At 43.7% G+C, this 71,504-nt stretch overlaps 5 protein-coding genes, 2 long non-coding RNA genes and 1 pseudogene across 7 annotated transcripts; 2 read left to right on the plus strand and 6 right to left on the minus strand.

Annotated features, from left to right (window-relative positions):
- Nucleotides 1-394: 394 nt before the first annotated feature.
- LOC125534357 (uncharacterized) lies at nt 395-1,067 on the minus strand. The gene has a single exon (XM_048697612.2). It carries the CDS (start codon nt 975-977, stop codon nt 639-641), a length of 339 nt encoding a protein of 112 aa, XP_048553569.1. The 5' UTR covers nt 978-1,067; the 3' UTR covers nt 395-638.
- A 15,678-nt stretch (nt 1,068-16,745) lies between these two features.
- On the plus strand, nt 16,746-17,519 carry LOC147987237 (uncharacterized). Its single transcript, XM_087542318.1, has 3 exons — nt 16,746-16,876; nt 16,968-17,138; nt 17,247-17,519. Exons 1-3 carry the CDS (start codon nt 16,805-16,807, stop codon nt 17,517-17,519), a joined length of 516 nt encoding a protein of 171 aa, XP_087398444.1. The 5' UTR covers nt 16,746-16,804.
- Nucleotides 17,520-19,726: 2,207 nt separating this feature from the next.
- Nucleotides 19,727-22,403, minus strand: LOC147987238 (uncharacterized). The gene is made up of 5 exons (XM_087542319.1): nt 21,618-22,403; nt 21,231-21,532; nt 20,439-21,123; nt 20,239-20,319; nt 19,727-20,146 (listed from the first exon to the last, which is right to left on the minus strand). The coding sequence occupies exons 1-5, from the start codon at nt 22,401-22,403 to the stop codon at nt 19,727-19,729; spliced, it is 2,274 nt and encodes a 757-aa protein (XP_087398445.1).
- Nucleotides 22,404-22,406: 3 nt separating this feature from the next.
- On the minus strand, nt 22,407-23,077 carry LOC147987239 (uncharacterized). The gene is made up of 2 exons (XM_087542320.1): nt 22,494-23,077; nt 22,407-22,452 (listed from the first exon to the last, which is right to left on the minus strand). The coding sequence occupies exons 1-2, from the start codon at nt 23,075-23,077 to the stop codon at nt 22,407-22,409; spliced, it is 630 nt and encodes a 209-aa protein (XP_087398446.1).
- A 1,246-nt stretch (nt 23,078-24,323) lies between these two features.
- LOC125534359 (uncharacterized) lies at nt 24,324-26,000 on the plus strand. Its single transcript, XR_007294460.2, has 6 exons — nt 24,324-24,602; nt 24,674-24,853; nt 24,962-25,060; nt 25,136-25,376; nt 25,458-25,533; nt 25,629-26,000. It is a non-coding gene; the product is annotated as an uncharacterized LOC125534359 (long non-coding RNA).
- Nucleotides 26,001-26,244: 244 nt separating this feature from the next.
- On the minus strand, nt 26,245-27,649 carry LOC147987240 (replication protein A 32 kDa subunit B-like). Its single transcript, XM_087542321.1, has 6 exons — nt 27,624-27,649; nt 26,960-27,037; nt 26,782-26,863; nt 26,569-26,702; nt 26,413-26,481; nt 26,245-26,329 (listed from the first exon to the last, which is right to left on the minus strand). The coding sequence occupies exons 1-6, from the start codon at nt 27,647-27,649 to the stop codon at nt 26,245-26,247; spliced, it is 474 nt and encodes a 157-aa protein (XP_087398447.1).
- Nucleotides 27,650-58,423: 30,774 nt separating this feature from the next.
- LOC125534360 (uncharacterized) lies at nt 58,424-59,776 on the minus strand. The gene is made up of 2 exons (XR_007294461.2): nt 59,341-59,776; nt 58,424-58,838 (listed from the first exon to the last, which is right to left on the minus strand). It is a non-coding gene; the product is annotated as an uncharacterized LOC125534360 (long non-coding RNA).
- A 7,922-nt stretch (nt 59,777-67,698) lies between these two features.
- LOC147987241 (uncharacterized) overlaps nt 67,699-71,504 on the minus strand; it is a 9,531-nt pseudogene continuing 5,725 nt past the window's right edge.

The raw sequence follows: 71,504 nt of genomic DNA on the forward strand, positions 1-71,504 counted from the left end.
TGTAGGGCAGGCAGGCCGGCCAACATTGCATCCCCAAGATAAGGTGGCGCACACGAGGGCCATGGTCGCCGCCCACGCGTGCAACGGAGGTTTGCTGCACGAACGGCTCGCAGCGCGGCCTGAGCCGGCCGGCCGCACTCGCCAGCGGGCCAGTCTGACGTCGCAACCAGCACTGCTTGGATTATGAGCTAGCGCTGCGTTAAATTCCTGTCAAGTTGGAACTAGGCGGAAGTTGCAGACAGCATGAAGATCGAAGTTTTCTTTGGCCACTCGACCCATGTCGACAGAGGCAGGGCACGTATAAGCTATCCTGAATCTTGCGGTGCATGTACTAATCTTGTGACGTACTATAATATGTATTGGGGTGCATGGAATAATATACAACAAAACAGGATGACACAAGAACTTCCGCCCACATTTATTTCTGATTGGTACAAACTAAAAAGACTCAACTGACCGACCAATGCTCTCACACGTAGAAAAACAGAACACACTCACACGACACACACACACACAAGCAAATAAAAGCAAGCAAGGAACAGGTGGACATCGACCGCTTGAAATTAACATGCAAGAAGCACACACATCAAACGAACTAGAGGTCTTGCATGCACGAAGAGACCTCCCGCGCGTGCTCACTAGCAGGCCTTTTCCCTGACGCACTGCACATTATTCTGGGCAGTTTTGCCCTGAGCCTTCCACTTCTTCTTCATCTCGCACATGCACGAGTGGCCTCCAAAGGCTACGCAGCAGTCCACTTGAACCTTGATCGTACCAGTCGAAATAATCCTGTCGGCAGTGGCAATTTTCATACCTCTTCCACAGCTCTCGTAGCACGCATTCACGACGTTCTGATCGACAACGCCGCACGTCGGCGCACCGCCGACGGCAGGTACCTTCTGGGCGGCAGCGACGGCGCACATCAGCGCGACGAGCGCCGTCACGGCAACGAGCCTCGGGAGCATTGCTGCTGCCATGACCAGATCGATGCAAAGTTATAGCTGACGGAAGGTCGATGCACTCACTCACTCACTGCTTATGCCTGCTGTGGGTTGTTTTGGTGTGGAGGTCTGCCGGGGCTTTTATAGAGCTAGCTAGATAAGGCGTGGGCATTTGGAGTCCTAGCTGGACTCGACTAGACATCACGTGGCTACCATGCTTGATCACGTGGGCTATCAATCGCCACCTGACATATTCCTCATGCTTCGATCTGGATCTAATTATATTCCTCATTTCTAATTATATAGTACTGTATATTCTTGGAGTTAGTGATATTCTACTGTGCATGATTACAAAATCTCTGCACATTGCTTTGGATCGTCCCATTTATTTATTTTATCCCGTCAGAGGATAACTGTACGACCCACGCTCTCGTGTTCGGGGATGCGCTGCGTCGACTCGCGTCTTGCAGTGCTGGAGCCGAGGCTGTCCCGGAGCGCGCTTCGCGGCGGAGCTCAAACGCGCATAAAGAGGAAGCAGCACGCTGGACGCCGGAGCTGTCGAGGATGGCAGTGGTGCTCGACGTGCTGGCCGAGGCGGCAAACTCCAGCAACGGAGGCGAGAACACTGGTCGTCCGGTTCAAGGTGGCAGGAGAACAGAGCCGTGGCGGGGATGGTTTCCCGAATGTCGGCGGCGGCACCGGATGTCAAGGACGCAGCCATGGACCGATGGCCTACGATGGACACCGGCGGAGCTGCAGCAAGGCCAGATGAGAGAAAACAAAATACGTGTTCTTCTTCAGCTCGGCCCATCTTGGCCCGTTCATTTAATTCGGAGCAAATTTCTTATCTGACACTGTTTTAAAATGTGGTTTTTTATTTGGCTCTGGAGAAAATTTTCTTCCATGTTTGACAGCTACTAGTCTTAATTTTTTTTTTAATATGACACTCTAGTGCATTGTGTTCACCAACGGTGTTAAAGACAGACATGAAAAGACCTTTTTACCCTTGATGCATAAGGTGACTAAAAATTTGTACATGACAATATCTACAGTTATGTTACATATTTGGTCATGTTAAATGACCAATTAAGACCCCATAATTTGGTCAATGAACTGATTTCAATCCAAAAAGTTGTCCTTTGATTTTAATTCAAAAATGAAAATTGGGCAAAACCTCCCCCGTAATTTCATCCTAGATCTCTCTCTCTCTCTCTCTCTCTCACACACACACACACACACACACAATATGCATCACAACATGAACAACTACCAGAAACATCCATGTTCACACATACATCACATTTAGGTTCACATTCACCACATAAATCAGTACTAGTTCACCGCATACTATTTCACATATAAGGTCAAGTCCACAAGTACATCACATTAGTAGCACAAAAAAGCCTCCAAAAGTAACCATGACATTAACGAAAAACATGTGAGAATCACACACTAAGCCTTCTTTTGCTTCTTGTGCTCATTGAAGGGCTTGCAGGGTTAAATATTTTGCTTCTTGTGCACATGGCCGGCCGGAGAACAGAGTACCGCGTCACGCAGCGCTATCAAGTCGACCAATCAGGCCGAATCACACGGATTGTGTGCTTCTTTAGAACGGTGTGAGCCGTTGGATTTTGTATAGATAACAAATCTAGGGAAGTTGTGTGTGTGTATAACTGAGATATTTACCTGCAAAAAAAACTGAGATATTAACGCTGCTTTTCGCTGAGAGGAAGCACGTGTGGTTGCATGCGTGCATTGGTTACCAACACAGCTTAGGTTAAATTAACAAGCTAGAATACATATATAGGATACCGCTATTCTAAGCGTGAGTGTAGAATAGCTTATTCTACACCCTAGTAATGCTATATACAAAATCTAGTAAAACAATGTACAAAATGTAGTAATTTTGAAAATAGTTTTTTTACTATCCAAATTTGTAATTTACTATATTTTCAGATAAATTACTATATTTTATATATTGCATTACTACAATTTGTATGTATCGTTATTGGGGTGTAGAATAAGAGTAATTTTGAAAATATTTTTTACTATCCAAATTTGTAATTTACTACATTTTCAGAAAAGTTACTATATTTTATATATTGCGTTACTACAATTTGTATGTATTGTTACTGGGGTGATACATACAAATTGTAGTAACGCAATATATAAAATATAGTAATTTTTTGAAAATGTAGTAAATTACAAATTTGGATAGTAAAAAAAACATTTTCAAAATTACTACATTTTGTACATTGTTTTACTAGATTTTGTATATAGCATTACTAAGGGTGTAGAATAATCTTATATATTACTAAGGAAAAGCATGGCTATTGTGTTTCTCTCTAGAGGTTGTAATCAAGGCCACATGTTTGCTTTGGGATACGGTCCAGCAACTTTCCCTTTTTATAATTCTTGCATTTTAGGTGCTTCACTCTTATTTCCTCATATAGGGCAAAGTGGTACATGGTCCCCTCTTGTTAGCCCACTAGGCGCAGTGCTAGGCTGCCATCTTACTGATGCACAGTCCTCGGCCCACGTGCAAAAGTTCTTAGCCCATGAACAGTTCCATATGCTTGAAGGTGCCTACGTGATGAGCAAACAATACAAGTGCTTGAAGGTTCCTGTGTTTGAACCTTAGAAAACTAGTCCAAATGATGTTCAGTGTTGTAAACTAGTTCTGATTTTGAACCTCAGAAAACAAGCAAAAGTTTGTAGAACACGTTAATGGTATATATAGCAAATATTCCCACCTCTAGAGAATATTGTTTGCACTAAAAAGCCCAATGATACTTGTTATGGCATGATGTTCATGCAATATTTCTTAAAAAAAAACAGTGAATCGTGAATCTTCTTAAGAGTAAAAAAACGTATCTCAAGTATAGGATGCACAGCGTAATTTTGTTTTCGTAAAAAGGAAGGAGTCATTCTCTGAAGAAAAGCTGAGCAGCATAATTCAATATGAAAAATAAAACAGTGTGTTTTAGCCGCTAAACAAAATGGCTCAACGATAATTGTAATGTCTATTTTCGCATGGTTGATGGATAGTTTTGACCAATATGGCACTTTAGGAAACCTGACATTGCATGTGTGAACGTGCCGACAAGCAATACAAGTTACGGTGCTACCTTTCCACAAGTCTATGCAGAGATTAGGAATTTGATGCCCAAGTTGAGTATTTTTTGGATACGGTATAGCGCTGCACGCGGTGCAAAAGTAAAAATGCTTTAATTTACTTTCCCGTCTGACAAAACACTGGATCAGACAGCGATCAGAGCAGCGCGTCATTGACCATTGATTGTAGGGGTTGTTTCTTTCCACTACCGTGTGTGTGTGTGTGTTGCTCTAGGGAGAGACGGATTAGAATGTAATGTTGCACCAACACTTGACATGTGGTTAAACCAACTCGAAATACAAATTTGCAGAGTTGGGATAAGAGGACACAACAATTATAAACAAACATCCTTGTATCATTATAATGAAACGGGAACTTTCATTTTCCATTGCCAAACCTTGAACATCGTATGTGTGCACTCTCTTTATTGGATCGGGCACCTTTTATATATCGAACAATATATCCCCTCGGCGCACCACCCTGGTCGAGTAGCTCCCTTTGACGGTCCACCGGCAACTCCGACCATCCTTATACTCCCGACCTCTCTCTCTCTCTCTCTCTCTCTCTCTCTCTCTTCTTGTGTGTGTGTGTGTATGCATGAGTGTGTGTGTGTGTGTGTGTTGTTCCAGGGAGAGACGGATTACAATGTAATGTTACACCAACACTTGACATGTTGTTAAACCAACTCGAAATATAAATTTGTAGAGTTGGCATAAGAGGACACAACAATTATAAACAAATATTCTGAATGAAACATGAAGCTTATACACCTCATGGTGGGCTAGTATCCTTGTATCATCATAATTGCACGGGAACTTTCATTTTCCATTGCCCTAACCTTGCGTATCATATGTGTGCACTCTCTTTATTGGACCAGGCACCTTTTATACCTCGAACATTATACCCCCTCGGCGCACCACTCTGGTCGAGCAGCTCCCTTTGACAGTCCACCGACGCTCTGACCATCCTTTTACTCCCGACCACTCTCTGTTTTCATGTGTGTGTGTGTGTGTTGGTCCAGGGATAGAAGGATGGGAATATAATGTTGGAACCAACACTTGAAGGAAATATGCCCTAGAGGTAATAATAAAGTTATTATTTATTTCCTTATATCATGATAAATGTTTATTTTTCATGCTAGAATTGTATTAACCGGAAACATAATACATGTGTGAATACATAGACAAACAGAGTGTTACTAGTATGCCTCTACTTGAGTAGCTCGTTAATCAAAGATGGTTATGTTTCCTAACCATGGACAAAAGAGTTGTTATTTGATTAACGAGATCACATCATTAGTTGAATGATCTGATTGACATGACCCATTCCATTAGCTTAGCACCCGATCGTTTAGTATGTTGCTATTGCTTTCTTCATGACTTATACATGTTCCTATGACTATGAGATTATGCAACTCCCGTTTGCCGGAGGAACACTTTGGGTGCTACCAAACGTCACAACGTAACTGGGGGATTATAAAGGAGCATTACAGGTGTCTCCAAAGGTATATGTTGGGTTGGCGTATTTCGAGATTAGGATTTGTCACTCCGATTATCGGAGAGGTATCTCTGGGCCCTCTCGGTAATACACATCACATAAGCCTTGCAAGCATTACAACTAATATGTTAGCTGTGAGATGATGTATTACGGAACGAGTAAAGAGACTTGCCGGTAACGAGATTGAACTAGGTATTGGATACCGACGATCGAATCTCGGGCAAGTAACATACCGATGAAAAAGAGAACAACGTATGTTGTTATGCGGTCTGACCGATAAAGATCTTCGTAGAATATGTAGGAGCCAATATGGGCATCCAGGTCCCGCTATTGGTTATTGACATGAGATGTGTCTCGGTCATGTCTACATAGTTCTCGAACCCGTAGGGTCCGCACGCTTAAACGTTCGTTGACGATATAGTACTATGAGTTATGTATGTTGGTGACCGGATGTTGTTCGGAGTCCGAGATGAGATCACGGACATGACGAGGAACTCCGGAATGGTCTGGAGATAAAGTTTGATATATATGATAATAGTGTTTGGTCACCGGAAGGGTTCCGGAAATCACCGGAAGGGGTTCCGGATGTTTCCCGAAATGTTTGGGTACGAGAACACTTTATTTGGGCCAAAGGGGAAAGCCCACAAGGTTTTTGGAAAGCGCAAAAGGAAGTTTTGCAGAGTCCAGGGGCCAGACGCCAGGGTCCCTGGCGTCTGGACCTAGAGTCCGAGAAGGACTCTTGCCTTTCGGGTGAAACCGACTTTGTGGAGGCTTTTACTCCAAGTTTCGACACCAGGGCTCAACATATAAATAGAGGGGCAGGGCTAGCACCAAAGACACATCAAGAAACACCAAGCCGTGTGCCGGCAACCCTGTCTCCTCTAGTTTATCCTTTGTCATAGTTTTCGTAGTGCTTAGGCGAAGCCCTGCGGAGATTGTTCTTCACCAACACCGTCACCACGCCGTCGTGCTGCCGGAACTCATCTACTACTTTGCCCCTCTTGCTGGATCGAGAAGGCGAGGACGTCACCGAGCCGAACGTGTGCAGAACTCGGAGGTGCCGTGCTTTCGGTACTTGGATCGGTCGGACGTGAAGACGTACGACTACATCAACCGCGTTGATATAACGCTTCCACGAACGGTCTACGAGGGTACGTAGACAACACTCTTCCCTCTCGTTGCTATGCATCACCATGATCTTGTGTGTGCGTAGAAATTTTTTGAAATTACTACGTTTCCCAACAGTGGCATCCGAGCCTAGGTTTTATGGTTTGATGTTATTTGCACGAGTAGAACACAAGTGAGTTGTGGACGATATAAGTCATACTGGCTACCAGCATGTTATACTTTAGTTCGACGGTATTGTTGGATGAAGCGGCCCGGACCAACATTACGCGTACGCTTACGCGAGACCGGTTTCCCCGACGTGCTTTGCACATAGGTGGCTTGCGGGTGACAGTTTCTCCAACTTTAGTTGAACCGAGTGTGGCTACGCCCGGTCCTTGCGAAGGTTAAAACGGAGTCAAATTGACAAACTATCATTGTGGTTTTGAAGCATAGGTGAGATCGGTTCTTACTTAAGCCCGTAGCAGCCACGTAAAACTTGCAACAACAAAGTAGAGGACGTCTAACTTGTTTTTGCAGGGCATGTTGTGATGTGATATGGTCAAGACATGATGCTAATTTTATTGTATGAGATGATCATGTTTTGTAACCGAGTTATCGGCAACTGGCAGGAGCCATATGGTTGTCGCTTTATTGTATGCAATGCAATCGCGATGTAATGCTTTACTTTATCACTAAGCGGTAGCGATAGTCGTGGAAGCATAAGATTGGCGAGACGACAACGATGCTACGATGGAGATCAAGGTGTCGCGCCGGTGACGATGGTGATCACGACAGTGCTTCGGAGATGGAGATCACAAGCACAAGATGATGATGGCCATATCATATCACTTATATTGATTGCATGTGATGTTTATCCTTTATGCATCTTATCTTGCTTTGATTGACGGTAGCATTATAAGATGATCTCTCACTAATTATCAAGAAGTGTTCTCCCTGAGTATGCACCGTTGCAAAAGTTCTTCGTGCTGAGACACCACGTGATGATCGGGTGTGATAGGCTCTACGTTCAAATACAACGGGTGCAAAACAGTTGCACACGCGGAATACTCAGGTTATACTTGACGAGCCAAGCATATGCAGATATGGCCTCGGAACACGGAGACTGAAAGGTCGAGCGTGAATCATATAGTAGATATGATCAACATAATGATGTTCACCAATGAAACTACTCCATCTCACGTGATGATCGGACATGGTTTAGTTGATTTGGATCACGTGATCACTTAGAGGATTAGAGGGATGTCTATCTAAGTGGGAGTTCTTAAGTAATATGATTAATTGAACTTTAATTTATCATGAACTTAGTCCTGGTAGTATTAGCATATCTATGTTGTAGATCAATAGCTCGCGTTGTTGTTTTCATATGTTTATTTTGATATGTTCCTAGAGAAAAATTGTGTTGAAAGATGTTAGTAGCAATGATGCGGATTGGATCCGTGATCTGAGGTTTATCCTCATTGCTGCACAGAAGAATTATGTCCTTGATGCACTGCTAGGTGACAGACCTATTGCAGGAGCAGATGCAGACGTTATAAACATTTGGCTAGCTCAATATGATGACTACTTGATAGTTTAGTGCACCATGCTTAACAGCTTAGAATCGGAACTTCAAATACGTTTTGGACGTCATGGACCATATGAGATGATCCAGGAGTTGAAGTTAATATTTCAAGCAAATACCCGAGTTGAGAGATATGAAGTCTCCAACAAGTTCTATAGCTAAAAGATGGAGGAGAAGCGCTCAACTAGTGAGCATGTGCTCAGATTGTCTGGGTACTACAATCGCTTGAATCAAGTGGGAGTTAATCTTCCAGATAAGATAGTGATTGACAGAATTCTCTAGTCACCATCACCAAGTTAGTAGAACTTCGTGATGAACTATAATATGCAAGGGATGACAAGAGTAATTCCCAAGCTCTTCGTGATGCTGAAATCGACGAAGGTAGAAATCAAGAAAAACATCAAGTGTTGATGGTTAACAAGACCACTAGTTTCAAGAAAAGGGCAAAGGGAAGAAGGGGAACTTCAAGAAGAACGGCAAGCAAGTTGCTGCTCAAGTGAAGAAGCGCAAGTCTGGTCCTAAGCCTGAGACTAAGTGCTTCTACTGCAAAGGGACTGGTCACTGGAAGCGGAACTACCCCAAGTGATTGGCGGATAAGAAGGATGGCAAAGTGAACATAAGTATATTTGATATACATGTTATTGATGTGTAATTTACTAGTGTTTATAGCAAACCCTCAGTATTTGATACTAGTTCAGTTCCTAAGATTAGTAACTCGAAACGGGAGTTGCAGAATAAGCAGAGACTAGTTAAGGGTGAAGTGACGATGTGTGTTGGAAGTGGTTCCAAGATTGATATGATCATCATCGCACACTCCCTATAATTTCGGGATTAGTGTTGAACCTAAATAAGTGTTATTTGGTGTTTGCGTTGAGCATGAATATGATTTGATCATGTTTATTGTAATATGGTTATTCATTTAAGTAAGAGAATAAATTATTGTTCTGTTTACATGAATAAAACCTTATATGGTTACACACCCAATGAAAATAGTTCGTTGGATCTCGATCGTAGTGATACACATAATCATAATATTGAAACCAAAAGATGCAAAGTTAATAATGATAGTGCAACTTATTTGTAGCACTGCCGTTTAGGTCATATTGGTGTAAAGCGCATGAACAAACTCCATGCTGATGGGCTTTTGGAATCACTTGATTATGAATCAGTTGATGCTTGCGAACCATGCCTCATGGGCAAGATGACTAAGACTCTGTTCTTCGGAACAATGGAGCGAGCAACAGATTTATTGGAAATCATACATACTGATGTATGTGGTCCGATGAATATTGAGGCTCGCGACAGGTATCATTATTTTTTGATCTTCACAGATGATTTGAGCAGATATGAGTATATCTACTTGATGAAACACAAGTCTGAAACATTTAAAAAGTTCAAAGAATTTCAGAGTGAAGTGGAGAATCATCGTAACAAGAAAATAAAAGTTTCTATGATATGATCGCAGAAGTAAAATATTTGAGTTACGAGTTTGGCCTTCAATTAAAACAATGTGAAATAGTTTCACTACTCACGCCACCTGGAACACCACAGCATAATGGTGCGTCCGAACATCATAACCGTACTTTATTGGATATAGTACAATCTATGATGTTTCTTACCGATTGACCACTATCGTTTTGGGGTTATGCATTAGAGACAGCTGCATTCACGTTAAATAGGGCACCATCTAAATCCGTTGAGACGACGCCTTATGAACTGTGGTTTGGCAAGAAACCAAAGTTGTCATTTCTGAAAGTTTGGGGCTGCGATGCTTATGTGAAAAAGCTTCAACCTGATAAGCTCGAACCCAAATCGGAGAAATGTGTCTTCATAGGATATCCAAAGGAAACTATTGGATACACCTTCTATCACAGATCCGAAGGCAAGACTTTTGTTGCTAAATTCGGAAACTTTCTAGAGAAGGAGTTTCTCTCGAAAGAAGTGAGTGGGAGGAAAGTAGAACTTGATGAGGTGACTGTACCTCCTCCCTTACTGGAAAGTAGTACATCACAGAAACCGGTTTCTGAGACACCTACACCAATTAGTGAGGAAGCAAATGATGATGATCATGAAACTTCAGATCAAGTTACTACCGAATCTCGTAGGTAAACCAGAGTGAGATCCGCACCAGAGTGGTACAGTAATCCTGTTCTGGAAGTCATGTTACTAGACCATGACGAACTTGCGAACTATGAGGAGCGATGATGAGCCCAGATTCCGCAAAATGGTTTGAGGCCATGAAATCTGAGATATGATCCATGTATGAGAACAAAGAATGGACTTTGATGGATTTGCCCGATGATCGGCAAGCCATAGAAAATAAATGGATCTTCAAGAGGAAGACGGACGCTGATAGTAGTGTTAATATCTACAAAGCTAGAATTGTCGCAAAAGGTTTTTCGACAAGTTCAAGGTGTTGACTGATGAGAGTTTCTCACTCGTATCTATGCTTAAGTCTGTTCGAATCATGTTAGCAATTGCCACATTTTATGAAATCTGGCAAATGGATAAACAAAACTGCATTCCTTAATGGATTTATTAAAGAAGAGTTGTATACGATGCAACTAGAAGGTTTTGTCGATCCTAAAGGTGTTAACAAAATATGCAACCTCCAGCAATCCATCTATGGACTGGTACAAGCATCTCGGAGTTGGAATATACGCTTTGATGAGTTGATCAAAGCATATAGTTTTATACAGACTTGCGGTGAAGCCTGTATTTACAAGAAAGTGAGTGGGAGCACTACATCATTTCTGATAAGTATATGTGTATGACATATTGTTGATCAGAAATAATGTAGAATTATTCTGTAAAGCATAAAGGAGTGTTTGAAAGGGTTTTTTCAAAGAAAGACCTCGGTAAAGCTGCTTACATATTGAGTATCAAGATCTATAGAGATAGATCAAGACGCTTCATAAGTTTTTCAATGAGTACATACCTTGACAAGATTTTGAAGTAGTTCAAAAATGGAGCAGTCAAAGAAAGAGTTCTTGCCTGTATTACAAGGTGTGAAGTTGAGTAAGACTCAAAGCCCGACCACGGCAGAAGATAGAAAGAGAATGAAAGTCATTCCCTATGCCTCAGTCATAGGTTTTATAAAGTATGCCATGCTGTGTACCAGATCTATTGTATACCCTGCACTAATTTGGCAAGGGAGTACAATAGTGATCTAGGAGTAGATCACTGGACAGCGGTCAAAATTATCCTTAGTAGAATAAGGAAATATTTCTCGATTATGGAGGTGACAAAAGGTTCGTCGTAAAAAGTTACGTCGATACAAGTTTTGACACGGATCTGGATGACTCTAAGTCTCGATCTAGATACATATTGAAAGTCGGAGCAATTAGCTAGAGTAGCTCCGTGCAGAGCATTGTAGACATAGAAAATTGGAAAATACATAACGGATCTGAATGTGAAAGACCGTTGACTAAAATTCTCTCACAAGCAAAACATGATCACACCTTAGTACTCTTTGGGTGTTAATCACATAGCGATGTGAACTAGATTACCGAATCTAGTAAACCCTTTGGGTGTTGGTCACATGATGATGTGAACTATGGGTGTTAATCACATGATGATGTGAACTATCGATGTTAATCACATGGTGATGTGATCTAGATTATTGACTCTAGTGCAAATGGGAGACTAAAGGAAATATGCCCTAGAGGCAAAAATAAAGTTATTATTTATTTCCTTATATCATGATAAATGTTTATTATTCATGCTAGAATTGTATTAACCGGAAACATAATACATGTGTGAATACATAGACAAACAGAGTGTCACTAGTATGCCTCTACTTGAGTAGCTCGTTAATCAAAGATGGTTATGTTTCCTAACCATGGACAAAAGAGTTGTTATTTGATTAACGAGATCACATCATTAGTTGAATGATCTGATTGACATGACCCATTCCATTAGCTTAGCACCCGATCGTTTAGTATGTTGCTATTGCTTTCTTCATGACTTATACATGTTCCTATGACTATGAGATTATGCAACTCCCGTTTGCCAGAGGAACACTTTGGGTGCTACCAAACGTCACAACGTAACTGGGTGATTATAAAGGAGCATTACAGGTGTCTCCAAAGGTATATGTTGGGTTGGCGTATTTCGAGATTAGGATTTGTCACTCCGATTGTCGGAGAGGTATCTCTGGGCCCTCTCGGTAATACACATCACATAAGCCTTGCAAGCATTACAACTAATATGTTAGTTGTGAGATGATGTATTACGGAACGAGTAAAGAGACTTGCCGGTAATGAGATTGAACTAGGTATTGGATACCGACGATCGAATCTCGGGCAAGTAACATACCGATGACAAAGGGAACAACGTATGTTGTTATGCGGTCTGACCGATAAAGATCTTCGTAGAATATGTAGGAGCCAATATGGGCATCCAGGTCCCGCTATTGGTTATTGACAAGAGATGTGTCTCGGTCATGTCTACATAGTTCTCGAACCTGTAGGGTCCGCACGCTTAAACGTTCGTTGACGATATAGTACTATGAGTTATGTATGTTGGTGACCGAATGTTGTTCGGAGTCTGAGATGAGATCACGGACATGACGAGGAACTCCGGAATGGTCCGGAGATAAAGTTTGATATATATGATAATAGTGTTTGGTCACCGGAAGGGTTTTGGAAATCACCGGAAGGGGTTCCGGATGTTTCCCGAAATGTTTGGGTACGAGAACACTTTATTTGGGCCAAAGGGGAAAGCCCACAAGGTTTTTGGAAAGCGCAAAAGGAAGTTTTGCGGAGTCCAGGGGCCAGACGCCAGGGTCCCTGGCGTCTGGCCCTGGAGTCCGAGAAGGACTCTTGCCTTTCGGGTGAAACCGACTTTGTGGAGGCTTTTACTCCAAGTTTCGACCCCAGGGCTCAACATATAAATAGAGGGGCAGGGCTAGCACCAAAGACACATCAAGAAGCACCAAGCCGTGTGCCGGCAACCCTGTCTCCTCTAGTTTATCCTCTGTCATAGTTTTCGTAGTGCTTAGGCGAAGCCCTGCGGAGATTGTTCTTCACCAACACCGTCACCACGCCGTCGTGCTGCCGGAACTCATCTACTACTTCGCCCCTCTTGCTGGATCGAGAAGGCGAGGACGTCACCGAGCCGAACGTGTGCAGAACTCGAAGGTGCCGTGCTTTCGGTACTTGGATCGGTCGGACGTGAAGACGTACGACTACATCAACCGCGTTGATATAACGCTTCCGCGAACGGTCTACGAGGGTACGTAGACAACACTCTCCCCTCTCGTTGCTATGCATCACCATGATCTTGTGTGTGCGTAGGAAAATTTTGAAATTACTACGTTTCCCAACAACACTTACATGTGGTTACACCCACTCGTATATATTTGTAGAGTTAGCATAAGAGGACACAACAATTATGAACAAACATTCTGAATGAAACATGAAACGTATACCCCTCGTGGTGGTCTAATATCCTTATATCATCATAACGACACAAGAACTTTGATTTTCCATTGCTCAAACCTTGCACATTGTATGTGTGCACTCTCTTTATTGGACCGGGCACCTTTTATACCTTTAACATTATACCCCATCTGCACACCACCCTGGTCGAGTAGCTCCCTTTGATGGTCCACCGCCCCCCCGACCATCCTTAACTCTCTCTCTCTCTCTCCCTTTCTCTCTCTCTCTCTTCTTGTGTGTGTTTGTGTGTGCGTCTCTCTCTCTCTCTGTGTTGCTCCAGGGATAGAAGGATCAGAATGCAATGTTAGAACCAACACTTACATGTGGCTACACCCACTCCTATATATTTGTAGAGTTGTCATAAGAGGACACAGCAATTATGAATGAAAGATGAAACTTATACACCCCCATGGTGGTCAGTATCCTTGTATCGTCATAATGACACAAGAACTTCCATTTTTCATTACCCAAACCTTGCACATTGTATATGTGCACTCTCTTTACTGGACCGGGCACCTTTTATACCTCTAATATTATACACCCTCAACGTACCACCCTGATCGAGCAGTTCCCTTCGACGGTCCACCGTCGTCCCGACCATCCTTATACTCCCGACCTCTCTCTCACTCACTCACTCTCTCTCTCCCTCTCCCTCTCTCTCACTCACTCCCCCCTCTCTCTCTCCTCTCTCTCTCTCTCTTCTTTTGTGTCTGTCTAGGCGATAACAGTTGACGTTCTTAAGCTCACTTAAGAGTAAACAACAATAATGAACAGACAATTGTAATTTAAAACATGCAAGTCACACCCTCATTTGTTTTCTTGTATCGTGGTATCGTCATAATGACATGGGGACCTTCAGTTCCCATTGCCCAAACCTTACATAATTGTATGTGTGCACTCTTTTAATTTGACCGGGCACCTTTTTATACCTTGAGGGTTGTACCAATCGGAGCACCACCCTATTTTCGCCGCCACTCCTGACCTCTCTCTCTCTCTCTCTCTCTCTCTCTCTCTCTTCTTTTGTGTGTGTCTAGGCGCCAACACTTGGTGTGGTTAAACTCAATTAAGAGGAAACAACAATAATGAACGAGCATTTGTAATCTATATCATAAAAGTCACACCCCCATAGTGTTCTTGTATCGTTGTATCGTCATAATGACACGGAAACCTTCATTTTCCATTGCCGAAACCTTACACAATCATACGTGCGCACTCATTTAATTGGACCGGGCACTTTTTAATACCATGATAGTTATACTCATCAGAGCACCCTCTTGTTTTTGTCGGCGTGCGACGTGCCGATGGTACTGGGATGTGGGTGACCCGCTGCCTTGGGGTGACTTGCACCTGCCGGATGGGTGGCACCTCAACCCCGAGTGAGTGCCAGTCCAACCATCCCAGCCAGCGTACACGTTCGTCTTCTCGGGATCTACCGCCGACAAGCCCTTCTCCCTCTAGACATACTCTAGGACCTGAGGTACACCATTGAGTCACCAATATGGGACAATTGCTTCCGGGATGATCACGTCATGCGGTGGAGTCATTCTTTGCTTCCCATGCCGCGTGTTCTCCTAGCCCACCACATGTCGCGCGTGCTCATAGGCCACCTCATGCGCGCGTGCACCCTCGACATCACCGTGCCCACCAACATGTCCACCTATAGCCATGGAGGAAGAGGAGCACGAGGTCTTGAAGAAGGTGCTCAAGGACTCTAAACTCGACGAATTGAAGGAGTTGAAAGGCATGGCGATGCGGTTTGCTTTTTCGGCCGCTGGTCTGGAATCCAGCGCTCGTGGGGTAGTCTTGGTCGTAGACATTGACGGTGACCTACACGTCGGTCTTTGTTTTGGCCCCGGCCGTGTGGGTCGGCGCGGATCCACTCATAGCGTTAGCCGGGAAGACCAACACATTACCAGTGTAGTACAAATTTTTACTGGCATCAATTTATTAGGAACACCATCAACAAGCCATGGTCACCGTATTGAGCACCGTTACTATATGACTATCACAAAAAACTTTGTAATGGGATTTATGATTTTCTTTTACCGAATAGAATTTATGATTTTGAGGCTGAAAGCAATATTTATTTTTGGCTAACATGTTATGGAAGGTGTTGGTTGCCCCATGAAACAAATCTGTTTACAAAGTTAGGCGAACCAGCGTGTTAACAACGTCATTATAAGGTACTTCCTCCATAACAAAATATAAGGCACACTCAGCTTTGCAAGGTATTTTGACGCATAGCTTTGGCCACTAATATATATCGAAGTATATGGATTGAACATTCATAGATAGTATAGTTTTTTTGCGGGGTGCATAGTCGTATTTGTCTTGCATTTTTTTTATATATCCGTATAATAATTTTATAGACATATGATACATATAAATCATAATCAAGGTTATGCAACGACAAAGACCAGAAAAGTCAACCAGTGCCTTATATTTTGGAAAAGAGGGTGTAGAAAAAAGGAACAAAACCTTAAAACGTTGTTCGTCCAAATGTGTTTTTTTCAATAGTACAATGGTCAACAACGTCCACAGGTCAAAATCTGAGACCAAGAGAAGCATCAAAAGAAAAATCTCCACGCCCCTGACCATGGTAAAAACTTTGGCAGGCCATTGAGAGAACCAGTTTGCAGGATGTGAACAGGAGTTAATACCACTATTGGTACATAAACTTGCAGGGGTGGGAACAGTTTCATACACAAACTAAAAAACCCCACAAAACTAGTCCTCCAACTTGACTGCTGTAACAAATTCATACAAAGCAGCTGTGGACGCGACATTTGGCATGCCATGCTGGATTTTGGCACACGCCTTACTTTTACAAAAGCCCCCTTGCACTCTCTGTATTTTACAAAAAGCCCCCTCGCCCTCTCTCTCTGCATCGATTCCCCATTCGTAAATCCCTAGCTCCTCCCCTTTGCCGTCGCCCTCTCCGCCGCCAGCCGTCTCCGCCTTCCCCTCCGACGCCCTGTCGGCCGCCCTCTCCGCCGGCAGCCGTCTCCGCCGCCCTGTCGAGATGAGCGGGAAGCAGCAGGCAGGACGCCGTGGAGCAGGGGCGTCGTCGTCCTCAAGCCACCCTCTCCCGCTCAATGGATGTGACCTCGCCGGTGCCGACATGACGAAGGACGGTGAGCCTTGGGCGAAAATCACCGGAGAGGTGCGCTACATGGATGTCGATTTCTGCAAGGTGCGTGTCCCCATTCCCCTCGCCAATTTGCTTCGGATGCCCATGAATTTGAGCTTCCTGATGCTAACATTTGATTTGATGGCCATGGTAGGGGACTAAAAACCTACCCGAATTTGACTGGGGTATACCTCTTTCCTCTCCTGATGCTGCTTTCAATGGCACTAACAAAAGTGACCATTGTTGCCACTTACTGAAACCTGCGAGAAGAGTTTGCTCTGATGGATATGACTATGGTCGTAGATTTCTTGTTTGTCCTCGTGAGGTTAGTCAAGTGCCCAACTTTTGTTTACAAAAGTGTGTTGTTTATCTGTAGTTGTTAGAGGTTGATGTGACCAAATTGTTGTACTGAACAAATTGGTTTGTTTTGCAGGGTTATGATACATGTGCTTATCTGAAGTGGGTGGACAAGGAATGGCAGGGGAGACCTAGGCAGGTGATTGGCAAACTTGCTGAAGAGAATGTGGCTCTTCAGAAATTTGTGTTTGACAAGGATGCTGAAATTATGAGGCTGAAGGAAGAAAGGAAGGCCATGATCATGAAGCACAAGAAGGAGATCAGAACTAGGGATAGGAGGGAAATTTGGTTAGCCTGTTTGGTCTGCTGCTCTGCACTGTTGTATGGTGTTGTAGCACTAGTAAGTTAGGTAATTTAGTATTTGGCATGATTTGAGAGGTGAAACTATTTGTTATCAGTTGCTACTTGTACTGATTATATGAAATCAGTGGCTACCTATTATCTATGTTCAGTGTTGTAAACATTCCAAACTGGAATCAGTGGCTTGAAATGAAATCTGTGGCTTGTACTCATTTCTGTGTACTTAACTGAAAATTCTCTTATTTGACATGAAATCAGTGGCCACTTTACTTAACTGAAAAATTATGTTGCAAAATTCTCTTATTTCACATGAAATCAGTAGCTTGTTTACTTAACTGAAATCAATGATTCTCTTATTTGACATGAAAATTCAGTTAACTTAAGCAAAATTCAGTTAACATAACAGTGCAAATTTCAGTTAAGTTAACCATTTCGAAGGGCCCAGGGATCTTCAGGTAGTACAACTTGGCATATTTGGCACAAAGTGAGCACCTAGTACATTCTATTTTAGGATGTGTGCACATGGGCACAACATAAGCAGACAACCTACAGTTCAACAGCAGACACACATGGGCAGAGAACATGCAGTTCAACAGCACTTCAACACCCAAATTGCCAACAGATACAACAGTTCAACATGGACTGCTCAAAATAGATAATTTATATGCCAACATATAGATCAGCATACCTAACTACTCTTCTGCACCTCTTCTGCATCTTCTTCAGTTCTTGAGCTATTGCAGGCGGATGGAGCGACGCACCTTCTTCACCTCTTTCTTCAGAGGCGCCTTCTTCTTGTTTTGCTCTGGCTCCTTCACCTCTTCTTCTTGTTCAACCTTCACCTCTTCTGGCAGGAGCTCGACGTCCGGCAGGAGCTCGACGTCGATGGGCATGTTTCTGCCACCCTCTCTGGCGACCGGCGCAACGAGCACAACCTCGTCCGCATCCGTGTCGTCGTCACTGATGACAACAGCCTCTGTCAGGTCATCGTCAGAGGCGTAGTCCGCAGGGTCGATTGGAGCAGGCTGCGCGAGCACGACGCCAACGACGTTCGCAGGGTCGTCGTCGAGGGGGAGGTGGAGCGGTACATCCACCACCTAGCTCGCTGGTACGGATCCACGTTGAGCGTACCCTCACGCATTGCCCAGACGAGGAAGGACGGCGGCGGCACTGCCAGTCCTGTGGGGAAGGCACGGGCCTTCTCGCCGTCCGTCAGCTGCTTGGCCAACCCGGGCGCATGCATGAGCATCATCTTCGGGGTGGGGAACCAGGTGCAGACTTCTCGAATCTGCGCGCGGAAGGACTGGTCGTTGTCGGCCAGATCCTCCAGTGCGAGCTTCCAGCCCTCGACGTTCGCCATGGCGGCGGTGGCCGGCGGTGGTGAGTGGAGAGAGCAGGCGACGTGGTCGGTGTGTGGGGAGTGGTGAGTGGTGGGCGGAGCGGTGGGTGGGCGTGGATTTATTGATGCGGTGGGTGGGAATGCGAACCGTCCAGAATGGAGTGGGCGTCTCTGTGAAGAGTACAAGTAACTTTGTGCATCTAGCACTAACAAGTTCCTACTCTTACCGCACTGGCATTGCACTCTACTTCTTTGACCACAGGTCTTGGGTTCGAGACCCAGGCCAGCATTTTTTTATTTTTTTTATTTTGGGCATCTCCAGCACACAATAAATGGAGCAGTACAAGTAGATGGAGGTGCAAAATTCAGTTAGTTCAAAAAAATCCCCACTGGCATGGAAAGTGGAGGTGCAAAATTCAGTTAGTGCAAAAGTGGAGGTGCAAAATTCAGGAAAATGGAGAAGTACAAGTAGATTACTCCATGTAGCACTAACAAGTTCCTACTCTTACTGCACTGGCATTGTACCCTACTTGTCAAACCATAGGTCCTGGGTTCGAGACCCAGGCCAAACATTTTTTTGTTTTTATTTTTATTTTTTAATTTTGGGCGTCTCCAGCACACACAATAAATGGAGTTCACCCAAATTCAGTTATTTTAGTAAAATGGAGTACATGTGCTTCATCACCATATTCAGTTACTTCATACATTCACCAAATGCATAAAATTTAGCACAAAATTCAGGAGTTCAGACATTATGAAACAACTCAAGTATATTGTCTGTCACCAAAAAATTCTAAATGTCATTGCCACAAAATATAAATTATGAAAAATGTCTTGCACTCAAAAATGCTGCCATGAAGTTCAGACATGAACTTCTACAGTTTAGCATGAAGTTCATTTATGAACTAAACAGACATCTAACTGTCACACCCAGGTGCATTCTGAGAAACTGGAATTTCTTCAGTTAAATTGAGATCAGGTATTGGCTCCCTTGCTCCATCTTCACCAAACATGAGCCTGTATGCTGGATAAGTGCTAGCTTCCCTCCTGTCTCTCCTCCCAGCCACTCCTCTGCCTATTGCTCTACTCCCAGAAGATCCTCCTCTCTCTGTAGTGCCAGATCTCACTGTCTTTCCTTTCTTCCTTCCTCTTCCTCCAGTTGCACGTGACCCTGGCTCATCTGGATGTGGTACTACTGCAGCTTTCTTCCTTCCTCTTCCTCTTCCCCTCACACTTGTTGTGGCTGTGGTTGTGGTTCTTCTGGGAGGGATAGAATCCCTAGCTTGCACCACAAAAGCAGACTCTTCAGGAAGTGGCCCAGGAGGATATGCCCTCTCCTATGCAGGATCACAAAATGTCAGGAAGATATAAATGAGAAAATGAAATGCAGGTACAAATTCAGAGAAAGACAGTAATATTAAAAGTGCACCTCCTGGCCTATGGTGTAGACCATACTGCTTCTGTCATTCATAGGATCAAGCCTAGGATCAATTCTTGTTGGCATAATATCCTGTAGTCAGAAAAAAAAATCATGTTAGTAACATAACTGAACTTAAATGCAGTTAACTGAAATCACTGTTCAAAGTCCTAATTCAGAGAAAAACAGTAAACTGAAATCACTGATTTAACCTGCAGAATTGAAGGATCTCCAACTTCATCATCATCTTCTAATTGAGCTTCATGTTGCCTCATAAACTTGGCATGTCCTCTCTTGTTGTGGTCAGCACTGCCACACACTGAGCAATGCATTGCCACTCCTTTTTTGTTGATGTAAACAGTTCCATCTTTCTTCTTCTTCTCTTCTGGTGTCTTTCTCCTGTTCTTTGCTGGCCTGCCCATTTTCTTTGTGAAGACTGGAGGGTGGATGGGAATGCCATTCATCTTTTCCCAGCTTTTCCTGTCCCTCATAGGCATGATGTTGTGCCCATATGCCTTTAGATAGTTTTCTATGCTATAGCACTTGTGAACCAATGTTTCAGGGTCAATCCTATCAGCTCTACAACAGGCAATCACATGATTGCAAGGGATGCCATCCAATTGAATTTTTTTGCAATCACAAGTTCTTGCTGGAATATCCACAACATACTTGTTGTTGCCTGATTCAACACCATAAATGCCAAGTCCTGAATGTGTTGGAAAGCAGTTACCTGAGTACTCTGCATTCTTGTCCAGTTTCTTCCTAATCTTGGGGCAGATAAGTCCAGTCCAGTTTTCTGAAGCTTCTTTGTACTTTCTGTCATGCCTCACAGTAATTTTATGTGTTATGCATTCTAGCATTGATATAACACACAGTTCTCTTGCATCCAAGATGTAGCTGCAAGAGAGACATAGTAAAGTGTTGTCAGAACTCAGTGACACTGCAAGATTGTGTTAAACATAACTGAACTTGTTTGCTACAAAAGTGAACTAACTGAAGTTTACCTGTTGTACACCTCTGACATGTTGTTCAGCAAGATGTCACACTTGGGGAAATCTCTGAAGTATGCTTTCACCCACTGGTTGGGGGGCTTGCCATCCAACCAATTATATGCCTCCAAGTTCTGTGCCCTCAGCTTCTCTCTGTTCAAGGTCCACTTGTCCACATTAGTTGACCTAGCAATGGCCCACAACATATTCTTCAGTATTTCTCCTTTGAACTTCTGGTGGAAGTTTTGATAAAGATGTCTAACACAAAATCTGTGTTCTGCATCTGGCCATATCTTCTCAACAGCATTGATCAAACCCTGCAAAATTAGTTCATAAACATGTGAGACAACAGCACCATATGGAAATATGCAACATCAGCATGTTTGGACAAATGGAACACACCTTTTTCTTGTCACTCATTATAGTGAAAGGGGAGGTGTTAATGATGTTCAAATCATTCTTCAAAGTGGTGAGAAACCATTCCCAAGAGTAAGTTGACTCCACCTCCACCATCCCCATTGCAATTGGAAATATGCAATCATTGGGATCAATCCCAACAGCTGTAAGCAGCACACCCTTGTATTTGCTCTTCAGGTGACAGCCATCAACAAATAGAATTGGCCTGCACCCCCTCAGGAAACCTCTCTTGCAAGCATCATAGGACCAATATAGTGAAGATAGGTGATCTTTTGGAAGCAGGTCACCTATTTCCTTCACTTTGGTTGTGCAAACAATGAATATGCTCCCTGGATTACTTCTCCTCAGTTCTTGTCCATAGTCCCACAACTGGCTGTATTGTGCTTTCTCATCACCATGTATGATCTTAAGTGCAGCACTCCTGGCCCTGCCAAGCTTCATTCTCACTGGATTAAGCTTGAACTTCTGCTGAACTTTCCTTCCAAATGTACCCAAGTCCATACTCTTGTTGTCTCTGAACTCATCCATAAATATCTCAGTCAGGTACTTCACTGTCAAGCACTTGGAATCCCATGTTTTCTGACAGGTGTGCTCTCCATTGTACTCTCTGATGACAATGCTTCCTGTTCTATTGTCTCTAGATGCTTTCAACCTCCAAGGGCAATCAGGTTGACACACACCAATGAATCTCTCTGCCTCATTTCTAGCTTTAATGATTTTCACTCTGTTTTTGACTGTGTATGCAGTGACTGCTTCCCTTAGCTCTTTCATTTCTCAAATACTTGCCCAACCCTGAAGATTAGGTTGCTCATATCCATTTCTGCATTGAATTTTTTGAATGTATATTTCAACTTCTCCAACTCATCTTTTGACAGGTTGAGCTCATCATCATCCAGTGGATCTTCCTCCTCAAATATCTCTTCCTCTTCTTCATTGTTGTCATTCAATGATTTGTCCACATTCTGAGCAAACAAATCATCATCTCCATCTTCACAATCATAGTCACTATCATAAAAGTCTGAGTCAGTTTCATTCAACTCTTCTTCTCCATCATTGTTTTCAAGTGTATTATCTGCATTGTCTGCATCTGCATCCTCTCCTTCCATTGCATTCTCTGCATCATGATCTGCCTCTGCATCCTCTTCTTCCTCTGCATTCTCTGCATCATGATCTGCATCCTCTCCTTCTTCATCCTCATTTCCATCTGCAGTTGGGCATCCTTTTAGTATGATTTCAGGATATAAGGTCTGAATCTTGTTCTCCTCATCAACTAACAAATCCAATGTCTTCGCTTCTCTGCTGGACCTCACCATAGCAGCTATAACATCTGGATTGTCCACACAAAGCAGGCCATCACCATAGTCTTTATCTGGCAAAATCCAATACACCTTGATTTGAGGGTCTGTAGGATCATAGTCCATCCTTGCCAAGCAATACTTGATCATCCCCAGTGACCATGTGTCTGAATGACAGTAGTCAAAAGCTTGATGACTGCACCCAATGTAAGAGAACTTCATTTCTCTTCCTATGCATTCCCCCAACAAAATCCCATTGTGCTCAAACTCCACTGAAAAAAACTGGCTAGCTTCTCCATTTGTCACTGCAATAATTGACACATTAAATTTTCAGTGCACAACACATTCAACTATAACTGAATCATAGTTTCAACTGACAAAGTACAGTGCTCAAACTCTAACTGAATCTGTACATGATTTTCAAACAGAAATATGTACTGAATATCAACTAAAAGACCACCCTTTCATCACAAAACAATAGTAAAAATGCTGACTTTCATCTCAAAAAAGCTTGTACTTTTGCCAAACAGAGAAAGTAAGCATTTTTCACTGAAATATCGACTGAAAGACCACCCTTTCATCACACTTTACAGTGCATTTACAGTTCAGTGCAACAATAGCATATAATCTCTGAATATCTGAACAATAAAATCACATGAACACATGACCCCTTTCCTCTCTGACCTAAAGGACCCCCCTTTCCATGTATGCTACCCAAAACCCTAGGTCAAATCCCCTCACATTGCCCTTGATTGACCCCCCTGAATTCCCCAAATCAGCATCAAGAAACCCTAGACAAGCTCATGGAAAGTACTTCCCCTACGAACCCTGGGGACGCACACAGCCAACCCTAGTGAGCAGATCGACCCAGAATTCACACTACATCGGCATGATCGGCCTAAAAAACCTAACCACTCCGCCGGCAGGAACAGGGGAAGCAGAGGAGAAGGCAGAGGAGGCAGAGGAGTGCTTACCGTATTCAGGAGGCCACTCGCCGGGTTCCCTACGCCGCGGCTCCATGGCGCCGATGAGGCCGACGGCGGCGTCGCCTCGTAGGAGCAGGAGCAGATGACGAGGAACAGGGGACGGGCGAAAGAGAAGGGAAAGGTTTTGGAAGGGGTTTGCATCGGGCCCGACGACCAGGGGGTTTTCTGTCGGAGGTATGGTATGGACTGCTCTGCGAAATTGCTAAAGCGCGAGGTTTTTTTTGTAAAAACACGCATCGGGCCCGACAAAGCCTACCTGGCGCGCCACGTGTGCAGTTCGGGCTGGCTTTGTATGAATTTGTTACAGCAGTCAAGTTGGAGGACTAGTTTTGTGGGGTTTTTTAGTTTGTGTATGAAACTGTTCCCACCCCTACAAGTTTATGTACCAATAGTGGTATTAACTCTGTGAACAGCACCCGTGACCAAACCATGGACAAAAGACTGCCGTGATTGCAGGATGTGAAGAGCCCCCGTGACCAAACCATGGACAAAAGACTGCCAACTGCCGTGGTTGTAGGAAGTGAAGAGCACCCCTGAGCCGTGACCATACCATCTTCTTCTCTGAGCCGCCCACACCAAAGCGAGAGAGACAGAGCTGCCCTTCATCTCAGCTAAGATGAGCAGCGTCAGGGTTGGAAAAATGGAGAACGGCGGTGCAGCGCAGCGCGAGGATTTCGTCGACCACCCAAGTGAGTTTTTCAGCTGCAGCTTAATGTGTCAGTTTTCATGTCATCTAAAAATTTGCGATAATTGTGTACAGAGTTCTCGGCGGTAGATGTGGCAACAGGTGAAGTACCCATGGATCCCATCTCCGCTAGAACCAATAGCCAGATACCTTCAGATCACCCATCAATCGACGTGGATCTTGTTGAAGACAGAACGACAGCAAACTAGTTACGCCGACCATGCCGGGAAACGATGGATGGATAAGACGGCAGAGGTAATCATCTCAATACCAGTATCTGCAGTTCTGTATCGTTTTTCAGATACGTTTTGCCCGAACTCTTATCACTAATAACTCTGTTCCTGACAATTTAACCCTTTTCAGAGCCATGTGTTGCGCGGAGGTGGATTTATTCACCACAAATACATAAGGAACATTTTTGTTGGCAGTCATATCACACACGACGTCAAAAGATGTCCAATGGTATCTCTCTCTAAACATTATTATACAGACAAGGAAGTATGACCTGTTCTGACCATTGTCACAAACATTTTTCAGATAGTATTACCAGTGGCACACAATCATTCCTGGTCCACATGCATTTTGGACTTCCCAAGGAGGACAACAATCCTCGACCCGATGATAAACAACGGAGACAGACTAGTACTCTAGTGAGCATAAAAGTTAGCCGCGCACTAATGGATTGTATTGCAGAGTTCTTCGATGGACGGGCACCAAAGACAAAAGGATGGTAGAATTGGTTCCCCAAACTGACAACTGGACCTTGGGTCTGCAGCAGGTCATTTCTAACGCGCCCTAGTAGTTGTTTCAGTCTCTTTTGTAAAAAAACAGTTATCTTACAAACAATAAATCAATGCAGGGCTTCTAGCCGTGTAGTAGCACTTCACTTCGCAAGGTAGTGGATGGGTACGAAATTACAGAGGACTCTATCGCCTGTAAGTTTTCAGAAGAAAAAAAGGCAGAACAATATCTTTGTTCTTTGTGGTATGAATAAGTCCACTCATCAACGGTATTTATTGAAAAAATGCAGCTAGGGGATGAAATCGACCAATATCGGATGATGCTTCTCTATGAAGTTCTTGGGTTAGACAGTAACATCGGACAGCTACCTGCTAAATTCAAGTTATGCCAGAATGAACCTTGAAGAGAGGAAGCAACTGTTTGATTTAATATAGCATAACATGAAAGCGATGATGATATCTGAACTACCAGAAATAATTCGTGCAATCAAGGAGATCCTAGATGGCACACACTGTATCTTTATTCACCATCAACGTTTATGTCTTTTATATTTCTAGACTAAGGAATTGTAATGTGCTTGTCACATCACTAGGAGCTGATTTTATTTAAGACTTCCAGACCGTATGAAGAACCATTTAAATTTTTTGAAATGACTTTTGGGACCAGCCTCTACATATTTCTTATATAGTCTAAGATTATGCATAACTACTGAACACTGTGTACTAAATAACAGGAGGAACAAAACGGCAACAAGAGCATAAATGTAAAAAGTACATGATCTGCCCAATATAAGTTACATCCATCACATCAGTCAGAAAATGGCTTAAGATAAATGAACAAAATACAAATTGATAGATTGAACCTTGTTTCATGGAAAGATTCTCACTCCATGATGGATAGGAGCACTAGCTGTTGAATGAGCACTTGGAGTGATCTTGGTCGATGGTGGTGAAGAGATTCCCAGTAGCCACATGAGCTCCGATGACAGCCCTAGAAAGAATGTGATTTTCAGATGTCATGACATTGTAGTGGTACATAGACGGCACAAGATGTTAACATAACTAGGTACTTACCTAAGTTGATCTTCGTCGACACCAATTTCAGACCTTATCAAAGAAAATGACGCGCCGTTTTCAAGCTCTCTGTTACAAACCAAACGGTGAGATAACAAAACAAAAAATATATCAATATGTATATTAGTGGATCCCCATGGCTGTTGTGTCAATTACATTATCCCGGGGTGATAGAATACCCGAAGTACAGAGTCAAACAGCGAGTTGCCTCTGTTATGTAGTGAAATACACTCCTGTGGAACCACTGAAGCAGCCTCTTGCTGATCCCTATCTGCTTGACGTAGCCTAGCCTGAATAAAAATGATAGAATACATTATGTAGATACATACGGATTTCAAACATGACGATCTTGACAATACATTTAAGCACGCTCGCCTGCTTTCTCAGATCCAAGTGAACGTAGATGCAAGAAAGGAAGTGGTGCGTGATGTCATTGTAGTTGGTGACGATGCTGCAATATCATTTTCATTACACATGGCCAGCTGAATGAACTACATTTTCAGCGAATTACTACATAAGTGGTCACAACATACTAAAAGAACCGTACCTGACGGAGTATACGCGTATGTGCATGTCATGAGTACCACCCCTGATACCTCCATTCAGAACGATATAATCACCATTCCTGTGATTGAGAAAAATAATCAGCAGATAATTTAAATGTGCCAACGATCATAATAGCAAGAACGTGAACATTATTCAGTGAAAAATATACTTAGCAGTGTCCATGGAACGCATGAACTCGGCCTACACTGACCTGGAAGGAACGATTTTTTATGAGATTAGACCAAGGAAGATACTTTCTTTTGAAACATAATTAAATAGTTCAAGCAACTTTTGCTAGTACTCCCTTCGTTCCCAAATATAAGTCTTTCTGGAGATTTAAACAAGTGACTACATACGGAATAAAATAAGTGAATCTACACTCTAAAATATGTCTACATACATGCGTATGTTGCAGTTTATTTAAAATGTCTAAAAAGACTTGCATTTAGGAACGGAGGGAGTACTTTCTTAGCAAAAAAATGAAGTACCTTCCACTATAGGATACTAAGAAGGTGCGGAACTCTTGCTAGCATATGCATTAGATGAACGGTACCTTTCACACTAAAACATACTAAAAATAGACTGTCATGTGTGGAACCTTTGACTGCTAGCTAAGCAACAAAATCTAGACAGTAGGTCTTCTCAAAATAGCGAAGCTCTCTGACCAATGCCGAAAAGCATCTGCCCCCATTCCGCGTATAAATATGCCATGACAGGTTATAGGTTGCCATTTCCATCCACAGCCTGGTAAAGACCCCCACATGCTTTCCTCTTATGTAAATCCGATCTCCAATAATGCAATAATTCAGAACCTTATCCATCCTAAAGTTCGGATCTCGATGCAAACCAAGGGTTCCGATAACACTCTCTGCTGCTAGTGATGGTAGGAAAGCCGTTCTCTCTCTCTCTGTCTCTCTCTCTCTCTATATATATATATGTTGGAAAAGGCAGTGCCTAGGAGGCGCTTAGGCACGCCTAGGCGCTAGGCAATGGCCAAACGCCTCGCCTAGGGCATAAATGGAAGGTCTAGGCAGGGCAAGCAAGGAATTGCCCACCCAAGCAAGAAATCATGCCACATACTATACTGATATGCCAAACGGGTTATATTCCAATGGCAGTGGACGGTAATTAACTTATTTATATGGCCTAAACTAATATCAACACCCATATAATAATCACAAATACACTACGAGTAAAAAAATATTACCGCCTAGGCCGCGCCTAGGGCTCTTAGGCATCGCCTAGGCACTAGGCGAAGGCTAATCGCCTCGCTTACGCCTACCGCTTTTTCCAACCTTGATATATATATATATATATATATATATATATATATATATATCAACACCCATATAATAATCACATATAATAACAACACCGCAAAGCAAGCTACAACACAAAGGGCCTATCCTAATCGAAACTCAACACCGTGTCTCGACCGACGTCGGAGACCTCTAAAGAACACCAACTTTCGCAGAGCTCCACTTGTCGACGCACCATCCACTCTTATCGCCTAAGTGGAAGTGACAAGTGGGTGGCAGGACTCGATCCAGTTCGAGGAAGACGCCGTCTTGGACACACCGGCTGAAAGAATATGCGGTGCCCCCATGTTTGGTTTTGGTAATTGATGACAATCTCTATGGACTAATGGTTGCCTTGAGTTATATTTGAATGTTTTGTCCATAGGCTTTTCTTGGAGTACATGTGTTGGTTTCAAGGAGAGTTTGTGTCGACCAAGGTGCTATTCAAGGAATTACCTAAAGATTGGTCTTGTGAGAGGTTGATCAAGACTAAGTCAAAGAGTGAATTAAGTTGATCAACCCATAAAGCGTAGAAGATGTACCGAGAGGGATTAAGTGATCCCATGGTACGATAAGCATTGTCAATTACGCTTTCTGTACTAACCCATGGTCTTCGTGAGGGTTCTTTGTGGGGTTAGATTGCGGTGTGCAAGTTCAAGTGGAGCATCACGAAGAGACCAAATGCTTGAAGCTTGCTGTCCTTTGTGGTGACAATGGACTTGTGAAGATGTGCGGAAGAGTGGCTCACCCATAGTGGAGTATGGGGGAGCAATCAACTAGTCTTCATCGAGTCAACACAATCAAGAAATGTTGCGGTGTGCAAGTTCAAGTGGAGCATCACGAAGAGATCAAATGCTTGAAGCTTGTCGTCCTTTGTGGTGACAATGGACTTGTGAAGATGTGCGGAAGAGTGGCTCACCCATAGTGGAGTATGGGGGAGCAATCAACTAGTCTTCATCGAGTCAACACAATCAAGAAAGGTGGTCCAACTTGAGGGAGTCAAGATCGTCATCATCTAGCTCAAGTGGACCATGTGCAAGGCAAAGGTTTGCCCTTGATAGGGTTTCTATTTTACCGGTATCATGATGGTAGTTGGGAGACCGGGTTATAGGATCGATTGCCGTACTATCAAGGGGGGGGCTCTCGATGAGTAGCTTGATCGTATCGTTCGTTGAGAGATCAAACCATTGCATCCTTGCATCATCTTTCTTGGTTCTTATTTGGTTCTCTTTGTGAGTCTTAGAGCTTATGGTCATCTTGATGACAAGCTCGAGCTCATCGAAAACGGAGTTCACATGCATCTTCTATGATGTTTTCGATGTTGGAGGTTATGCTCGTTCTTCACTGTTGGAGGTCTCACCCCTCCATTTGTTAGGCATACCTCCCCTGCCTTTGCTGTTTTGATGCTACTCGTCATCTTGTTTCCAACAAGCTTGAGTTTGCTCAATTCGGAGCTCATATGCAGAAGTTATGGCAGTTCTTGTTTTCCTTGAGAGTGGCTATTGTTTGGTCCCAGCGGTAGTACCGCGAGCCCAAGCGGTAGTACCGCTTGGAGATCTCAGCCATAGTACCGCTGCAGTGCCGCTCTTCTACCGCCACGTTTTTGGGTCCTGCTCTTTTCGTGTCGGTTTTAGCAGTAGTTGCACGGCAGTAAGGCACGGTAGTACCGCCTAAGCGGTAGTACCGCTCCGATCGGGTGGTAGTACCGTTTCTGCTTCACTGCCACCATACTCTGCTCTGCCTGCCTCTTTTGGTCCCGTGTTCTGCTCCTCCAGCGGTAGTACCGCTGGGGTGAGCGATAGTACCGCTTATATGCGGTACTACCGCCTCAAGGTTCATGTTTTGTTGCTCCTCTTCCCTGCTTCTTCCGCCCGAGCAGTAGTACCGCTCGTGTGCGGGCTGAACACATAACGGTTGGATTTTCCCCCTCCTATAAAAGGGGGTCTTCTTCCCCAATGAACCTTATCCTTTAAGCTCGTGTTCTTCCCCCATTGTTGACCTTCTTCGAGCTTGCTAACTCTCAATCCCTCCATGGTTTCTTGCTAGTTTTTGAGGGAAAAGAGAGAGGAGATCTAGATCCACATTTCCACCAATCACTTTCTCCTCTGTGTGAGGGGAACCCCTTGGATCTAGATCTTGGAGTTCTTGGTGTTCTCCTTCTTGTTCTTCCTCTCATTTTCCTCCCTAGCATTAGTTGCTTCAGTGGGATTTGAGAGAGAAGGACTTGGGCACTACGTGTGCCCTTGCCATTGCATTTGGTGCATCGGTTTGAGTTCTCCACGGTGATACGTGGAAGTGAAGTTTGAGAAGCTTATTACTATTGGGTGTTTGGGCACCCTAGAGCTTGTTCCTCTTGGATGCCTTGGCGCCCTAGACAGTTGGTGGTGTTCGGAGCTCAATCATTGTGGTGTAAAGCTCCGGGCAAGCGTCGGGGTCTCCAATTAGGTTGTGGAGATCGCCCCGAGCAATTTGACGGGTACCGGTGACCGCCCCCAAGGCTTGCCAAAGTGTACAGGTTCGGTGACCGCCCCCAAGGGTTGCCATTTGTACGGGTTCGGTGGCCGCCCTCAAGGGTCCCTTAGTGGAATCACGGCATCTTGCATTGTGCGAGGGCGTGAGGAGATTACGGTGGCCCTAGTGGCTTCTTGGGGAGCATTGTGCCTCCACACGGCTCCAAACGGAGATTAGCATCCGCAAGGGTGTGAACTTCGGGATACATCATCGTGAAGGAAATATGCCCTAGAGGCAATAATAAAGTTATTATTTATTTCCTTATATCATGATAAAGGTTTATTATTCATGCTAGAATTGTATTAACCGGAAACATAATACATGTGTGAATACATAGACAAACAGAGTGTCACTAGTATGCCTCTACTTGACTAGCTTGTTAATCAAAGATGGTTATGTTTCCTAACCATGGACAAAGAGTTGTCATTTGATTAACGGGATCACATCATTAGTTGAATGATCTGATTGACATGACCCATTCCATTAGCTTAGCACGCGATCGTTTAGTATGTTGCTATTTCTTTCTTCATGACTTATACATGTTCCTATGACTATGAGATTATGTAACTCCCGTGTGCCGGAGGAACACTTTGTGTGCTACCAAACGTCACAACGTAACTGGGTGATTATAAAGGTGCTCTACAGGTGTCTCCAAAGGTACATGTTGGGTTGACGTATTTCGAGATTAGGATTTGTCACTCCGATCGTCGGAGAGGTATCTCTGGGCCCTCTCGGTAATGCACATCACTTAAGCCTTGCAAGCAATGCAACTAATGAGTTAGTTGCGAGATGATGTATTACGGAACGAGTAAAGAGACTTGCCGGTAACGAGATTGAACTAGGTATTGGATACCGACGATCGAATCTCGGGCAAGTAACATACCGATGACAAAAGGAACAACGTATGTTGTTATGCGGTCTGACCGATAAAGATCTTCGTAGAATATGTAGGAGCCAATATGGGCATCCAGGTCCCGCTATTGGTTATTGACCGGAGACATGTCTCGGTCATGTCTACATTGTTCTCGAACCCGTAGGGTCCGCATGCTTAAGGTTTCGATGACAGTTATGTTATGAGTTTATACGTTTTGATGTACCGAAGGTTGTTCGGAGTCCCGGATGAGATCAAGGACATGACGAGGAGTCTCGAAATGGTCGAGACATAAAGATTGATATATTGGAAGCCTATGTTTGGATATCGGAAGTGTTCCGGGTGAAATCAGGATTTTACCGGAGTACTGGGAGGTTACCGGAACCCCCCCGGGAGCTATATGGGCCTTAGTGGGCCTTGGTGGAAGAAGAGGAGAGGCGGCCAGGGCTGGGCCGCGCGCCCCTCCCCCCTAGTCTGAATAGGACAAGGAGAGAGGGAGCCGGCGCCCCCCTCCTTCTCTCTCTCTCTTTTCCACCTCGCGAATCCTATTCCAACTAGGATTGGGGGAAGAAGTCCTACTCCCGGAGGGAGTAGGACTCCTCCTGGCGCGCCTATGATGGCCGGCCTCCCCCCTTGAGCCTTTATATACGGAGGCAGGGGCACCCCAGAGAAACACAAGTTGATCCACGTGATCTTATTCTTAGCCGTGTGCGGCGCCCCCTGCCACCATAGTCCTCGATAATATTGTAGCGGTGCTTAGGCGAAGCCCTGCGACAGTAGTACATCAAGATCGTCACCACGCCGTCGTGCTGACGGAACTCTTCCCCGACACTTTGCTGGATCAGAGTCCGGGGATAGTCATCGAGCTGAACGTGTGCTAGAACTCGGAGGTGCCGTAGTTTCGGTGCTTGATCGGTCGAGCCGTGGAGACGTACGACTACATCAACCAAATGCTTCCGTTGTCGATCTACAAGGGTACGTAGATCACACTTTCCCCTCTCGTTGCTATGCATCACCATGATCTTGCGTGTGCGTAGGAATTTTTTTTGAAATTACTACGTTCCCCAACAGTGGCATCCGAGCCTAGGTTTTATGTGTTGATGTTATATGCACGAGTAGAACACAAGTGAGTTGTGGGCGATATAAGTCATACTGCTTACCAGCATGTCATACTTTGGTTCGGCGGTATTTATGGACGAAGCGGTCCAGACCAACATTACGCGTACGCTTACGCGATACCGGTTCTCCCGACGTGCTTTGCACATAGGTGGTTTGCGGGTGACAGTTTCTCCAACTTTAGTTGAACTGAGTGTGGCTACGCCCGGTCCTTGCGAAGGTTAAAACAGCACCAACTTGACAAACTATCGTTGTGGTTTTGATGCGTAGGTAAGATTGGTTCTTGCTTAAGCCCGTAGCAGCCACGTAAAACTTGCAACAACAAAGTAGAAGACGTCTAACTTGTTTTTGCAGGGCATGTTGTGATGTGATATGGTCAAGACATGATGCTGAATTTTATTGTATGAGATGATCATGTTTTGTAACCAAGTTATCGGCAACTGGCAGGAGCCATATGGTTGTCGCTTTATTGTATGCAATGCAATCGCGATGTAATGCTTTACTTTATCACTAAGCGGTAGCGATAGTCGTGGAAGCATAAGATTGGCGAGACGACAATGATGCTACGATGGAGATCAAGGTGTCGCCCCGGTGACGATGGTGATCATGACGGTGCTTCGGAGATGGAGATCACTGGCACAAAATGATGATGTCCATATCATATCACTTATATTGATTGCATGTGATGTTTATCTTTTATGCATCTTATCTTGCTTTAATTGACGGTAGCATTATAAGATGATCTCTCACTAAATTATCAAGAAGTGTTCTCCCTGAGTATGCACCGTTGCGAAAGTTCTTCGTGCTGAGACACCACGTGATGATCGGGTGTGATAGGCTCTACGTTCAAATACATCGGGTGCAAAACAGTTGCACACGCGGAATACTCATGTTATACTTGACGAGCCAAGCATATGCAGATATGGCCTCGGAACACGGAGACCGAAAGGTCGAGCGTGAATCATATAGTAGATATGATCAACATAGTGATGTTCACCAATGAAACTACTCCATCTCACGTGATGATCGGACATGATTTAGTTGATTTGGATCACGTGATCACTTAGAGGACTAGAGGGATGTCTATCTAAGTGGGAGTTCTTTAAGTAATTTGATTAATTGAACTTAAATTTATCATGAACTTAGTACCTGATAGTATCTTGCTTATGTATGTTTGATTGTAGATAGATGGCCCGTGCTGTTGTTCCGTTGAATTTTAATGCGTTCCTTGAGAAAGCAAAGTTGAAAGATGATGGTAGCAATTACACGGACTGGGTCCGTAACTTGAGGATTATCCTCATTGCTGCACAGAAGAATTACGTCCTGGAAGCACCGCTGGGTGTCTGGCCTGCTGCAGGAGCAACACCAGATGTTATGAACGTCTGGCAAAGCAAAGCTGATGACTACTCGATAGTTCAGTGTGCTATGCTTTACGGCTTAGAATCGGGACTTCAACGACGTTTTGAACGTCATGGAGCATATGAGATGTTCCAGGAGTTGAAGTTAATATTTCAAGCAAATGCCCGGATTGAGAGATATGAAGTCTCCAATAAGTTCTATAACTGCAAGATGGAGGAGAACAGTTCTGTCAGTGATCATATACTCAAAATGATTGGGTATAATAATCACTTGATTCAGATGGGAGTTAATCTTCCAGATGATTGCGTCATTGATAGAATTCTCCAATCACTGCCACCAAGCTACAAGAGCTTCGTGATGAACTATAATATGCAAGGAATGAATAAGACTATTCCCGAGCTCTTCGCAATGCTGAAAGCTGCGGAGGTAGAAATCAAAAAGGAGCATCAAGTGTTGATGGTCAACAAGACCACTAGTTTCAAGAAAAAGGGCAAAGGGAAGAAGAAGGGGAACTTCAAAAAGAACAGCAAGCAAGTTGCTGCTCAAGAGAAGAAACCCAAGTCTGGACCTAAGCCTGAAACTGAGTGCTTCTACTGCAAGCAGACTGGTCACTGGAAGCGGAACTGCCCCAAGTATTTGGCGGATAAGAAGGATGGCAAGGTGAACAAAGGTATATGTGATATACATGTTATTGATGTGTACCTTACTAATGCTCGCAGTAGCACCTGGGTATTTGATACTGGTTCTGTTGCTAATATTTGCAACTCGAAACAGGGACTACGGATTAAGCGAAGATTGGCTAAGGACGAGGTGACGATGCGCGCGGGAAACGGTTCCAAAGTCGATGTGATCGCGGTCGGCACGCTACCTCTACATCTACCTTCGGGATTAGTATTAGACCTAAATAATTGTTATTTGGTGCCAGCGTTGAGCATGAACATTATATCTGGATCTTGTTTGATGCGAGACGGTTATTCATTTAAATCAGAGAATAATGGTTGTTCTATTTATATGAGTAATATCTTTTATGGTCATGCACCCTTGAAGAGTGGTCTATTCTTATTGAATCTTGATAGTAGTGACACACATATTCATAATGTTGAAGCCAAAAGATGCAGAGTTGATAATGATGGTGCAACTTATTTGTGGCACTGCCGTTTAGGTCATATCGGTGTAAAGCGCATGAAGAAACTCCATACTGATGGACTTTTGGAACCACTTGATTATGAATCACTTGGTACTTGTGAACCGTGCCTCATGGGAAAGATGACTAAAACACCGTTCTCCAACACTATGGAGAGAGCAACAGATTTGGTGGATATCATACATACAGATGTATGTGGTCCGATGAATATTGAGGCTCATGGCGGATATCGTTATTTTCTCACCTTCACAGATGACTTAAGCAGATATGGGTATATCTACTTAATGAAACATAAGTCTGAAACATTTGAAAAGTTCAAAGAATTTCAGAGTGAAGTTGAAAATCATCGTAACAAGAAAATAAAGTTTCTACGATCTGATCGTGGAGGAGAATATTTGAGTTACGAATTTGGTGTATATTTGAAACAATGCGGAATAGTTTCGCAACTCACGCCACGTGAAACACCACAGCGTAATGGTGTGTCCGAACGTTGTAATCGTACTTTACTAGATATGGTGCGATCTATGATGTCTCTTACTGATTTACCGCTATCATTTTGGGGTTATGCTTTAGAGACGGCCGCATTCACGTTAAATAGGGCACCATCAAAATCCGTTGAGACGACGCCTTATGAACAATGGTTTGGCAAGAAACCAAAGTTGTCGTTCCTGAAAGTTTGGGGCTGCGATGCTTATGTGAAAAAGCTTCAACCTGATAAGCTCGAACCCAAATCGAAGAAATGTGTCTTCATAGGATATCCAAAGGAAACTATTGGATACACCTTCTATCACAGATCCGAAGGCAAGACTTTTGTTGCTAAATTCGGAAACTTTCTGGAGAAGGAGTTTCTCTCGAAAGATGTAAGTGGGAGGAAAGTAGAACTTGATGAGGTAACTGTACCTGCTCCCTTATTGGAAAGTAGTACATCACAGAAAACTGTTTCTGCGACACATACACCAATTAGGGAGGAAGCTAATGATAATTATCATGAAACTTCAGGACAAGATACTACTGAACCTCGTAGATCAACCAGAGTGAGATCCGCGCCAGAGTGGTACGGTAATCCTATTCTGGAAATCATGCTGCTAGATCATGATGAACCTACGAACTATGAAGAAGGGATGGTGAGCCCAGATTCCGCAAAATGGCTTGAAGCCATGAAATCTGAGATGGGATCAATGTATGAGAACAAAGTGTGGACTTTGGTTGACTTGCCCGATGATCGGCAAGCAATTGAGAATAAATGGATCTTCAAGAAGAAGACTGACACTGACGGTAATATTACTGTCTACAAAGCTCGACTTGTCGCAAAAGGTTTTCGACAAGTTCAAGGGGTTGACTACGATGAGACCTTCTCACCCGTAGCGATGCTTAAGTCTGTCCGAATCATGTTAGCAATTTCCGCATTTTATGATTATGAAATTTGGTAGATGGATGTCAAAACTGCATTCCTGAATGGATTTCTGGAAGAAGAGTTGTATATGATGCAACTGGAAGGTTTTGTCGATCCAAAGGGAGCTAATAAAGTGTGCAAGCTCCAGCGATCTATTTATGGACTGGTGCAAGCCTCTCGGAGTTGGAATAAACGCTTTGATAGTGTAATCAAAGCATTTGGTTTTATACAGACTTTCGGAGAAGCCTGTATTTACAAAAAAAGTGAGTGGGAGCTCTGTAGCATTTCTGATATTATATGTGGATGACATATTACTGATTGGAAATAATATAGAATTTCTGGACAGCATAAAGGGATACTTGAATAAGAGTTTTTTAATGAAAGACCTCGGTGAAGCTGCATACATATTAGGCATAAAGATCTATAGAGATAGATCGAGACGCTTAATTGGACTTTCACAAAGCACATACATTGACAAGATTTTGAAGAAGTTCAAAATGGATCAAGCAAAGAAAGGGTTCTTGCCTGTGTTACAAGGTGTGAAGTTGAGTCAGACTCAATGCCCGACCACTGCAGAAGATAGAGAGAAAATGAAAGATGTTCCCTATGATTCAGCCATAGGCTCTATCATGTACGCAATGTTGTGTACCAGACCTGATGTGTGCCTTGCTATAAGTTTAGCAGGGAGGTACCAAAGTAATCCAGGAGTGGATCACTGGACAGCGGTCAAGAACATCCTGAAATACCTGAAAAGGACTAAGGATATGTTTCTCGTATATGGAGGTGACAAAGAGCTCATCGTAAACGGTTACGTTGATGCAAGCTTTGACACTGATCCGGACGATTCTAAATCGCAAACCAGATACGTGTTTACATTAAACGGTGGAGCTGTCAGTTGGTGCAGTTCTAAACAAAGCGTCGTGGCGGGATCTACATGTGAAGTGGAGTACATAGCTGCTTCAGAAGCAGCAAACGAAGGAGTCTGGATGAAGGAGTTCATATCCGATCTAGGTGTCATACCTTGTGCATCGGGTCCAATGAAAATCTTTTGTGACAATACTGGTGCAATTGCCTTGGCAAAGGAATCCAGATTTCACAAGAGAGCCAAACACATCAAGAGACGCTTCAATTCCATCCGGGATCTAGTCCAGGTGGGAGACATAGAGATTTGCAAGATACATACGGAGCTGAATGTAGCAGACCCGTTGACTAAGCCTCTTCCACGAGCAAAACATGATCATCACCAAAGCTCCATGGGTGTTAGAATCATTACTGTGCAATCTAGATTATTGACTCTAGTGCAAGTGAGAGACTGAAGGAAATATACCCTAGAGGCAATAATAAAGTTATTATTTATTTTCTTATATCATGATAAAGGTTTATTATTCATGCTAGAATTGTATTAACCGGAAACATAATACATGTGTGAATACATAGACAAACAGAGTGTCACTAGTATGCCTCTACTTGACTAGCTCGTTAATCAAAGATGGTTATGTTTCCTAACCATGGACAAAGAGTTGTCATTTGATTAACGGGATCACATCATTAGTTGAATGATCTGATCGACATGACCCATTCCATTAGCTTAGCACCCGATCGTTTAGTATGTTGCTATTGCTTTCTTCATGACTTATACATGTTCCTATGACTATGAGATTATGTAACTCCCGTGTGCCGGAGGAACACTTTGTGTGCTACCAAACGTCACAACGTAACTGGGTGATTATAAAGTTTCTCTACAGGTGTCTCCAAAGGTACATGTTGGGTTGACGTATTTTGAGATTAGGATTTGTCACTCCGATCGTCGGAGAGGTATCTCTGGGCCCTCTCGGTAATGCACATCACTTAAGCCTTGCAAGCAATGCAACTAATGAGTTTTTTGTGAGATGATGTATTACGGAACGAGCAAAGAGACTTGCCGGTAACGAGATTGAACTAGGTATTGGATACCGACGATCGAATCTCGCGCAAGTAACATACCGATGACAAAAGGAACAACGTATGTTGTTATGCGGTCTGACCGATAAAGATCTTCGTAGAATATGTAGGAGCCAATATGGGCATCCAGGTCCCGCTATTGGTTATTGATCGGAGACATGTCTCGGTCATGTCTACATTGTTCTCGAACCCGTAGGGTCCGCACGCTTAAGGTTTCGATGACAGTTATGTTATGAGTTTATACGTTTTGATGTACCGAAGGTTGTTCGGAGTCCCGGATGAGATCAAGGACATGACGAGGAGTCTCGAAATGGTCGAGACATAAAGATTGATATATTGGAAGCCTATGTTTGGATATCGGAAGTGTTCCGGGTGAAATCAGGATTTTACTGGAGTACCGGGAGGTTACCGGAACCCCCCCGGGAGCTATATGGGCCTTAGTGGGCCTTGGTGGAAGAAGAGGAGAGGCGGCCAGGGCTGGGCCGCGCGCCCCTCCCCCCTAGTCCGAATAGGACAAGGAGAGAGGGGGCCGGCGCCCCCCTCCTTCTCTCTCTCTCTTTTCCACCTCGCGAATCCTATTCCAACTAGGATTGGGGGAAGAAGTCCTACTCCCGGAGGGAGTAGGACTCCTCCTGGCGCGCCTATGATGGCCGGCCGGCCTCCCCCCTTGAGCCTTTATATACGGAGGCAGGGGCACCCCAGAGAAACACAAGTTGATCCACGTGATCTTATTCTTAGCCGTGTGCGGCGCCCCCTGCCACCATAGTCCTCGATAATATTGTTGCGGTGCTTAGGCAAAGCCCTGCGACAGTAGTACATCAAGATCGTCACCACGCCGTCGTGCTGACGGAACTCTTCCCTGACACTTTCCTGGATCGGAGTCCGGGGATCGTCATCGAGCTGAACGTGTGCTTGAACTCGGAGGTGTCGTAGTTTCGGTGCTTGATCGGTCGGGCCGTGGAGACGTACGACTACATCAACCAAACGCTTCCGTTGTCGATCTACAAGGGTACGTAGATCACACTCTTCCCTCTCGTTGCTATGCATCACCATGATCTTGCGTGTGCGTAGGAATTTTTTTGAAATTACTACGTTCCCCAACACATCGTCTCCACGTGCCTCGGTTATCTCTTACCCGAGCCCTTTACTTATGCACTTTACTTTGTGATAGCCATATTGTTTCTTGTCATATATCTTGCTATCACTTAGTTGTTTATCTTGCTTAGCATAAGTTGTTGGTGCACATAGGTGAGCCTAATTGTTGTAAGTTTTGTGCTTGTCAAATTAACCGCTAGATTTATTCCGCGTTTGTTCAAGCCTAAACCGTAATTATTTTAAAGCGCCTATTCACCCCCTCCCCTCTAGGCAACATCCATGATCTTTCACCGGTGACAAGCGTACATAGCACCGTAGAGGATCAAGGAGGACAGCTGCGAACACTGGAAGGAGAGTGGCGAGGAGACGGCCATGTCTCCAAACACAATGCTCCCAGCAGAGGAACGGTGTCGAGGACGCCACCATTGTGTCGATCCAACTGAATCGAGGTTTTCGCCCGGAGACAGCCACAACTCCAAGTGTTACACCTCCACAACGCCTCCAAAGAGGGGAATGGCATTTGTGACTGTGTCAAATTTTGATCAAAGATTTAAGTAACAAATATAAATGCATGCCATAAAAAATAATATCATCATAAAACTATGTTGAAATACGAATCCAATGATATAATTGTTGGTGACATGCATTAACATTTTATTAGTTAAATCTTTGGTCAAGATTTGGAACAAAATGCATTGAGGACCAATAAATTAGGACGGAGGTAGTACTAAGTACATTTTCAAGGGATTTTATTTTTTATTTATATATGGCGCTCCTATAGGCAGGCGCAAGTTCCATTTTTTCAAGGTGATGTTTTTATATTATTTTCTCCATCTAGAAAAAGAAATGAAAGAAAAACTTAGTTGCCATAAAACTTAAATAAAGTATTAGTTCATTTAAAGGAAAATGTTCAGCGTGTTTTTGGAAACTGCTTCACGTGTATTACAAGTGTACACATATTTTTGAAAAAGTTTCACGTGTATTAAAAAAATAGCAAGCGTGTTTTTGAAATGATTCACCTATATTAAAAAATATTGTAAAATTATCTATCTTCATTTAGGACCACAAGCACGCACAGTTATTGTGTATTTTCAGTGTATTATTACTGTACACAATTATTGAAACAAGGCAATGTTGTATTTTGAATATTCAACATGTATTTAAAATTATTGTGTCTTGATAATAAATTCTAAAAATGTAATAAAATATGTTAAACGTGAAATGTAAGAATTATTTAAAAAAATTAATACATGTCAAACATTTTCTGAAATACATGTAGAACATGTTTTGAAATATTTTCTAGTGTTTAGAATTCTTTAGTACCAATCAAACATTTTCCAAAAACATTTTAAAAAATTAAAAATGCACTAATACTTTCTTTAAGTTTTATGGCAACATACTTTTTTTCTTTCATTTATTTTTCAAAATAAATAATAATACGATAAGAAACAACTTAAAATAAAATGAAACTTGCGCGGGTCAGTATAGGAATAAATTTGCTTGAACAGGTATGCGGGAACGTAATATATACTCCATCCATTCCATAATGTAGTGCGAATATTTTTTTTAAGAAATTAAACCGCACCAGCTTTGACGTAGTTTTTGAAGAAAACCATTTACATTTAGAATGCCATATATATTCATCATAGATGTAGTTTTATATTTTATATATAAGGTATTCTAGATATACAATATTTTTCAATTTGACTTTTCAAAAAATACATATGCACTACATTTTGGAGCGGAGGGAGTAAAATTCTAGCTCATTAATCTACAAACGGAGGGAGTACCACCCTAGCAAAGCCTGGATCTGGATGTACTCCCTCCGTTCAGAATTACTTGTCTCGAAAATGAATGTATGTAGAACTAAAATACATTTAGATACATTCATTTCTGCGACAGGTAATTCCAAACGGAAGGAGTATTTATATTCCTCACGTCTAATTATATATATTCTTGGACTTCGTGATATTCTATATATGTGTATGATGACAAAATCTCTGCCCATTGCTTTGGATCGTCCCATTTATCTATTTTATCCTCTGAGAAGATAATTGTACGACCCACGCTCTCTTGTGCATGCATTCCATTGTGCGTGTATATGTGGAAAAAAGCTATCCTTGTTTGAATACGTGTAGTATGGTCACGTACTGTCGACCGATCTGGATGGTTGTTGATTCCGACCGACTACCTCCTATTTTATCAGGATCATACCGGATCTATCCCGTACCATACTGTTCCTGACATTATCAATCCGTCTGTATGCCTGCCTGCACACATATATACTACTCCCTCCGTAAACTAATATAAGAGCGTTTAAATTACTACTTTAGTTTACAGAGGGAGTAGTTAATATTCTCTCCGTCTTAAAATAAATCTATTGATAGCTTTGGTCAAATTAGTTGTTTCACCAGACTTATACAAAAAACTACTAATATTTGGATTATCAAATTAACACCGTTAAGTTCAATAATACCGATTTAATTTCATTAATTTTTATATTTTTTCTATAAGTTTGGTCAAACAACTAGTTTGACTAGCCCCTAAAAAAACTAGTTTGACTAGAGTTACGAATAATAGGCTTATTTTGAGACTAAAGTGGTACTAAGTATCTCAAGACATACACATACCATACAACACTTATACACACTATTAATGAATTCATCGTGGAAAACATAATATTAATTAATAGTTATGTCGATTGTTTCCTTTTATCTCTAACCATAACTAATTAATATACCCAGCAAAAAAACTAATTAATAGTTATGAAGACATGCACTGTAAGGCCTTCCCTTCCAGGAAGTCTGAATTATTGCATACTAGTCCCTGGAACAGTAGCTGAGCAACTTACGGAATAGCATCATAATCATACTTTGAATATATTACTGGACCAAAAGTCACTGATATTAAAAAGGCTCTCAAGCCTGAAAAGAGTACATTGTAGCGGCTAAATTTCGTGTTTTGACCATTTTCTGAAATCTATTTGAGATTTGACCCTAGTTTGAAAAAAATTCGAGACTGACCCTTTTGCTACCGGTAGGGACCATGGCGGTAGGGTATAACAGCCTACCGCCAAGGTCCCTGGCGGTAGGGTTGCATGCTCTACCGCCAAAAACCTCCTAAGTATTGAACACAGTGCGTGCTCGTGCCTACCGCCAAGCACCTTGGCGGTAGGGTTGTGCAGTCTACCGTCAGCCCAGTTGGCGGTAGCGATGTTTCCTATCTCCAAAGTCCCCGGCGGTAGGCTGTTAGACCCTACCGCCATGGACTCTGGCGGTAGAAAAAGGGTCAAATCTCGATTTTTTTTTAAATTAGGGTCAAATCTCGAATAGGTTTCAGAAAAGGGTCAAAACACAAAAATTTGCCTATTGCAGCGACGAAGCAGACATCCCATGCCTACACGCAGGGGCGGAGCCAGGCTACAGTGAATAACAGTGACCAACAGTGTAAAAACGCTACAGTCTACAAAGGAATAAGTCCTCACGCCCAGGCCTAGCCCCCTGTGTCCGCCGCTGCCTGTAGGTAGCTTGCACTAGTAGGGAAAGTAGCATGCCTAAGCCCCTGCACCGCTCGAAGCCCTAGCGTGTCGTGAAGCACTAACTCTTGCGCAGGACCTTAGCATCAACCGTATGTGCATTGCATCGGACTGCCTGGAAGTGATCAACAACCTGTCGCGACCTATCTTGTTGTTTCAGAGATCAAGACGACAGTATCCTCTCTTTTTTTTTCATTTGAGAAGACGGTGTTTAGACATGAAACAAGGAGCTCCAATGGAGAAGCCCATCGACTGGCTCGTAGCAGTGTAAGCCAAGGAACTGAACGCCGTCCGTGGCTCCTGAATCCTCTGACTGATTTGTGTATTCGTAAGAATATATCTATATCTATACCTATTAATAAAGCAATGTGATATATCTTGGTTTCGTCCCGCATATGATCCTACGTTAAGTTTATTAGTATTATATATGAGGTGGTATAATTACCCGTAGTCCAGATGGAAAAACGGTTGGCGTCTATAATTGCCCGTAGATAGCCAAATCGCAATGGCCACCAGACAGTTGTATGTACTTTTGAGAATACAAAAGAAAAATTCGTGTGATGGAGCTTCGAACTCACGATCACCTACCAGCACACCAAAAAACAAAGTCAACTGAACCACCTCGCCTTTTCACATTAAATCCCAGCAGTTTATATATGCATGGGAGTTGTCCAAAGAAATAAGATGGTGCCTGAGAACCAATAAGAATGAAAGTCTGAATAAAAGAGAATATGAACAACAGCGCTGGGCTGGCCACCCTGACAGAGCGAAAAGTATCCGTGGAAGAGAACCCTGTTTTAGTTATATTTTTTTCTCTTTAAAGCATTTTCATGTGCTATTCAATATTACATCATTGTTTTAAAATCAATTTACTAAGCTAGAGGTATGACAGGCTTTTTTTTTATTCTGTTGCAACGCACGATTTGCTAGTTATTAATAATGAATAAAGAGTGGTCGAACACTAAAAAAAGTATACGTTCGCTAAGAAAGTTTTGCACGTACCTTTCCCTAAACAATGCTTACTGGTACGTTCCTAAAAAGCAAAGCTTTGCAAGTATTCCCTACACTAGTATACTCACTAGTAGAAAACAGGGTTATGGTTCAGGCCGGGTCAGCCCATTAGTCCCGGTTCAGTCTAGAACCGGGACCAATGTGTGCATTGGTCCCGGTTCATGAGCCCAGGGGGCCGGCCGGGCCACGTGGGCCATTGGTGTTCATCTGGACCTTTTGGTCCCGATTTGTGGGATGAACCGGGACCAATGGGCCTCGCTCCTGGCCCACCACCATTGGTACCGGTTGGTGGCTTGAACCGGGACCAAAGGCTCCCCTTTAGTCTCGGCTCATGTCACCAACCGGGACCAATGAGGTGCCTATATATACCCTCTCGCGCAAGAGCAGAGCACAGTACTCTGTTTTTTCTGGCCGAGGGGGAGAGGGCTTTGTGGTGCTCTAGCTCACCTCCTATGCACATGAGGTGTTCGATGAAATGCCCGAGCCACACTACTTAAGCTTTCTCCTCTCGAAGCTCGACCTCCAAGCTCCATTTTCCTCGAGATTTGTCTAGATTTAGCGGTCCGTCACGCCCCGTCCCCGTCTTCACCGCCGTCGATCACCCGCGCCGATCTCATCACCGACACCACCGTGGTGAGCCTCTTGTTCTTATCTTCTTTCTGAAAGGAAAAATATTCTTAATTGTATGTTTAGATAGATACTTGTATCATTTTCTTACATTTATTATTGCATCTTATATAGTGCGATGGTTTTGGTATCCGCCCCCGTCGGCCCTCGTCCTGTCTATGATTCGGATGTGGTATGTATATTATCTTTATAACTATTGGTTCATTTATTGTTTATGAAAATTATGCGGACCAACGTGACATAGATTTTATTTATCTAGGATGCATGTGAATCGGAAATGCCAACCGACCCTATTGTCGAGAGGTTAAATTTAGTTGAAGAAGAAAACAATTTGTTGAAGGAAAAAATAAAAAAAATTGAGGAGGAGAAGATGATATTGGAGTTGCATGTTGCGGATGTCGTCGATGATCACAAGATCAAGATGGATGCAATGCGCTTGAAGATTAGAAAGATTAGAAAATATGCCATTCATACCGAGGCTTGGTATTGTTATGCCGTTGGATCAATTGTTACCTTGGTTGCGATTATGATTGCATTTGTTTTCGCATTGAAATGTTTTACATAGTTTCAATGTATGGTTTAATTAATTAGATGCTCTGGAGAGCTATATGTTGTTAGATGAGAACTATGTATGCACTTTAGTTTTAATGTGACGATGAACTTCTATTAATTTGGACACTTAATTATATATAATGCACGCAGATGAACCGGCAATGGATGTACGGTGACAGACACACCCGCGAGTACATTAAGGGCGTGCATGAGTTTCTCGATGCGGCTGAGGCAAACAAGCAGAATGGTTTTATGTGTTGTCCATGCACTGAATGTGGGAATACGAGGTCTTACTCTAACCGAAAAATCCTTCACTCCCACCTGCTTTACAAGGGTTTCATGCCACACTATAATGTTTGGACGAGGCACGGAGAAATAGGGTTATGATGGAAGACGGCGAAGAAGAAGAGTACGATGACAACTATGTGCCCCCTGAATATGGTGATGCTGTAACGGGGGGAGCTGGTGAAGATCAAGAGGAACCAGACGATGTGCCCAATGATGCTGCAACGGGTGAAGCTGCTGAAGATCAAGAGGAACCAGATGATGTGCCCGATGATGATGATCTCCGCCGGGTCATTGTCGCATTAGTCAAAAGGAGAAGCTGAAGTTCGATCGCATGTTAGAGGATCACAAAAAAGGGTTATACCCCAATTGCGAAGATGGCAACACAAAGCTCGGTACCGTACTGGAATTGCTGCAGTGGAAGGCATAGAATGCTGTGGCTGACAAAGGATTTGAGAAGCTACTGAAAATATTGAAGAAGAAGCTTCCAAAGGATAACGAATTGCCCGACAGTACATACGCAGCAAAGAAGGTCGTATGCCCTCTAGGATTGGAGGTGGAGAAGATACATGCATGCCCTAATGACTGCATCCTCTACCGCGGTGCATACAAGGATCTGAACGCATGCCCGGTATGCGGTGCATTGCGGTATAAGATCAGACGAGATGACCCTGGTGATGTTGATGGCGAGCCCCCCAGGAAGAGGGTTCCTGCGAAGGTGATGTGGTATGCTCCTATAATACCACGGTTGAAACGTCTGTTCAAAAACGAAGAGCATGCCAAGTTGATGCGATGGCACAGTGAGAACCGAAAGAAAGATGGGAAGTTGAGAGCACCCGCTGACGGGTCGCAGTGGAGAAAAATCGAGAGAAAGTACTGGGATGAGTTTGCAAAGGACCCAAGGAATGTATGGTTTGCTTTAAGCGCGGATGGCATTAATCCTTTCGGGGAGCAGAGCAGCAATCACAGCACCTGGCCCGTGACTCTATGTATGTATAACCTTCCTCCTTGGATGTGCATGAAGCGGAAGTTCATTATGATGCCAGTTCTCATCCAAGGCCCTAAGCAACCCGGCAACGACATTGATGTGTACCTAAGGCCATTAGTTGAAGAACTTTTACAGCTGTGGAATGAAAACGGTGTACGTACGTGGGATGAGCACAGACAGGAGGAATTTAACCTTAAGGCGTTGCTGTTCGTGACCATCAACGATTGGCCCGCTCTCAGTAACCTTTCAGGACAGACAAACAAAGGATACCACGCATGCACGCACTGTTTAGATGACACTGAAAGTATATACCTGGACAAATGCAGGAAGAATGTGTACCTGGGCCATCGTCGATTTCTTCCGACCAACCATCAATGTCGAAAGAAAGGCAAGCATTTCAAAGGCGAGGAAGATCACCGGAAGAAGCCCGCCATGCGCACCGGTGATCACGTACTTGCTATGGTCAATGATTTACACTACGTAATCTTTGGAAAGGGTCCCGGTGGACTAGCTGTTCCAAATGACGCTGAGGGACACGCACCCATGTGGAAGAAGAAATCTATATTTTGGGACCTACCCTACTGGAAAGACCTAGAGGTCCGCTCCTCAATCGACGTGATGCACGTGACGAGGAACCTTCGCGTGAACCTGCTAGGCTTCTTGGGCGTGTATGGGAAGACAAAAGATACACCTGAGGTACGAGAGGACCTGCAACGTTTGCACGAAAAAGACGGCATGCCTCCGAAGCAGTATAAAGGTCCTGCCAGCTACGCTCTTACGGAAGAAGAGAAAGAAATCTTCTTTGAATGCCTGCTCAGTATGAAGGTCACGACTGGCTTCTCGTCGAATATAAAGGGAATAATAAATATGCCAGAGAAAAAGTTTCAGAACCTAAAGTCTCATGACTGCCACGTGATTATAACGCAACTGCTTCCGGTTGCATTGAGGGGGCTTCTACCGGAAAACGTCCGATTAGCCATTGTGAAGCTATGTGCATTCCTCAATGCAATCTCTCAGAAGGTGATCGATCCACAAATCGTATCAAGGCTAAGGAGTGATGTGGCGCAATGTCTTGTCAGTTTCGAGCTGGTGTTCCCACCATCCTTCTTCAATATCATGACGCACGTCCTAGTTCATCTAGTCGATGAGATTGTCATCCTGGGGCCCGTATTTCTACACAATATGTTCCCCTTTGAGAGGTTCATGGGAGTCCTAAAGAAATATGTCCATAATCGCGCTAGGCCAGAAGGAAGCATCTCCATGGGCCATCAAACAGAGGATGTTATCGGGTTTTGTGTTGAGTTCATTCCTGGCCTTAACAAGATAGGTCTCCCTAAATCGCGGTATGGGGGAGACTGACTGGAAAAGGCACTCTTGGAAGAGACTCAATAATATGCAGGGACGGATATTCTTGGTCTCAAGCACACTACACAGTTGTACAGAACTCTACCTTGGTGACCCCGTATGTCGATGAACACAAGAACAGTCTGCGCTCCAAACACCCGGAGCAGTGCGACGACTGGATTACATGTGAACACATCAGGACTTTCAGCAGTTGGTTGGAAACACGTCTCAGAGGTGACAACACTGTTTGTGATGAGTTGTACTTGTTGTCCAGGGGACCATCTTTGACTATATTGACTTACAAAGGATACGAGATAAATGGGAATACATTTTACACGATCGCCCAAGATCAAAAGAGCACCAACCAAAACAGCGGTGTCCGCTTTGATGCAGCAACCGAGAGCGGAAAGGATACATATTATGGTTACATAGTGGACATATGGGAACTTGACTACGGACCTGATTTTAAGGTCCCTTTGTTTAAGTGCAAATGGGTCAATCTGTTAGGCGGCGGGGTACAGGTAGACCCACAGTACGGAATGACAACAGTGGATCTGAAAAATCTTGGGTACACTGACGAACCGTTCGTCCTAGCCAATGATGTGGCGCAGGTTATCTATGTGAAGGACATGTCTACCAAACCGAGAAAAAGAAAAGATAAAGAAGCGAATACATCATACGATGAGCCAAAGCGCCACATAGTTCTTTCAGGAAAAAGGGACATCCTGGGAGTGGACGGCAAGACAGACATGTCTGAAGATTATGAAAAGTTTCATGAAATTCCTTCCTTCAATGTCAAGACTGACCCAAGCATCCTGATAAACAATGAAGATTATCCATGGTTATGGCGCAATAAGCAAATGACACAAGCGAAGAAAAAGTGAAGACTTTCTCCCGCAACTATTATGATGATACCATGCAAACTTTGTAACACACGAACATGCTACCATTGTCCGTTTTGTACATGCACATGCTATGTGGGTGGAATTATGATACCATCCCAACTTTCAACTTTTTCAGAGTTCATTTTAAATGATTTCCAATTTCAGGGTCATTTAGCTCAAAGAATGAATTAATAGCAAACAGAATGAACTACAAAACTTTTATGAAAATAAAAACAATCAATTAAAATATTATGTTATGATCAACTCAAATAAAACTATAATATTCTTCAATAGCAAAAAGAATATAATTTTTGTGACCTAAAATCAAACTATAAGTATTTAATTGTAAGTATAAATAAAAAATAAATAGCAAAAAAAAATCTATTTTTATAGTAAAGTTATTCATAAACTAATGATTCACACAAATTTTAAAAAATACAAATTTAAACTATTCAAAATTTTAAAACTAATGGCACTAACAGAAAGTTTATAATTTTTGTAACCTAAAATCAAAAAGAAATCACTAAAAAACTATAAGTATTTAGTTGTAAGTATAAATAAAAAATAAATAGAAAAAAATTCTATTTTTATAGTAAAGTTATTCATAAACTAGTGATTCACACAAATTTTTAAAAATTCAAATTTAAACTATTCAAAATTTAAAACTAATGGCACTAACAGAAAGTTTATAATTTTTGTGACCTAAAAGCAAAAAGAAATCACTAAAAAACTGTAAGTATTTAGTTTTAAGTAGAAATAAAAAAAATAAAAAACCAAAAAAATGTAGAAATAAAAAAGAAAAAACCAAAAAAATGCCACCTACTGGGCCTCCACGGCCTGAATACGACTAGAAACCCTACATGGGTCAGGATTCAGGCCCGCAGAAGGCCCAATAAACCCACAGGCAGTAGCAAGTTTAGGCCCGAAAGCCTGCATAAGAGAGGAGCTCGAATGGGGAGGCACACCAGCGCTTATAAACAAGTGCCGGCGCCCTTCAGCTAGCGAGGTGGGACTAAACTTTTGGGCGCGGGACAGCACAAGGCCATTGGTCCCGGTTGGTGGCACCAACCGGGACTAAAGGGGGCATTGGTCCCGGTTCATGGCACCAACTGTGACCATTGCCCCCCCTTTAATCCCGGTTGGTGCCACCAACCGGGACCAAAGGCCTTGGTCCCGGTTGGTGGCACCAACCGGGACTAAAGGGGGCATTCGTCCCGGTTTGTGCCACAAACCGGGACCAATGCTCTTGCTATATATACAACACTTGTCAAAAATTTCATTCAGTTCCTCATCGTCGTCGCCCGCGCACGTCGTCGCAGCCCCCGTCGTCGCCCGCGCCCCGCGCCGCCCCGACGTCGTCGCCGCCCCCGCCGTCGCCCGCGCCCCGCGCTGTCCCGAGCCCGCCGTCCTCGTCGCCCCTGCCCCGTCGCCGCCAGGCGCTGCCTCGCGCCGCCCCGTCGTCCCCCGCACCACCCCGACGTCGTCGCCGCCCGCGCCCCGCGCCGCCCCGAGCCCGCCGCCACCGTCGCCCTCGCCGGCCGCCCCCGTTGTGAGCCGCCGCCATCGAGGCTCTGTTTTTTATATATGTTTTTTCATATATGTATTAATTTTTTTGTTTATAGCTATATGATGAATGGGTGTGGCTATATATGTATGTATGAATATAATGTTCATAGCATTTTTTTCTTTATATATGTTTTTTCATATATGTATTAATTTTTTATTTAGTTTGTTAGTAGATATCGATTTTAGGTTAGTGCATTTTAATTAGGTTAGTGTAGAGGAAAAAGTAAAATAAGGAAAAGGAAGAAAAGAGGAAGAAGGAAGAACGAAGAAGAAGAAGAAGAAGAAAAGGAAGGAGTGGAAAAAGGAAAATAAGAAGAGGAAGACTTCTTTTTTTTCTTCGATCTTCTCCTCTATTTTGTTCATGGATATATGCTAAAGAAAACGAGGGGGTGATAGATGATGATGAGGGGTCAAGAGTGGGACGAGAGGTCGAGAGGTGTCGAGGGGAGAAAAAAATGTTATCAGGGACGAGGGTCGTCGAGGGGTCGAGAGAGGGACGAGGGGTCGAGAGAACTAAATAAGAAGAAGAAGAGGAGAGGAAGAAGAGGAGAAATAAATAAGAAGAAGAAAAAAGAAGAAAAAGAAGAGGAGAAGAAGAAAGGAATAGTGGAGAAGAAGAAAAAAATAGAATATACTCTATTTTTTCTTCTTCTCCACTATTCCTTTCTTCTTCTCCTCTTTTTTATTCTATTTTTTCTTCTTCTCCACTATTCCTTTCTTCTTCTCCTCTTCTTTTTCTTCTTTTTTTTCTTCGATCTTCTCCTCTAGCTATTCCTTTCTTCTTCTCCTCTTTCTTCTTCTTCTTCTTCTTCTTCTTCTTCTTCTTCTTCTTCTTCTTCTTCTTCTTCTTCTTCTTCTTAATTTTTATCGGGAACGAGGGTGTCGAGGATCGCCGAGGGGTCGAGGGTCGGGAACTAGGATAGAGGGTCGAGGGTCGTTAAGGGGTCAAGGGTCGAGGGTTTCAGAGTCGAGGGTTCGAGGGTTCTATAGGGTCGAGGGTCGAGGGTTCCAGGGTCGTCTAGGGGTCGAGGGTTCCAGGGTTGTCGAGGGTTCGAGGGGTCGAGGATCGCCGAGGGGTCGAGAGAGGTTTCCTAGTGTCAAAGTATTGAAGAAATCCATGCCTTCATCATTAGCCGGAAGTAACCAGGGCATGTTGGTACGAAGTTCTGCAAAGTTGTTCTGGAATGGAGTCCCGGATAGAATAATCCGCCTTTTGGTACGAATTCAGCAAAGGCCTTCCAAATAGCGATATTCGGAAGGCTCTTGCTGAACTTTGTACCAAAAAGCGAATTATCCTATCTGGGACTCCGTTCCAGAACAACTTTGAAGAGCTTCGTACCATCATGCACATGTTACTTTCTCCTAATGATGAAGACATGGTTTTGTTGAATCCTTTGACACTAGGCAACCTCCCGACCCCTCGGCGATCCTCTCGAACATGAGAGGAAGAAGAGGATAAAAAAAGAAGAGGAAGAAAAAAAAGAGGAGAAGAAAGAATAGAGGAGTTCTTCTTCTTCTCTATTCTTTCTTCTCCTCTTTTTTTTCTTCTTCTTCCTCTTTTTTTTATCGGGAATGAGGGTCGTCGAGGGACATAGATGTAGTGTCGTCGTTGTCGATATATACCCCCTCCCGATAGCTTACTATGATTAGGTAGCTAGTTCTATGTTTGGCACTAATATATCCATCTGTCATGTTTGAATAATAATTGCCATGTTGTAAATATTTGTAGAAACTATGGACACCGCCCTAGACGAAGCAAAAGAAGCGTTGTTGAGGGACATAATTGCAGAAGGAAGTGATGTCGTCTCGTTTTTTCTCAACGAAACCGATGGTCTGGAAGGAGAGGGTGAACAAGCTGGCTACGGTGACCTAATGCCAGTGCAAGAAGAAGAACATGAGGACGGCTCCGGTGACCCAATGCCGGTGCAAGAAGGAGACCGTGATGACAGCTCTGATGACCGAACTGAGTCCGGCCAGGTATATATATTAGTTAAGCCTGTGCTGACTAGCTGATTGATGCATTCATTGTTTTGGTATGTACACATATTAATTAAGTCTTTGTTCTTTTTTCTAGCCCTCCGGATCGAGCACAACTTCGGTAAAGAGACGAGGCCCGAAGAAAAAGTTGAGCTCGGATGAAAAGTTTGAGATCATAGCAATCGCGTCTGAAGGCCAACCGATTGAACCCCTCCGGACAAAGAGCGCATTTGTTGCTCAGTGCGGGGGGTTTAAGCCGGCTACAGAAGACCCTGAGGTGTCTTATGTCAATGATATGCAGAAAAATGATCTTTGGACTGAGCTGAAGTCAAATTTCACCCTACTGCCAGAGGATAATCCAGAGAACCCAATTTAAGAGAAATTAATCAAGTTTTTTGCTCTTAAGAGGATGGCAGAACTATTCAGGAGGTGGAAGAAAGAGCTGAATAAGTTTGTCGAAAATAACGAGACACCAGAATTCAAGGGCAGATATGAGAAGATCAGAGATCACTGGCCCGCATTTGTGGCCCACAAGACATCAGAAAAGAGTAAGAAGATGTCGGCGATAAACAAGGAAAATGCTGCGAAGAAGAAGCTTCACCATCGCACGGGGTCAGGTGGCTACCTCGTAGCCCAGCCTGAGTGGTCCAAGACTGAGAATGATCTGGTTGATAAAGGGATCGAACCAGAGACAATTAACTGGCCAGACCGTTGCCGGACTTGGTTCTTCGGGGCTGGCGGAACCTTGGACCCTATAACAGGGAAGTGCATTTGGACGAACGATCAAATGGACATACTAGTCAGGAAGCTTAAGCAGTATATCGAAGCAGCGCAGGAAGGGATGTTCTTTCCAGACAGAGAGAACGACGAGCTCACAATGGCCCTCGGGAATCCTGAGCACCCTGGACGGACACGAGGCACGCCAGGCTCCATTCCGTGGAAGGTTGGGTTTCCGGACGCAGGCGGTTACAAATCCCATGAGAGGAGGAAAAAAGTGCAGCAGACCCAAATGCAGGCGCTGCAAGCAAGGGTAGACGCGATAGAGGAACGAGAAGCAAATCGCAGCAAACGTACTGCCGAAGCCTCCCCCGAAGCTACCCCGCCATCTCAGCGCAGAAGCAGCGTGGCTTCCACCGAGCTGCTTCAGCCGGAGCATGCCTTGACGGCTCCTTCCAGCTATCCCGTGGATGCTATCAGGGAGTCTCAAAATTGCCACCTTATGACGCAATGGATGAATTTGAAGGTCAAGGCGGCTGTTGGCTCTGTTTATCCTACTGAACCCGGCGCAACTTTTCACTGCCGGCCGATTCCAGAAGGATATGCTAGGGTGATGGTGGATGAAATAATGGAGGGATTTGAGGACCTCCAGCTTGACTACCCTACCGGTGAAGGGGAGACTCGGTTGGGGTCTGCTCTGAAGACTCCATGCCTATGGCGGAAGGAGCTCATCAACCTTCCGAACTGGACGCCTCCGCCTCCTCCTCCTCCTCCGGCGAGTCAAGGCACTCCGCCTCCTCCACCGCCTCCTCCTCCGGCGAGTGACGATCAGGGCCCTCGGCCGGCTCCTTCTCCAGCGCGTGGCGGCACTCCGCCTCCTTCTCCGCCTGCGCCGACGCGCCCGAGCAGCCAGCCTCCTCCTTCTCCACCTCGTCAGCAAGGGCGGAAGAGACCTGCCGCCGCTCCAGCTGCTCCGGCGCGTCGTAGTCCTTCTCCTCTGCCTCGTAAGCAAGTAAAGAAGACAACCGCTCCGTCTGCTCGGTCGGCGTCTAGTGGTACAACCAGAGGCGGGAGGACATACAGATTCGGTCCTTCTTTAAAGACTCCAGAGAAGTTACCATATGAGAGGACCCCAGAGGAGAACGCCGAGATCGCGCGAACCGAAGTGGATGACTGGTTTCAAGGGTTGAGAGCAAAGAGACATCCACCTCCGGAGGAGAAGGTAGATCCGGTGAAAGTGAAGCGCACTCTGGCTGCCCTGACAAAACCACCGAAGTCTCCGCCGAAAGGAAACTATGAGCGCATTATTGGAAAGGAATTTGCCGAAGCAGAGCGGTCGGGAAGTACTGTCAGTGATCAAAGGCTGAAAGAACGACGAGCTGGGAAACAAATTGCCCAGCTCGGCGAACAAGCGAAGCAATCGTGCCCCCCGCTCAAGGTGCCTAGCCACAACGTCGCTAATGATCCGAGGATGGTGCCCGGTTATAGCAATCTTGCAGATTACATGCCCGACGAAGTACATTATGAACCCATGGACGTGTAGATACAAAGATACGAGTACGGGAAGCCTCTCGTCAAAGATGAAAGATCTCTATCAACGATGATAAGAAGATTGCATGATTGGTACTTGAAAATCTGCAGAGACTCTGGGGGGAGGAGTACTTTGTATGTGAAGGTTAAAAAGGAGCATGACCTCGTTGGAATTGAACTGTTGCCTGTTCCATTTGAGGAGTTATATCAGTTTTTCAATCAATTGGCCCTCGATAAAACAACGGTCGCCTGCTACTGTCTGTAAGTAGTACTACTTCTGTCATTAAGTTTCTCTATATAGCTTAGCTCTTTCATTGCATGTATTTATAATCATCCTCACTATATTATGCAGATTGAAGATCGCCGAATTGAAGAAAAGACAAGTCGGTGATATTGGGTTCATTAACACATATCTCATAGATGCAACTCACGTTAAATTTCATGCCGCAGCTACCGAGGCCAACTTGCTACGATCGTTCGTAATAAATGAAAACAAAGATATAATACTCTTTCCTTACAACTTCAAGTGAGTGTTACTGTCTTGTGCATATTCGGTTTCCCTTATATATTAGTCAAGGTTATAGTAATGTAATTGATGAGTTATGCATGCGTGTGCAGTTTCCACTATATTCTCCTAGAGATTAAGCTTGAGCAGGGACTAGTAACCGTCTTAGACTCAAGACGAAAAGATCCCCAGGACTATGTAGACATGACTCAAATACTCGAGAAGTAAGTTAAATCGATCATTATCCACCATATCAGCAACTTTGTTCATTTTTTGATATATCAAGTAATTGTTTTCTTTGTCCGGCAAGGTTTGGACAAAATTCACCAGAAAAGCTTCGGGACTGCCGAAGGAGCTGCAATTTAGACACCCGAAAGTAAGTACTATAGTAGCATTTTAAGCGCATCTACTAGTCATTCAAGCGCTAGTTTCATCAATACCATTTGGCATTCTTGCTTATCAGTTTGATTAACCTCTATTTCTTGTAAAGTGGTTGTGGCAGGAACAAGGGAATGATTTCTGTGGATACTATGTTTGCGAGTCCATCCGCCACACGACCTGTGAGCGGGGCTACACTGACGAACAATATGAAGTACGTAAATAACAACATTCACAATTTTATTTTATTACCATCATTTGTGTTGAGTTTCATTCATTCATATATATATATATATATGTATTGACCCCCTTCTTTAAATTAGATGTTTCGGAAGCGGGATGAACTCCTAGCACCAGCTCGCATGCGAGCAATTCAAGAGGAATTGGCGGCATTCTTTCTTGACCACGTGATCCCTGAAGACGGAGAATTCTATGTGGACCCTGAGTCCGTATGATTATATTTGTAAGAGATAATTATTGTATATATGTAGCCGGTAGTGTCAGATAGATATACGAGAACTTGTTGTTCGACCAATCTCTCGGAGAAGGAGAGGTGGTCGATATCACTTCTCTCTGTATGCATATATGTTCATGACGATCTTCTGTTTCCTTCATTTGCTTACTAGCTAGCTAGCGTGTCTAGTCCTCTCTATACGTATGTATAGTACGTAGCGTCGACCAAGAACGGACATAAGAGAGGACACTTCTCTCTATTAATTATAGCTAGCTAACACAATATATGAAACACCTAAATTAACCCCCCAAAACCCCCACCCCCCCCCCCCCCTTCAAAAAAAACAAAAACCCCAGCCATAGAAATGCTGACGCGTGGATGCCTATTGGTCCCGGTTGGTGCCACCAACCGGGACCAAAGGGTCTCCTGCCTGGGCTCTGCGCACTGCCCACGTGGAGACCCATCAGTCCCGGTTCTGGATTGAACCGGGACTAAAGGGTCGGGGCATTAGTACCGACACTTTAGTCCCGGTTCAGGAACCGGGACTAAAGGCCCTTACGAACCGGGACTATAGGCCCTTTTTCTACCAGTGTACTAGTATCTGTACCAAATTCAAGAAGATTACGTACTTCAAACAAAAATTTCTAAATTGCAGTACTTGATGTTTGTTAAAAGAACTAGTGCTAAAAATATTTAAGAAAGAAAAATGTGTACGAAAACCCCGTACATGAACATAGATAGGATTTTGAACTTTTTAACCCGTGAATATTTTGTATACATCAACTTATATTTTTTTCAAATCCATGAATATTCTTAAACACGTGAACATACAATTTTCTTGAACCCATGAAATTTTTGTTTGAACCTCGTGAAATATTTTTGGAATCAATGAATCTATTTTTTAACCCATGAACATATTTTTCGGAACCCATGAACATTTCTTTTGAATCTGTGAGCCTTGTTTTGGAATCCTTGAAGATTTATTAATTCTGCAAATCAATTTTTTTAACCTTGTGGACATATTTTAAGACTTCATGAACAATTTGTAAATATGAATGAAACATTCTCCGAATCCATGAACAGATTATTTGAACCCAAGAACAATTTTTTGAACCTCATGAAATGTTTTCAAACTATGTGAATAATTTTTTAATATGAATGATAATATTTTCGGAATCCATGAACGTATATTTTGAACCCAAGAACAATTTTTTGAACCTCGTGAACTTTTTCTAGAAGTACGTGAGCAATTTTTAAATATTAATGAAACATTTTTGGAATCCATGAACATATTATTCTTCGTGACTTATTAATTTGAACCTCGTGAGCATTTTTTTAAACGATGTGAACATTTTTGAATATGGATTTTTTTCAAAATCCATAAACTTATTAATTTGAACCCAAGAATACTTTTCTCAAACCACGTGAACATTTTTTTGAAATTATGTGAACAGTTTTTAAATACTCCGGAACAGAAAAATCAACCAAGCAGCGAAACTAGCGTTGCAAAAAAGAGGTACCGTGGAGTGAAATGAGCCTTCCCAGCGGCCAAATTCTTTAGGCGACGCGACGGTTCTGCGCCACATCAAGCGGTATATAAGATCTGCCAGCGTCGCCACTTGTAGAATCGACACAGTTGGGCTGGACTGTGTGAATCGGGCCACATGCATCATACAGGTGACAATAGCTAGCCCATTTTGCACCGGCCTAAATATTTAGGCCCATTATGAAGCATCTAGTCACAACCAGTCTGCGTGCCGACGAGGATGTGCAGCTAGCGCAGCGAGCTGAGGCAGACAGCAGGGTAGACGCGGTTGTCGCAGATGATCATGTTGGCTCGCTGGCGCAAAGTGCGTGTTCCGGGCGTTGTCATCCCCGGTGATATTGGCCACAAAAAGCTTAATAGCTATTGAAGCACTTTGTCAAAGTGCCACAAAAGGTCAATCTATTTGGGAACTTTGGCAAAGTGCCAAAAGTCATCACTATTGGGGCACTTTGGCAAAGTGCCCCTAATTGGAAGCTTTTAGGGCATTTCCCAAAATGCCCCAGCGAAGTGCCTCTAAATTTTGACCGTGGTGTAGTGGTAGCTCGATTAATGCACTCCTTCACCGCTTATGCCCGAGTTATTTTTCTACGGAGCATTCCTTTATAGAGCTTGATAAGTTGGAGTCCTAGCTAGCGTGCTAGACTCAATCGGCCAGCACGAGGCAACTTGATCATGCCATCGATCATGTGTATACTACCAATCGCCACCTGGCACGGGATATTATTCCTCGTGTCGCGCTCCTTTCATACATGACGAATCACGTATTACACATTAGCTACCAATCGCCATCTATCCTGCTATAAATGGATCTCATCTTTCTAAGGCAGGACAATGGATCTCATGATCATAGTGAGTTAGGCACACGTCGCTATATATGCACTGAGGATCCAAGTGAGCCGAGGAATATCATCGTGCATTCGTGCCTGTAAGCACATCCCCTCCCCGATTGTTGTGGACACAAAAGAATATATAAGTGAAGGTGGGTGCACTCACACTCCAGTGCGTGCTTTATTAAAGGGAACTGATAGGCGCCGGCGCGCCGGCCCAACAGTTCGGCCGGTCGCGCGTGAGCCGTCAAATTAACAACGCTTGTATTATCCCCCCGCACGGGTCACTTCCTCGCTGGTAATGCGTCCTCCCAGCAAAAAACGATGGCCGTCATGGTCCGCCGTGGTCCACCAAGCCATGCGCGCGATGTCGCCCGCCCATCACGTCGCCGCCCTTTGGCTCGTCGTCATCGTCGAGCTGCACCGCTGCATTCCAGTGAAGAACACATCTCAGCCCCCAAAAAACCTACGGTAGTCACTTGAAGCAAAACAGAAAACTGGTTCCAGCAAAAAAAAGCTCCAGTTCCAGCAAAACGATTTGAGCAACTAGGAACTCCAGTAAAAAGTTTGAAGCAAAAACTTACCCGGATCCAGCAAAAAATAACTCAGGTTCCAGCAAAACGATTTGAGCAACTAGGAAATCTAGTAAATGTTTGAAGCAAAAATTTACCCTGGATCCAGCAAAAAATAACGCAGATTCCGGCAAAAATCATGTCATCAACAACTCAACCTTGAAGCTCCCCAAAACGCTGGTGGTCAGATGAAGCAAAACCAAAAACTAGTTCCAGCAAAAGAAAACTGCCGTTCCAGCAAAAATGACATGAGCAACTAGAAACTCCGGTGAACGTTTGAAGCAAAAATTTACTCGGGTTCCAGCAAAAAAAGCTTCGCTTCCAGCAAAAATAGCATCGCAAGAAAAAGAACCGACCTTGCAGCTCCCAAAAACGCCGGTTGCAGCTCCGGTGTGCACGGATGCAACTCCGCCATCGAAGGGCGTAGCTGATTGCAGCACCAAAAGATGGTCCGCCACATCGCCGGCGGTGGCAGCACTAACTCCAGCGCGAGGAAGCGGAGTTGTGCGGCCGCGCTCGTGGCTCGCAGTAGTCAACGTCGGGCGCCGCCGTGGCTGGCTCACCACAAATCTGGGGCGACTCTCCCATCGGTGAGAGGTTTGCAGTCGGGGATGAGATTTGTGTGCCGCGCCGACGGCGATGCAGATCGAGATAAGAACTAGCACAGGCGTGTTTTGGGGACAGAAGAAAAAGGAGTGGAGGAGAGCGCATCGCATGCATGACTGAATAGAGAGATAAGGTAGCCAAGCAGTGTGTGGGTCCAACAGAGCGCGTTGTGCTGCTGCCGTCAAAAAAAAAGCGCGTTGCGCTGCACGAGTGAGCAACCGGCGCAATGGTTCGGCCGGCGCGCCGGTTTTAAACGTTTCCCTTTATTAAAACATGGCACTTCTAGGCGAGATGTGTGGTGACATGATGCGACGGTTCACAAGGCGGCATTCATTATATTATCACATCATTATTAATATTAAATGTGTTTATGTAGTTTATCTAAATATGCAAAAATATTTGTAACTAATAATCAGTTTTGCCCACTTAAGAATCGCTGAAGCTTAAGCATCTCACTGTGGTGATTGTGTGCACCGATGAAATCCCTGAAATATAGAAAAGTGAGTAATGATGACTATCCGTTATTCAATAAAGTGGCATGTTCTTATCTAACTGCATTTGTTTTATGAAGATGTTTGGATGGAGGAGCAAAGGATTTCATTCTGAATTATTTTTACATCAGTTATTGATTCTGCTAATACATATTCTACCTCACATCACCCCGTCAGAAACAAGTTTGTTTTAGGTAGCCCATGTACTCAAACAAGTTCCCCACAAACAAATAAGTTCCAAAATCCCGGGTTCGCTTTTCCTGACAGAAAATTGAGTGCGTTTTCACTGAAGTTGTGCTTGTGCTCAATCAATCTTCAGCTGTGTAGACTTCACTCAACCTGGTTCGCAGAGGCTGTTCATGTGAAGACTGCACTTCATGTGTACGGTTCTCGAGTGTGATGCTTCCGTGGAGTACATCCACGAAATGAATTATTTTACTTCCGTGTTCTACTCCCGTTTCAGTCATTTACGATGCTATAAAACAGGATCACAAGCATTGAATATACATATATTGTAAAACAAAAATCGGAGATACATGAGCACGTCCTCGTGATTTTGATGTGCCACTTCAGCGGAACAAAAGTGTGGAGTCTCTGCACTTCTGGGTTCTGCAGTAATTCGTGTATCTGACAAACGAAAGAAACATCACTCAACAAGGTAGTAAGAATATCATCACTACTTCCACAACTTCATATGTCAAAATGATTTTCCAACGGATTGCATGCATCTTCCAGTTTAAAAAACAATGATCACATGCATATTTACCGGCTCTGCACTTATGCAGAACACACAATCTTCCGGCCCAATGAGGACATGAATAGGCGCTCCAGGCATCGTGACACACGGTGTCAGGCGGCTCAGGCGTCGCCTTCACGGTCGTCGCTGGTGTAGTGGAAGCGCAGCGCCGGCGCGTGCGGGCAGAGAAAGACGGCCTAGTTGGTGGCACGCGGCGACCCACTCGCGGTAGACTCCGCACCCCGCAGGTAGCTTTCCTCATAGACCCGCATGCCGCCACGGCGATCCCGTGGCTGGTGTTGGCCGTGGCAGTCGTTTGTCCTCCTATAGTAGTACGTTATCGACTGAGCCAACTGTTCAGCCTCCGGTCGAAATTTGGCTCACGGACGACCAACGAGTAGGGCAGGCCGGCCAGCATTGCATCCGCAAGCTAAGGTAGCGCGACGGAGGTTTGCTGCACGAACGGCTTGCGGCATGGCCTGAGCCGGCCGGCCGCACACGCCAGCGCACCAATCTGAAGTCGTGACCAGCACTGCTTGTCTGCTTGGGTTGTGAGCTAGCGCTGCGTTTAATTCCCGTCAAGTTGGTACAGAGCGGAAATCGAACTTCTCCTTGGCCACTCCATCACGAGAAAGTAAGAACTAGTCTCTAAGGATGTGTGTTCTACTTACTACTCAGAGGCAGTGTGCATGTATTAATTAACTCCGTATTTGATGTTTGCTAGTGCCTAGTAGTACTATAGTTTGTTTTGGAATGCACGGAATAATACACAAACAAAACAGGATGAAACAAAAAACTCCACCACATTTATCTCTGATTGTTACAATTTAAAGACTTAACTGGTGGACAAGAAACTCCACCCACATTTATTTCTGATTGTTACATTTATTTTCTATGAATAATACATAGAAAAACAGGACACACTCACACGATCGACACACACAAGCAAATAAAAGCAAGCAAGGAGCAGGTGGACATCGACAGTTTGAAACCAACATGCAAGAAACACACATATCCGACGAACTAGAGGTCTTGCATGCACGAAGAGACCTCCCGCGCGCGCTCACTAGCAGGCCTTTTCCCTGACGCACTGCACATTATCCTGGGCACTTTTGCCCTGATCCTTCCACACCTTCTTCATCTTGCAGAGGCACGAGTGGCCTCCAAAGGCTATGCAGCAGTCCACTCCAACCTTAATGACCCTACCCCCCGAAAGATGCCTGTCTGAAATGGCATTTTTCATACCTTCTCCAAAGCTCTTGAAGCACGCATTCACGACGTCCTGATCGACACCTTCACACACCGGCGCACCGCCGGCGGCAGGTACCTGGGCCACAGCAACGGCGCACATCAGCGCGAGCAGCGCCGCCACGGCAACGAGCCTCGGGAGCGTTGCTGCTGCCATGACCAGATCGATGCAGGATATAGCTGATCGAAGGTCGATGCACTCACTCACTGCCTGTGCCTGGTGTGGGTTGTTTTGGTGTGGAGGTCTGCGGAAGCTTTTATAGAGCTAGCTAGATAGGCGTGGGCATTTGGAGTCCTAGCTGGACTCGATTAGACAGCACGTGGCCAATGGCCGAGTGCCCGAGTGGGTGGAATACAACGTGCCTATTGCGCCCATCCATCGGCTGCGCGGCGCCGCAGGGGATAACGATCTATTCCATCACAAAAGTCATACGTGACGTGACAGGAACGAGTACATTTCTTCCTGTCCCACGCACAAGTCACGTCGCACCGTGCATCGATCGATACAATCCCACCCAACTCAAGACAGGACAGATCAAATCAGATCAGACCACATAAGGTCGGCTAACTGTTGCAGGCTCTTCAAACGAAATTGCTTCATGCACGATCACACACTACCGCACACTACACCGACCAGGTTCTTAATCTAGACACGGCTAGAGCCCATGAAAGGAACAACACCTGCGGACACACACAATTCATGAGCATCGATCGACAAGTGAGTTCGTCAACCATCGATTCCTTAGTTATATTGTCTTGGCCTGTAGGCAAGACCATGGCATCAGCGCCCAAGTCCACGCTGCCTGAATCACACAAAAACACATGGAACCCCGAGGATAGGATGGGAACGCTGCTCTGGCTAGTACATGGTGTTTTTAGGTCAATATGAGTCTAGCAAACATGACAGTGAATTAATATTCAGAACCCAAGACCATGAGTCTAGCATCAGCGCCCAAGACCATGGCATCCGTCGAACCTGTCAGTGCAAACATGACAGTGAATTAATATTCAGACGGCTCAAACTGCACAAATTCAAGAATTCACAAGAAAAATGGAACAGATTGTGATAGTGCATGGTGTTTTTAGGTCAATATGAGTCTAGCAAAGTGACAAACTTCTAATTGAATATTAACTTAGAACTTAGGCCAGCCAAGGAAAAACAGAATCATGAGTCTTGGCAGCCACAATCAACAAACTATGTGTGTGTCTGTGTGTGCCATCTACGATCCTACAGAGATTAATGCTTATATTCAGCATGCATTTTCAGACTCAGAAAGAGGCAGCTGAAATGTTCCAACTATCACGGCCCACCTAGGAGCATACAACTCATCTTATGAGGCCGATTCGAATTAAACAGCTTGTGAACACAGTTTGTTCTTGCTACAAAAAGAAGAGAGTTAACTCAGGCTCTTATCTGTGACCGTAGAAGTTAGCCAGACAAAGGAATGTAATAAGCATAAATAAATGAGTCCTGAAGAACTTGATCATGCAAATGTGGCACCTTTGTGCGGCAGACCTTTTTATATTACCCAGGTAGTCTAAAGAACTTCTAATTTAGGCCGGTTCAAATAAAGAAGTTAGAACTTACATCACCTCAGAAAAACATATATCGGGGTCTTGGCAACCACAACCTGCAAACTGTGTCTGTCCTCACCATCCCACATAGATTAATGCTTATATTTGGCATGTATTGGGAGACGGAAGAGGCAGGTGAAATGTTCAAACTATCTTATACAGAATAAAGAAAAATCGAAACGGTGTGCCCCGCCTTCAACAAACCTTATGAGGCATATTAAATTCAAACAGCATGTGAGCACAAGCTGTTCTTGATATACAGAGCAGTGAGTCAGGCAATTATGCAGATTTATTTCAAAACCACAACGAATATAAGATGTGAAGATGACTAAACTGTAAAACAAAACTTCCTTTTCTGCATCCTCGTATTTATAATAGAAAAGGCAGACAACATGAACCGTGCTTCGATGAAACAAATTTTCATGATGTGAGCAAAAAAAAAAAAACATCGAAAGGTAAACTGGATCTATACTAGTATATTCCTTCTACACCTTGAACATAAAGTCTTCATCGAAAATAACTGTTGTGATATAGCATTTTAATTATTCATAAACTACCTATGGATGCATAAGCTACGTGAAAGATCTTTTCTCTTGTCAGCTTCTCTCCAAACGGAGATTGGAACAAACAAAACAACAAATCTCAATCATGTTCCTGAGCTTGATGAGCACAAGAATGACAAACAAAGCACAAGAAAAACAACCAGTGCCAAATCGTGTAAACAAGAATGACCAATCATAATATTTTACTATTAAGCGTTAGACAAGCTGTGTGAAAACTATGAAGAGAAGGACATAACTACTCCAATGGAAAATTTACCACTTCATATCATAGGTGAAGAGGACGAAGGTGGGAAGTTACGGTGTGCCCCGCCTTTAACTTACCTTATGAGGCATATATTCAAATCAAACAGCCTGTGAGCACAAGCTGTTCTTGCCATACAGAGCAGTGAGTCAGGCAATTATGTAGATTTATTTCGAAACCACAACAAATATAAGATGTGAAGATTACTAAAGTGTAGAACAGAACTTCCTTTTCTGCATCCTCATATTTATAATAGAAAAGGCAGACAAGATGAACCGTGCTGGGATGAAACAAATTTTCATGACAAGAGCAAAAAAATCGAAAGGTAAACTGCATCTATACGTATATTCCTTCTACTCCTCGAACATAAAGTCTTCATAAAAAATAACAGTTGTGAACAAGAATGACCATATCATAATATTGAACTATTAAGCATTAGACAAGCTGTGTGAAAACTATGAAGAGAAGGACATAACTAGGATGCGATGGAAAATTTACCACTTCATATCGTGGGTGAAGAGAAGGATGGCGGGAAGTTGGAATATATCCACGTCTTGGACATGGAGAATGGAGCCTTCGACTGCTGCCGAACATGAATCACTTCCATTTCCAATTCCGTCTAAGATCTCTATCACGGATTTTCTTGCATCCACTTTGTCTAAAATGTATCAACTTGTTTCTCCTTCAACCTGCCTCAGATTCGATCCAGGATTGACAAGGTGTGCCACATTACTTTAGTTTAAAGCATGTGCGTATAAAAACAAATAGAACTCGTATATATTTGTATGTTTGGCCGCCAAGAAGTCCTAAGACTTGAAGATTGATTGGGAAGCGAAAGGAACAACAAAAAAAGCATGAACACAGACAAGTGATGCACTGTCTATTCCAATGTCACACTCTCAAGAACATCCACACAATTTTACACTAGACAGAACATATCAGATCAGATAATTAAGGTCGGCTAACCAAACCAGGTGCTTCAATTCGTCACTGCAAGCACTGACACATACAAGTGCAAAAGCCTCCTGAAAGTGGCTGCTTAAACTGTAGCCATGTTACTACATCGTGCAAATGCTGATCACAACTGTTTAAATCCCAGTGCTACGTTCTAAAATAGGCGGGGACATCAACCATATGAGCGACGTCGGTTACATAACACTGACCGAATTCTAAACCTAGACACGGCTAGAGCTCATGAACGATGTCGGACACAATTCACCAGCACCATCAATCGAGTCGTCAAACCTAGATTAGTTATGAGTCACGTCTCGTAGGCAAGGCGAAGGCATCTGCGCCAAGTCCATGCTGCCGGAATAACAAAAAAAGACATGGAGCTCCGAGGATGAGAGTAGTCTCTGGCTACACGGCTCCGTCGAATCTGTGCAAAAGAGACAAAAAATCAATATCCAGACAATAGAAAAGATTTAATCTCAAATCACACAGATTCAAGAGCAAGCAAAATGGACAGATTGTGGAGGCTACATATAGTACATGGTGTTAAAATGCACAAGCATCTGTCCCACAGGTAACAGTATTGATCTGAAATGAATTCAAGATATGTATCTGCTAACATATCCTTTTATGCATTTCCCAGCGTAAAGTTGGAATACGCAGCCAGGCCGAGGTATGTATATACATAAATAGATGAGTCTAACAAGTGACAGGCTTCTAACTTAGTTCAATCTAAAAAATTAACTTATAACTCACGTCACCCAAGGGAAAAAATACAGAATCATGAGTCTTGGTAGCCACAATCAACAAACTGTGTCTGTATGCCCTCTACGATACTACAGAGGCTAATGTTTATATCCGGCATGCATTGGCAGACTCACAAAGAGGCAGGTGAAATGTTCAAACTATCATGGTCCATCAAGGAACATACAACTGATCTGATGAGGCTGATTCAAATCAAACAGCTTGTGAACACAGTCTGTTCTAGCTATAAAAAGCAGTGAGTGACTCAGACTCTTATTTGTGACCGTAGCAGTTATGCAGATTTGTTTCAAAATAATATCGTAGATAAAATTATAGCTGTGAAGATGACTAAAAGTCTAAACGAAAAGAATTAGGGCCGAGAAGGGGGGGGGGGGGGGGGATATTCATATAAGAATTTGCGCTCAGATTGTACATAATCAAGAGTTTATAAGCAAAATGGAACGAATTATCAGGGGCCACATACATAGTATACAGAATTACAGGCTGAACCGCAGAAGAAAAATAGCATCTCTCCAGAATAGCACCCGTCCCAGTCATAATATTGATCTCAACTGAATATTAAACATGTTACTGCAAACATAAATAAGTTGAGTCCTGGAAAATTAGGATCATACAAAAGTGGTACCTTTGTGTTGCAGGACTTCCTATACTACCTAAGTAGTCTAACAAACTTCTAACTTATGTCGGTTTGAATAAAAAACTTAGAAGTTATATCACCAAAGGAAAACGAATCAGGGGTCTTGGCAGTCACAATCGACAAACTGGGTGTGCCCTCTACCCTCATACAGAGATTAATGCTTACGTTTTTGGCATGTATTGGAGACTCGGAAAGAGACAGGTGAAATGTTCAAACTATCTTAAAAAGGAAAGAAAAACTGGGTGCCCCGCCTATAACTGACCTTATGAGGCTGATTCAAATGAACCAGCTTGTGAGCACAAGCTGTTCTTGTTATACAGAGGAGTGAGTCAGGTGTCAGGCTCTTATTTGTGACCGTAGCAATTACTCAGATTTATTTCAAAACCACATTGAATATAGATGTGAAGATGACTAAAAGACTCTCTCTTCTACATCTTTATATTTATAAAGAAAAGACAAACAAGATAAGCCGTGCTTGCATGCATGAAACGAATATTCATGAGGTGAGCAAAGTAAATGGAAGGTAAACTGGATCTATACTAGTATTCCTTTTACACCCTGAACATAAAGCATTCATCGAAAATAATAGTCGTGATATAGCATGTCCATGATTTCATTAGGCCTAAAATAACAATGGATGCGTGACCTATGCGAAAGATCTTATCTCTTATCATATTCCCTCCAAACAGCGGTTGGAACAAACAAAACAAGAAACCAGAATCGTGTTCCCGAGCTTGATTAGCTTACCCCCACAAGCACAAGAAAAACAACCAGTGCTAAATCGTGTAAAAAAGAATGACCAACCATAACATTAAAGTATTAAGCATTACTGCATTAGACAAGCTGCATGCGAACTATGAAGAGAAGGACATAACTAGGATGCAATAGGAAATTTACCACTTCATATTTTTGGTGAAGACAACGATGGCGGGAAGTTGGTATATATCGACGCCTTGGAAAAGGCAACCCCGTAAGATTTAGTGCAAACCCTCGCAAGCTCCAATGTCTTGATATCAACTGAGATATAGTCCGAATCTTGATGTGGAGCTGAGTCTACGATCCGCATGGGTCGAAGCTTTCCTAGGAGCAAGTTGAAGGAAATATGCCCTAGAGGCAATAATAAAGTTATTATTTATTTCCTTATATCATGATAAAGGTTTATTATTCATGCTAGAATTGTATTAACCGGAAACATAATACATGTGTGAATACATAGACAAACAGAGTGTCACTAGTATGCCTCTACTTGACTAGCTCGTTAATCAAAGATGGTTATGTTTCCTAACCATGGACAAAGAGTTATCATTTGATTAAACGGGATCACATCATTAGTTGAATGATCTGATTACATGACCCATTCCATTAGCTTAGCACCCGATCGTTTAGTATGTTGCTATTGCTTTCTCCATGACTTATACATGTTCCTATGACTATGAGATTATGTAACTCCCGTGTGCCGGAGGAACACTTTGTGTGCTACCAAACGTCACAACGTAACTGGGTGATTATAAAGGTGCTCTACAGGTGTCTCCCAAGGTACATGTTGGGTTGACGTATTTCGAGATTAGGATTTGTCACTCCGATCGTCGGAGAGGTATCTCTGGGCCCTCTCGGTAATGCACATCACTTAAGCCTTGCAAGCATTGCAACTAATGAGTTAGTTGCGGGATGATGTATTACGGAACGAGTAAAGAGACTTGCCGGTAACGAGATTGAACTAGGTATTGGATACCGACGATCGAATCTCGGGCAAGTAACATACCGATGACAAAGGGAACAATGTATGTTGTTATGCGGTCTGACCGATAAAGATCTTCGTAGAATATGTAGGAGCCAATATGGGCATCCAGGTCCCGCTATTGGTTATTGACCGGAGACATGTCTCGGTCATGTCTACATTGTTCTCGAACCCGTAGGGTCCGCACGCTTAAGGTTTCGATGACAGTTATATTATGAGTTTATACGTTTTGATGTACCGAAGGTTGTTCGGAGTCCCGGATGTGATCACGGACATGACGAGGAGTCTCGAAATGGTCGAGACATAAAGATTGATATATTGGAAGCCTATGTTTGGATATCGGAAGTGTTCCGAGTGAAATCGGGATTTTACCGGAGTACCGGGAGGTTACCGGAACCCCCCGGGAGCTATATGGGCCTTAGTGGGCCTTAGTGGAAAAGAGAAGAGGCAGCCTGAGATGGGCCGCGCGCCCCTCCCCTCCCTTGGTCCGAATAGGACAAGGAGAGGGGGCCGGCCCCCTTCCTCTTTTCCCCCCTCCGCGAATCCTATTCCAACTAGGATTGGGGGGGGGGGATCCTACTCCCGGAGGGAGTAGGACTCCTCCTGGCGCGCCTCTCCTAGGCCGGCCGCACCCCCCCCCTTGAGCCTTTATATACGGAGGCAGGGGCACTCCAGAGAAACACAAGTTGATCTACGTGATCATATTCTTAGCCGTGTGCGGCGCCCCCTGCCACCATAGTCCTCGATAATATTGTAGCGGTGCTTAGGCAAAGCCCTACGACAGTAGTACATCAAGATCGTCACCACGCCGTCGTGCTGACGGAACTCTTCCCCGACACTTTGCTGGATCGGAGTCCGGGGATCGTCATCGAGCTGAACGTGTGCTAGAACTCGGAGGTGCCGTAGTTTCGGTGCTTGATCGATCGGGCCGTGGAGACGTACGACTACATCAACCAAACGCTTCCGTTGCCGATCTACAAGGGTACGTAGATCACACTCTCCCCTCTCGTTGCTATGCATCACCATGATCTTGCGTGTGCGTAGGAATTTTTTTGAAATTACTACGTTCCCCAACAGTGGTATCAGAGCCTGGTTTTATGTGTTGATGTTATATGCACGAGTAGAACACAAGTGAGTTGTGGGCGATATAAGTCATACTGCTTACCAGCATGTCATACTTTGGTTCGGCGGTATTGTTGGATGAAGCGGCCCGGACCGACATTACGCGTACGCTTACGCGAGACCGGTTCTCCCGACGTGCTTTGCACATAGGTGGCTTGCGGGTGACAGTTTCTCCAACTTTAGTTGAACTGAGTGAGGCTACGCCCGGTCCTTGCGAAGGTTAAAATAGCACCAACTTGACAAACTATCGTTGTGGTTTTGATGCTTATATTGATTGCATGTGATGTTTATATTTTATGCATCTTATCTTGCTTTGATTGACGGTAGCATTATAAGATGATCTCTCACTAAATTATCAAGAAGTGTTCTCCCTGAGTATGCACCGTTGCGAAAGTTCTTCGTGCTGAGACACCACGTGATGATCGGGTGTGATAGGCTCTACATTTAAATACAACGGGTGCAAAACAGTTGCACACGCGGAATACTCAGGTTATACTTGACGAGCCAAGCATATGCAGATATGGCCTCGGAACACGGAGACCGAAAGGTCGAGCGTGAATCATATAGTAGATATGATCAACATAGTGATGTTCACCAATGAAACTACTCCATCTCACGTGATGATCGGACATGGTTTAGTTGATTTGGATCACGTGATCACTTAGAGGACTAGAGGGATGTCTATCTAAGTGGGAGTTCTTTAAGTAATTTGATTAATTGAACTTAAATTTATCATGAACTTAGTACCTGATAGTATCTTGCTTATGTATGTTTGATTGTAGATAGATGGCCCGTGCTGTTGTTCCGTTGAATTTTAATGCGTTCCTTGAGAAAGCAAAGTTGAAAGATGATGGTAGCAATTACACGGACTGGGTCCGTAACTTGAGGATTATCCTCATTGCTGCACAGAAGAATTACGTCTTGGAAGCACCGCTGGGTGCAACACCAGATGTTATGAACGTCTGGCAGAGCAAAGCTGATGACTACTCGATAGTTCAGTGTGCCATGCTTTACGACTTAGAATCGGGACTTCAACAACGTTTTGAACGTCATGGAGCATATGAGATGTTCCAGGAGTTGAAGTTAATATTTCAAGCAAATGCCCGAATTGAGAGATATGAAGTCTCCAATAAGTTCTATAGCTGCAAGATGGAGGAGAACAGTTCTGTCAGTGAGCATATACTCAAAATGTCTGGGTATAATAATCACTTGATTCAGATGGGAGTTAATCTTCCAGATGATTGCGTCATTGACAGAATTCTCCAATCACTGCCACCAAGCTACAAGAGCTTCGTGGTGAACTATAATATGCAAGGGATGAATAAGACTATTCCCGAGCTCTTCGCAATGCTGAAAGCTGCGGAGGTAGAAATCAAAAAGGAGCATCAAGTGTTGATGGTCAACAAGACCACTAGTTTCAAGAAAACGGGCAAAGGGAAGAAGAAGGGGAACTTCAAGAAGAACAACAAGCAAGTTGCTGCTCAAGAGAAGAAACCCAAGTCTGGACCTAAGCCTGAAACTGAGTGCTTCTACTGCAAGCAGACTGGTCACTGGAAGCGGAACTGCCCCAAGTATTTGGTGGATAAGAAGGATGGCAAGGTGAACAAAGGTATATGTGATATACATGTTATTGATGTGTACCTTACTAATGCTCGCAGTAGCACCTGGGTATTTGATACTGGTTCTGTTGCTAATATTTGCAACTCGAAACAGGGACTACGGATTAAGCGAAGATTGGCTAAGGACGAGGTGACGATGCGCATGGGAAACGGTGCCAAAGTCGATGTGACCGCGGCCGGCATGCTACCTCTACATCTACCTTTGGGATTAGTATTAGACCTAAATAA

Source organism: Triticum urartu, chromosome 2A (assembly GCF_056163025.1).
Source record: "Triticum urartu cultivar PI428250 chromosome 2A, HENAU_Tu73, whole genome shotgun sequence".
Lineage (NCBI taxonomy): Eukaryota > Viridiplantae > Streptophyta > Magnoliopsida > Poales > Poaceae > Triticum > Triticum urartu.

Bases quoted from the DNA above. Each gene is read 5' to 3' on its own strand.
- LOC125534357 (XM_048697612.2), bottom strand. From the start codon at position 977: ATGGCAGCAGCAATGCTCCCGAGGCTCGTTGCCGTGACGGCGCTCGTC.
- LOC147987237 (XM_087542318.1), top strand. From the start codon at position 16,805: ATGACGAAGGACGGTGAGCCTTGGGCGAAAATCACCGGAGAGGTGCGC. The intron at 16,877-16,967 runs GTGCGTGTCCCC...TGGCCATGGTAG, and splicing joins TGGATGTCGATTTCTGCAAG to GGGACTAAAAACCTACCCGA. The intron at 17,139-17,246 runs GTTAGTCAAGTG...TTTGTTTTGCAG, and splicing joins TTCTTGTTTGTCCTCGTGAG to GGTTATGATACATGTGCTTA.
- LOC147987238 (XM_087542319.1), bottom strand. From the start codon at position 22,403: ATGAAAGAGCTAAGGGAAGCAGTCACTGCATACACAGTCAAAAACAGA. The intron at 21,124-21,230 runs GTAAACTTCAGT...TCTCTCTTGCAG, and splicing joins ATGTCAGAGGTGTACAACAG to CTACATCTTGGATGCAAGAG. The intron at 20,147-20,238 runs GTGCACTTTTAA...GATCCTGCATAG, and splicing joins TCTACACCATAGGCCAGGAG to GAGAGGGCATATCCTCCTGG.
- LOC147987239 (XM_087542320.1), bottom strand. From the start codon at position 23,077: ATGATCAAGTATTGCTTGGCAAGGATGGACTATGATCCTACAGACCCT. The intron at 22,453-22,493 runs GTTGGAGAAGTT...AATTCAATGCAG, and splicing joins CTCAACCTGTCAAAAGATGA to AAATGGATATGAGCAACCTA.
- LOC147987240 (XM_087542321.1), bottom strand. From the start codon at position 27,649: ATGGGGGCAGATGCTTTTCGGCATTG. The intron at 26,703-26,781 runs GTGCTTAAATGT...ATTTTTATTCAG, and splicing joins ATCTGAGAAAGCAGGCGAGC to GCTAGGCTACGTCAAGCAGA. The intron at 26,330-26,412 runs GTAAGTACCTAG...CATTCTTTCTAG, and splicing joins GTCGACGAAGATCAACTTAG to GGCTGTCATCGGAGCTCATG.